Source organism: Triticum urartu, chromosome 2 (genome assembly GCF_003073215.2).
Source record: "Triticum urartu cultivar G1812 chromosome 2, Tu2.1, whole genome shotgun sequence".
Taxonomy (NCBI): domain Eukaryota; kingdom Viridiplantae; phylum Streptophyta; class Magnoliopsida; order Poales; family Poaceae; genus Triticum; species Triticum urartu.
In genome coordinates, this window is record NC_053023.1 from 637,839,334 (window position 1) to 637,911,422 (window position 72,089).

Consider the following 72,089-nt stretch of genomic DNA (forward strand, 5'->3'; position numbering starts at 1 on the left):
CCCCACGAAACCCTAAATTTCCCTCGCGCCGGCCGGACGTGTCCGACCCGGCCGGACTTTGTCCGCCCCGCCGCCGCAGCCAACCGCCACATGGCCCGCGCCACTCGCCTCCGCCGCCGGCCCGCCAGGCCCATCCCTGGCCCCCGCGCCGCCTCGTCCGGGCCGCCGCCTCCTCGCCCGAGCGCCGCCGCCTCTCTCCTCCGTCCCCGCGCCCGGTGGCCGGAGCCGCCCCGCCACTCGACGCCGGCGACCGCCGCACCTCGCTGCCGCCCCGCCCGGCGCCGAGCCCGCGCCGCCGAGCCGCCGCCCGGCCGCCACCGACCTCGCCATCGCCGCCGCTACCCGACCGCGCCTCGGATCCGGCCGGCCCCGCCGTCCGGCCTCCTCCTCTCCAAGCTCCGGCGATCCCCGACGAACTCCGGCGAAGAATCCGGCGACCTCGAAGTCCGTGCCCATGAACAGTGATTCCAGATCTGGATCTGGAGATATTTTCGGTTGACTTTTCGTCCCTAACCCTAATTTTTTGTGCATACTTTGACCTGTCGTATCTCCGCATCCGTAGCTCCGATTTGGGCATATTGTATATCAAAATGTTAGCCTCGACGAGTACATCATTTCATTCCATTGCATCATTTTCATTTGAGGTCATCTTGATGCCCGAAATGCTGTTAGAAGAGGGCTTCGTGAGTTAATTGTCAGATCTGCTAGTTCATCTTAGACTTTTGTCATTTTTGCCATGATTATTGTGTGCATGATATGCCTGTCAGTCCTGCTTATGTTTTGTTATGGATTTTGTCTTCTTTCCAGAGGTGAAACCCATGCATTTTTAGGATGTGTGTGGTGACTTGTGCAAGCTGGCAAAGTGAGGCACCCGGTAAATCAGTTTTCAGGGACTTAGTAGTTTTCACTAAGTCTGGGATTATTTAGTTCATGATGCCATATGTTCAGCTTGTTTCCTAGTGATCCGTGCCTCTTTTGAGGATGATCAGTAAAGGAGTTTTGTTAAGCATGTTATGCTCTATCCACCAATATCTTTGTTTGCAATTATGGAGCACACTAGCTTGAGTCAATCGAGCTCTACTTTTAATTCGTTGTGAATCTGGGCAGATCGTCAACTTGTTTGCGATTTTGCCGATGTTATTGTAGTTGATCCGTGCATGCTATGCCATTGTTCTCGCCATTTCTAGCTTGAATTTTATGCCTTCTTAATGGATGTATGATTGCCTTGCCATGACTTGCACCGTGGTGAGTGCATCGAGCTCGTTTACGTGCCTTCGTGAGTTATATTTCAGCATGTCTCAGTTTTCACTAAGTCTGAAAACTGATTGTGTTTTAGCTATGTTCGTGTGCCCGTTAGTATATATTGTGAACCCTTTTGGCCCCAGGTAACTTTTGATCTTTTGTTAAGCTTGTTGAGTAGCTCCATGCCATGTTCTTACTTTTCTTAATCAGGTCATGTTTCATGTTATTTTTCTGCTCCGAAGAGGGCTTCGTGATCTGAAATTTCAGACAAGTGTTGATTTCACTAAGTCTGAAATCAGCTTTGCATTTGCGTTTTTGCCATGATTGTTTGAACCTCCTAATGGATGAATTGGCCGTAGCTCAGTGCTAGACTTTTGTTAAGCATCTTGTGTGCATCCCTGCCATGTATTTTCTTGTCATGTTTGGTGGCTGTAGCATGTTCATTTCATTGCATTTAGATGCCTACTTGCTGTAAATCGCAGACCGGTGTCAGTTTTGAATCGCTTGCCATTTCCAAACCGTAACTCCGATTCCGGCGTTCTTTACATCGTTTTCAAGCGATTTCATCTCACCTTTCCAGTGGCACCCTTGGAATTCCAAGTTGAGGCCAGGTTCATGCATTTCCTGTCATATCTTGCATTTTGCATCCTGCATCGCATCCCGCATAGCATATCATCATTGCATAATATTGCTTGATCCTTGCACGTGGTTGATTGTGTCCTTGTTGCTTATTTGTCTTGTTTGGGTAGAGCCGGGAGATGAGTTCGCTAACGAGGAGCCCGTTGAGTTTGCTCTTGAGGATCCAGTCAACTCTGACAACTGTGCAGGCAAGATGATCATACCCTCGAAATCACTACTATCTTTGCTATGCTAGTTTGCTCGCTCTTTTGCTATTCCAATGCTACGATGCCTACCTTTTGCTTGTCAGCCTCCCAAATTGCCATGTCAAGCCTCTAACCCACCATTGTCCTAGCAAACCGTTGATTGGCTATGTTACCGTTTTGCTCAGCCCCTCTTATAGCGTTGCTAGTTGCAGGTGAAGACTGGAGGCCGTTCCTTGTTGGAACATTTTTTATTTACTTGTTGGGATATCATTATATTGCCATGTTATCTTAATGCACCTATATACTTGGGTAAAGGGTGGAAGGCTCGGCCTCTCGCCTAGTGTTTTGTTCCACTCTTGCCGCCCTAGTTTCCGTCATATCGGTGTTATGTTCCCGGATTTTTGTGTTCCTTACGCGGTTGGGTTATAATGGGAACCCCTTGACTGTCCGCCTTGAATGAAACTCCTCCAGTAGTGCCCAACCTTGGTTTTACCATATGCCACCTAGCCTTTCCCTTGGGTTTCACGGACTCAAGGGTCGTCTTATTTTACCCCCCCCCCCCCGGGGCCACCGCTCCTCTGAGTGTTGGTCCAACCTAGAGCACCGTGCGGGGCCGTCCCTCGGCAACTTGGGTTAGGTTGGCTCCCGTACGCTTAGCTTATCCGGTGTGCCCTGAGAACGAGATATGTGCAGCTCCTATCGGGATTTGTCGGCACAGCGGGTGGTGTTGCTGGACTTGTTTTACCATTGTCGGAGTTGTCTTGAATTACTGAGATACCGAGTCTGATCGGAACGTCTTGGGAGGAGGTCTATTCCTTCGTTGACCGTGAGAGCTTGTCATGGGCTAAGTTGGGACTCCCCTGCAGGGATTGAACTTTCGAAAGCCGTGCCCGCGGTTATGGGCAGATGGGAATTTGTTAATGTCCGGTTGTAGATAACTTGAACCTTAATTAATTAAAATGAACCAACTGAATGTGTTACCGTGATGGCCTCTTCTCGGCGGAGTCCGGGAAGTGGACACGGTGTTGGAGTAATGTTTGCGCAGGTTGCTCTCTAGTTTCTCGCTCGTGCTTTGCCTCCTCTTCTCGCTCTCTTTTGCGAATAAGATAGCCACCATATATGCTAGCCGCTTGCTGCAGCTCCACATATATATTTGCCTTACCCTTCCTATAAGCTTAAATAGTCTTGATCGCGAGGGTGCGAGATTGCTGAGTCCCTGTGGCTCACAGATACTATAACTCCAGATGCAGGTCTAGGTGATTCCGCTCCAGGTGACGAGTACGAGCTCAAGTGGGAGTTCGACGAAGACTCTCAGCGTTACTACGTGTCTTTTCCTGATGATCCGTAGTGGTGCCTAGTTGGGGGTGATTGGGACCGTTGTCGCCGTAGTCGGGCCATGAGTGTTTTGGATGATGAATGTTATTTATGTACTTTGATGTGACGTGGTGAGTGTAAGCCAACTATGTTCTTCCCTTTATTATTCATATTACATGGGATGTTGTGAAGATTGCCTAACTTGCGACATATGCCTTTAATGCGATTATGTCTCTAAGTCGTGCCTCGACACGTGGGAGCTATAGTCGCATCGAGGGTGTTATAGATGTATATCGCACACGCCTTCATCTGGCTGCACGTTTCTTTTGTTCCTCCTTATCGCAAACAGTTAATTGAACTGAACCATATGCCCTGCATCACACACGTAACTAAAATTTGAATTGTGTTTGATGCATCCTTCATCGCAAACGTGTTGCACCTTGTTTGACGGGTTTTTTCACCATCGTTTGCGATTATTGCATCGCATACAGTTTCGTCGAAGGGTCTCTGAACATAGTGTCGCGTTAGCAGCATCCTGAAGTAGTGATTTGAACTTCTAATTTTCCGCATGTGCCTTACGGATCTCTTTTGCAGGAAATCTACTCGAAGAAGAATTCTAGTTTGAAAAGGACGACGAGATATCGCAAATATGTTGCCCGCTGCTTTGCTATTGTTTGTACGTGTTGTCATGTATCACTATACTTGCATTCATACCTGGTTCATTATGTGACAGCAGTATGCATGCTAGCTTGCTTATCAATTGTTTGCTCCAAATTATCTGATCTGTATTAATTGTTCCATTAGTGTAGAATATAGCCAATGCCAATGAAAAAGTTTAGCTATGCATTGTTCCTGTAAGTACTTGCTGTCCTTTATCAGTGTACTTATATTGACAGCTAGTTGTTCATGTACCATCACTCTGCAGCTTATTTACCTTTGCCCTCCATTTTCTACACATCATATCTATATTTACTCTTACCATAAGGTTGGATAACACCGATGGTACTGAAGAAGTTTAGCTCTGCATTGCTCTTGGCTGTACCTTTTTCCTATATCGCTATACTTACAATTTTAGCTACTTGGTTATGTAGAATCACTCTTCATATTCTATTAAATATTCTCCATTTTTTTATATTATCACATCTATAATTACTCTTAACAAAATGTAGAATAAAGGCTATGCTTATGAAGAAGATTCTGTGGTGAACTTCTTGAATTGCCCCCCCCCCCATCAGCATGGACATGGGCTTTATAGAGCCGGTCTTCACCACTAATGTAAGTTTGTCCTTCTCAAGCCTTCAAACTTTGTTTTGTATATTTGGTTAGGCATGACTGCAACAGCTGTTTATTTTTGGTGTTTGCATCAAATTGCATGTTTAAGGTTTATTATGTAGTTCATAAACAAAAGTTTGTCTTCTCAATTTAAGTTTTCAGTTATACAACCAAGTACCTTCTTTATACCATGTAAATTAAACTATATAGACCAAGTGATCTTCTTTTGCACCGTATGTATGCTTCTGTTCTTGATCTGTAATATAGTGGTGTGATGAACCTACCCAGTACAACACAATGTCATATTCTGCAATGTCTTAACTATGATTAATGTCATATCATTCTACTATTATTTAAACCATCTCTTTATTTGCCAATCTGAAATGGGATAAATTGACAGCACACTAACCATTGATACTTATGAGTTCTTGATCTATAATTCAGTGGTGTCGTAAAGCTGCCAACTCCTTCACAATGTCATTTCCTGCCATGTCTTAACCTGAACAATACCATATTGTGTTAATGCTATTTTAAACCGTGTCACTTTATTCATCAATAAGAAATGTGATGAATTGTCAGCATTGATACTTATATGTGCAAAACCTGTCATATGTCTGCTTGTTTCTCTTTCAGAGTGGTGAGGATATAAGCGTCAAACAAGCGCAGTCTCATCAGCTAGCTCAGCTGGTTGTGCTTCAGCTCCATAGGAGTGCTAACCTTTCTTGAACTCTATTGAAGTATTGGTAGTTTTGTATATTATTTTGTCAGCGTGTTTATTTGCATTGGTGGCGATGTTTGATGCCCAGTGTATGTAATCTGATGTCTGCTAGTGCTTTGTCTATACTCCTATATAGTGTACGAGTAACTCACAATATGGACCATTGGATAGTTTCAATCGAATGGGTCAGATTTATTTGCTTGGATTCTGGTGTAATACATACCATTGGATATGAAAATCCTACGGCTGTTATTCCAGGGATTCGCCATGGTGCAGCCTGGCTCCTGCATGCGCACGTGGCATCCTTCAGACTTGTACTGAGCATGTGACATACGGGGTCCACCCGACATTGTTCTAGTAAACTCCAGAGGATTCTTTAAATAAAAAATTGACAGCTACTCTACTGATTCTTTTCACAACCTAAAAGGAAGGCCAGCTCGGTACAAACCTCCAAAAGAAAAGTCAACCTCAAATGCTTCAAGTCTCCACGAATTGGCCGGATAATAGTAAAAAATAGAGACCAATTTGTGTTGATGTGTTCGCCCAGAAGAAAAAAAGTGACCTGCTGGTCCAGCCGCCAATTTAATTTTCCGTTTCTTATTTTTTTGGATTATTATGTACTTCTCTGAAGTAAATACTATTATTTCTTCTATTGCAGTACTTATCGATCTATATTTAAAGCAATATTTGCATAGAGTTAAATATGTATTATTTCCACCAAAAAATATTTACATTTCATACATTCCCAACTACATAAATCATATGGACATAATATGAATAGATTATCTTGTGTATTATAAAAATGAATCATTGAAAAGATATATGTTGACGATACAATTATTTCATAAAGGAACACACGTGTCTTAGATAAAATGTTAACCACATATTTGAGAAAGTCCCAAAATAATTATCATCGCTTTTGTGTTTTGATTCAAGATGAGTGAGTTGTGATTATTTTAATATTTAGGAAAATTTCTCTAAATATTGTTAATACTTAGTTATGCTGCACCCTATACCTTCGCATCATCCATTGTATGGGGACATGAGAATCAACTTTACATGTTTTAAATCTTTATGAAAGGATGGTCATGAATGGTTTATTTCAGGTTTTTATTGACATTGTGCACTAAATGGGGTAAAAGGCATGTGGAAAAAAATGTCTAGATAAAAGACAAGCAAAAATAAATTTGACAACTCCCTTAAATGTTGAATTAAGGAGCCACCTGCATTCATGTGCCTACACAGAATTTATTTCATTAAGTTTTGTCCACAGTCCGATTCAGGTTCAGCGGCCACAACTTCAGATTCCTCCTCATTTTGGTGTTGTTCTTCTTCTTTCTAGAACCATTGCCTGACGTCGGCCCAACAGCGGACCACCCCGCCCTCTGCCCTGCTCGACTCCACCTCTTTTGGCCCCTCGGCCTCCCTCTAAACCTTGCCAGATTCCATCATCGGCGAGCTGCATGCACCCCCATTGCACCCAAACCCATCAACCTATGACACCTCTCCACCGACAATGGTGTTGTCGCATAGGCCCCACCTCCAGGTCACTTCAAGATCGGCCTCACCATCACACCTGCCTCAGCATCAGACTCTAGGTTAAATCGGCTGGTCTCATTTCAATTTTCTTGCAACTGATGAATACCAAAATCTTTGAATTAATTTTTTATCAGCTTCACCTAAAAAATTAGTAATTAATTTGTCTATGATATCGTCCATCCTATGATATGCTTTATTTATAACACTCAAGGAAACTATTTTTTGCAATGCTCATTGAAAAATGGAAAATGTTCCGCGAGCCGTGCATGCTGAGTTATTCATTATTGTCGTGCATGACTAAGTATTAACGTGCAAAGCACGTGCAACTAACTAGTTTATTATCATAGTGACGAACTTTGATGCCCAATGGATGTAATATGCCGTAATTTCTTTATTGTATAGTCTAGATTTTTTTCCTATTCATGATGTTGCAGTTATTTTACTATATCTCACAAATAGGAAAAATACATCCTACCACCCGGTGGTAGTTACCCCACATATCTCATATACTATCATGTGGTAGTATATATATACTATTTTATTATTTTAAATATGTTCATATATTATATCTAAGATATTTGAAACCAATTTACATGAAAAAAATTGCATATGAGCACATAGGTTTTGTTATATTTGTGAAATACGTGCATATTTCTACATAAAAAAGAACATATTCAAAATATACTACATACTACCTGAAAATTAGTATACATACCACCTAAACATTCTTATATATCATAACCGGACCTCAAGTGGGCCCAAAAGCACAGCGTCCAGTTGATGGGCCGAATCTGATATGGGTCATAATTTATCCCAAAGTCTCTTAAAGGGCCGGATCTGATATGAGTGGTAATATGGCCCAAAACATGGTAGGCTATTAACTGGCTGGATCTCATATGGGCCCTTATTAGGCCCAGAACTCGGCAGGCTGTTAATGGACTAGATCAAATATGGGCCGGGATTTGGCCCAAAACATGGCAGCCTCTTAATGGGACGACCCACTAGTGTCTTCAAAAGCTTGTGGGGCTTTAGCTGGGCCGACCCATTATGGTCTGCAAAATCTTGTGGGCCTACAGCTGCGCCGGCCCATTATGGTCTGCAAAATCTTGTGGGCCTTTAGTTGGGCCGACCCATTTAATCTTTATGGCCCACTTTTGGGCCAGTCCATGTATCAACATATCATAGGCGCATATCGCCCATTGGATGAGTGACATATGTGCTAACGCGGAGCTGACACGTGGTTCCATCGGCCAATGAGAATTTTACACATGGAAAATCGCCATTGGTCGTGGTTGTTAGTGGGTTATCGGATCCAAAACCGGACCCGATAGCTTAACGGCGACCCGTTATTGTGGATGCCATGTGTCGGTTACCTTTGACGAAAGCACTTCCATGACATGACATTTATTGTCATTGAAGTGGACACTTCCGTGATCATAATTTTTCTATTGTCATGGAACACTTCTACGACAGCACAGGTATGAGTATCTTGATTGTGTCATAAAATCGTCATGGATATACATGCCTCACAGAAAACGTGACCTACTATGACAAACACGTATCATCAAGGAAGTGTATTTTTTGTAGTGTATCAAGCTAGTATTATTTTTATTTGTGTCTAGAGTTTTGTTGTGATACCTTCCCGTGACTCTCTGATCTTGATCGTGCGCATTTGCGTGTATGGTTAGTGCATGATTAAGTCAGGGCATCATAGGAAGCATGGTTAGATGGCACAACTGGTTCGTCGAGTAATGACAAGGACATGGCATCATGGAAAACATCTTACCCAGGGGAGATACACAAGTTTCTTTGGAGGCTAGCAAAGAACTCGCTACTCATTGAGGATGTAAGAGTTCATAGAAATATCTCCGTGACAAGTTGTTGTGCTTTGTGCGGAGTTGCAGATTTGTGGACACACTCGCTTCTTGAATGCACAATGGCAAGGTGCATGTGGGCTCTTGTGGACGGCGATCTAGCGGAGCACCTGTGCAACACAATGGAACTGAGTGCAAAACAATGGTTATTTTTTATGACCGACACTATCTCACATGAATCTTTTGTGATCCTAGCAGTGACTTTGCGGGTGTCGATGTGAAAACAGGCAGACCTTGGGGTAGGGGGCCCCGAGTTATGGATCTCGGACAGCTGGTAACAGGAACAAGGAGATGGTGTTTACCGAGGTTCGGGCCCTCTTGATGGAGGTAAAAGCCCATGTACTGCTCTTGTTTATATTAATGGAGATGTATCGAGTATATAGTTGATCTACCTCAAGATCGACATATGTGTTCTAAGTCTAGCGATAGGTGAATGTGATTGTGTTGAAGTCCCCTCTATGAGCCAAACCCTTTGGCTTATATACACGTCAGGCATGGCATCTAGGGTTACAAGGTCGATATCTAGGCATGGAGACGGATGGAGAAGTCTTGAAGTACATGCCAAGTCTTCAATAGGTGTAGTCATTCACACCTCCATCGTGCGGCTTCTGGAGACCATCTTGAGATGAATGAGGGTGCATCGGCCCAACCGGAGGAGTACGGGCCGACTAGGTTAGTACCCTCTAATCCAGGATACTGTCAGTATCCCCTGAACTGGTCTTCCACGCCGAGGACGACACTCTTGGACTTTGGTTCTAGAGTCTTTGGCTCAGCAGGAAATTTCCTGTGCATGATCCCTCTAGCGTAGCTTCAAGTAGTCTTCGGAAAGGTTGACAATCCCGCCGGACGGGCCTGGCTCCGCCGCACGTGCCCTCTATCTTCTCACCTTGGTAACCATGTTTTTACGGGGAAGCAAGTCACTTTATGATGAAACATCGAAGCGTCAGACTCCCCCTTTATTATTTACGAGGCGGGTGTGTGGATTTACCATACACCCCCAACCCCTGCTTTCGAGCAAACGGGCAAGTGCTTGATGACCCACAAGTATATGGAATCTATCGTCATCCTTTCGATAAGTAAGAGTGTCGAACCCAACGAGGAGCAGAAGGAAATGACAAGTGGTTTTCAGCAAGGTATTCTCTGCAAGCACTGAAATTAGCGGTAACAGATAGTTCTGTGATAAGATAATTCGTAACAGGTAACTGATACGTCCATTTTGCATCATGCTTTTATATCAATATTTATTGAATTATGGGCTGTTATTACACAGTATGTCACAATACTTATGCCTATTCTCTCTTATTTTACAAGGTTTACATAAAGAGGGAGAATGCCGGCAGCTGGGATTCTGGGATGGAAAAGGAGCAAATATTAGAGACCTATTCTACACAGCTCCAAAAGTCCTAAACGGAAGTCATTTTTAGAATATATAATAAATAATGAGCACGGGAAGTTCCAGGGGGGGGGGGGGCACACCCTGCCCACGAGGGTGGGGGCGCGCCCTACCCCCCTGGCGCGCCCTCCTACCTCGTGGGCCCCCTGGTGGCCCTCCGATGCGCATCTTCTGCTATATGGAGTCTTTCGATGAGGAAAAAAAATCATAAGCCATCTTTCTGGACGAGACTCCGCCGCCACGAGGCGGAACCTTGGCGGGACCAATCTAGTGCTCTGGCGGAGCTGTTCTGCCAGGGAAACTTCCCTCCAGGAGAGGGAAATCATCACCAACGATCCTCTCATCGTGAGGGGGTCAATCTCCATCAACATCTTCACCAGCACCATCTCTTCTCAAACCCTAGTTCATCTCTTGTATCCAATTCTTGTCTCTAAGTCCGAGATTGGTACCTGTGGGTTGCTAGTAGTGTTAATTACTCCTTGTAGTTGATGCTAGTTGGTTTATTTGGTGGAAGATCATATGTTCAGATCCTATATGCACATTAATACCCCTCTAATTATGAACATGAATATGCTTTGTGAGTAGTTACGTTTGTTCCTGAGGACATGAGAGAAGTGTTGCTATTAGTAGTCATGTGAATTTGGTATTCGGTCATTATTTTGAAGAGATGTATGTTGTCTCTCCTCTAGTGGTGTTATGTGAATGTCGACTACATGACACTTCACCATTATTTGGGCCTAGAGGAAGGCATTGGGAAGTAATAAGTAGATGATGGGTTGCTAGAGTGACAGAAGCTTAAACCCTAGTTTATGCGTTGCTTCGTAAGGGGCTGATTTGGATCCATGTGTTTCATGCTATGGTTAGGTTTACCTTAATACTTTTGTTTTAGTTGCGGATGCTTGCAATAGAGGTTAATCATAAGTGGGATACTTGTCCAAGTAAGGGCAGTACCCAAGCACCGGTCCACCCACATACCAAATTATCAAAGTACCAAACGCGAATCATATGAACGTGATGAACCCTAGCTTGATGATATTCCCATGTGTCCTTAGGAGCGCTTTACATCATATAATAGTTTGTCCAGGCTTGTCCTTTGCTACAAAAAGGATTGGGCCACCTTGCTGCACTTTATTTACTTTTGTTACTTGTTGCTCGTTACCAATTATCTTATCACAAAACTATTTGTTACCTATAATTTCAGTGCTTGCAGAGAATACCTTGCTGAAAACCGCTTATCATTTCCTTCTGCTCCTCATTGGGTTCGACACTCTTACTTATCGAAAGGACTACGATAGATCCCCTATACTTGTGGGTCATCAAGACTATTTTCTGGCGTCGTTACCGGGGAGTGAAGCGCCTTTGGTAGGTGGAATTTGGTTAGGAAAAATTTATATAGTGTGCTGAAATTTGCTATCACTTGTTACTATGGAAAGTAATCCTCTGAGGGGCTTGTTCGGGGTATCTTCACCCCGACCAGTAGAGCAAAGACTTGCTCCTCAACCTACTGAACCTACTGAAAATGAAGATGTCTGCTCTGAAATTCCTTCGGGTATGTTAGAAAAATTGGAACTACAAATGATTGAAATTGGAATTTCATCAGAAGTTTTATCCTATGCATCTTGTTCATCGTGATCGCAATTATATATATAATTTCTGGCCTCGTGAAGGAGAAAGCATCGCTCAAGCTTGGGGGAGGCTTAAATCAATGTTACATTCATGCCCCAATCATGAGCTCTCAAGAGAAATGATTATTCAAAAAATTTATGCTCGGCTTTCTGATAACAATCGCACCATGCTCGATACTTCTTGTGTTGGCTCTTTTATGATGAAGACTATTGAATTCAAATGGGATTTATTGGAAAGAATTAAACGCAACTCTGAAGATTGGGACCTCGACGAAGGTAAGGAGTTAGGTATGACACCTAAGTATGATTGTGTTAAATCTTTTATGGATACTGATGTTTTCCGTAAATTTAGCACTAAACATGGACTTGACTCTGAGATAGTAGCTTCTTTCTGTGAATCTTTTGCTGCTCATATCGATCTCCCTATGGAGAAGTGGTTTAAATATCATCCTCCCATAGAAGTAAAAGTAGCTGCACCTATGAAAGTTGAAGAAAAGACTATCACTTATAATGATCCTATTGTTCCTAGTTCTTATGTTGAGAAACCACTTTTCCCTATTAGGATGAAGGATCATGCTAAAGCTTCAACTGTGGTTCGTAAAAGCAATATTAGAACTTATACACCTCCCGAGAAAATTAAAGTTGAACCTAATATTGCTATTGTTAAAGATATCTTGGCTGATAATATTGATGGGCATGTTATTCATTTCTGTAATGAAACCGCTAGAATTGCCAAACCTTGTGCTAAAGATAAACATAGACCTGTCGTAGGCATGCCTGTTATTTCTGTTAAAATAGGAGATCATTGTTATCACGGCTTATGTGATATGGGTGCTTGTGCTAGTGCAATACCTTTTGACTTATACAAAGAAATTATGCATGACATTGCACCCGCTGAGTTAGAAGATATTGATGTCACAATTAAACTTGCCAATAGAGATACTATTTCACCAATGGGAATTGTTAGAGATGTGGAAGTCTTGTGTGGGAAAACTAAATATCCTGGTGATTTTCTTGTTCTTGGCTCCCCACAAGATAGCTTTTGTCCCATTATTTTTGGTAGACCCTTCTTGAACATTGTTAATGCTAGGATAGACTGCAACAAGGATGTTATTACTATTGGTTTAGGTGATATGTCTCACGAGTTCAACTTTTCTAAATTTCTAGACAACACCGTGAAGAGGAATTGCCTAGTAAAGGTGAAATTATTGGTCTTGCTTCTATTGCCGTGCCTCCAAGTGATCCTTTAGAACAATATTTGCTAGACCATGAAAATGATATGTTTGTGAATGAAAGAAGGGAAATAGATGAAGTATACTTTAAACAGGAACCCATCCTGAAACACAATTTGCCTTTTGAAATCCTAGGGGATCCTCCTCCTCCACCCAAGGGTGATCCTGTGTTTGAGCTTAAACCATTACCTGATACTCTTAAATATGCTTATCTTGATGAGAAAAAGGTATATCCTATTATTATTATTAGTGCTAACCTTTCAGAGCATGAAGAAGAGAGATTATTGAAAACTCTGAAGAAGCACTATGCTGCTATTGGATATACTCTCGATGATCTTAAGGGCATTAGTCCCACACTATGTCAACACAAAATAAATTTGGAGAAAGATGCCACACCAGTTCGTGATCACCAACAACGGCTGAATCCTAAGATGAAAGAAGTGGTAAGAAAGGAAATACTAAAGCTTCTGGAGGCAGGTATTATTTATCACATTGCTGATAGTCAGTGGGTAAGTCCTGTCCATTGTGTCCCTAAAAAGGGAGGTATTACTGTCGTTCATATTGATAAAGATGAATTGATTCCTCAAAGAATTATTACAGGTTATAGGATAGTAATTGATTTCCGCAAATTAAATAAGGCTACTAAAAAATATCATTACCCCTTACCTTTTTATTGATCAAATGCTTGAAAGATTATCCAAACATACACATTTTTTGCTTTCTAGATGGTTATTCTGGTTTCTCTCTAATACCTGTGTCAGCTGATGATCAATCTAAGACCACTTTTACTTGCCCGTTCGGTACTTTTGCTTATAGATGTATGCCTTTTGGTTTATGTAATGCACCTGCTACCTTCCAAAGATGCATGATGGCTATATTCTCTGACTTTTGTGAAAAGATTTGTGAGGTTTTCATGGACGACTTCTCTGTTTATGGATCCTCTTTTGATGATTGCTTAAGCAACCTTGATCGAGTTTTGTAGAGATGTGAAGAAACTAACCTTGTCTTGAATTGGGAGAAGTGCCACTTTATGGTTAATGAAGGTATTGTCTTGGGGCATAAAGTTTTTGAAAGAGGCATTGAAGTTGATAAAGCTAAAGTCGATGCTATTGAAAAGATGCCATGTCCCAAGGACATCAAAGGTATAAGAAGTTTCCTTGGTCATGCCGGTTTTTATAGGAGGTTCATTAAGGACTTCTCAAAAATTTCTCGGCCTCTGACGAATTTATTACAAAAAGTTATACCATTTGTTTTTGATGATGATTGCGTAGAAGCATTTGAAATACTTAAGAAAGCATTAATCTCTGCACCTATTGTTCAGCCACCTGATTGGAATTTACCCTTTGAAATTATGTGTGATGCTAGTGATTATGTTGTAGGTGTTTTTCTAGGGCAAAGAGTTGATAAGAAATTAAATGTTATTCAATATGCTAGTAAAACTCTAGACAATGCTCAGAGAAATTATGCCACTACTGAAAAAGAATTCTGAGCAGTTGTATTTGCTTGTGATAAGTTCAGACCTTGTATTGTTGATTCTAAAGTAACTATTCACACTGATCATGCTGCTATTAAATATCTCATGGAAAAGAAAGATGCTAATCCTAGACTTATTAGATGGGTTCTCTTGCTACAAGAATTTGGTTTGCATATTATTGATAGAAAGGGAGCTGCGAACCCCGTTGCAGACAACTTGTCTAGGTTAGAAAATGGTCTTGATGATAGCTTTCCTGATGAACAAGTAAATGTCATAAATGCTTCTCACACTGCTCCATGGTATTATGATTATGCTAATTACATTGTTGCTAAATTTATACCACCTAGTTTCACATACCAGCAAAAGAAAAAGTTCTTCTATGATTTGAGACATTACTTTTGGGATGACCCACATCTTTATAAAGAAGGAGTAGATGGTGTTATTAGACGTTTTGTACCTGAGCATGAACAGGAACAGATCCTACGCAAGTGTCACTCCAAGGCTTATGGAGGACACCATGCTGGAGATAGAACTACACACAAGGTATTGCAATCCAGTTTTATTGGCCTACTCTCTTCAAGGATGCCCGTAAGTTTGTTTTGTCTTGTGATGAATGACAAAGAATTGTTAATATTAGTAGATGTCAAGAAATGCCTATGAATTATTCACTTGTTATTGAACCATTTGATGTTTGGGGCTTTGATTATATGGGACCTTTTCCTGCCTCTAATGGATATACACATATTTTAGTTGTTGTTGATTACGTTACTAAGTGGGTAGAAGCTATTCCAACTAGTAGTGTTGATCATAACACTTCTATTAAAATGCTTACAGAAGTTATTTTTCTGAGGTTTGGAGTCCCTAGATATTTAATGACTGATGGTGGTTCACATTTTATTCATGGTGCTTTCCGTAAAATGCTTGCTAAGTATGATGTTAATCATATTAGAATTGCATCTCCGTTATCACCCACAGTCTAGTGGTCAAGTAGAATTGAGTAATATAGAACTCAAATTAATTTTGCAAAAGACTTCAATAGGTCTAGAAAGAATTGGTCCAAGAAACTTGATGATGCATTATGGGCCTATAGAACTGCATATAAAAATCCTATGGGTATGTCTCCGTATAAAATGGTTATATGGAAAATGCATCTCCTATCACCCGCAGTCTAGTGGTCAAGTAGAATTGAGTAATAGAGAACTCAAATTAATTTTGCAAAAGACTGTTAATAGATCTAGAAAGAATTGGTCCAAGAAATTTGATGATGCATTATGGGCCTATAGAACTGCATATAAAAATCCTATGGGTATGTCTCCGTATAATAAAATGGTTTATGGAAAATCATGTCACTTACCTCTCGACCTAGAACATAAGGCTTATTGGGCTATTAAAGAACTCAATTATGATTTCAAACTTGCAGGTGAGAAGAGGTTATTTGACATTAGCTCACTCGATGAATGGAGAACCCAAGCCTATGAGAATGCCAATTTTTAAAGAAAAAGTTAAAAGATGGCATGACAAAAGGATACAAAAGCGTGAGTTTAATGTAGGTGATTATGTATTATTATACAACTCTCGTTTAAGATTTTTTCAGGAAATCTTCTCTCTAAATGGGAAGGTCCTTACGTTATCGAGGAGGTCTATCGTTCCGGTGCCATAAAAATCAACAACTTCAAAGGCACAAATCCGAAGGTGGTGAACGGTCAAAGAATTAAACATTATATCTCAGGTGACCCTATAAATGTTGAAACCAATGTTATTGAAACCGTAACCCTGGAGGAATACATAAGGGACACTTTCCGGAACGTTTCAGACTCCGAAAAGGAATAGGTATGTGGTACCGTAAGTAAACCGACCCCAAAAGAGTTCTAATGGCAATTTTCTTCCGTTTGGGAATATTTAGAAAAATATAAAAATAAGAAGCAGTCTGGGAAGGACACGAGGGCTCCACGAGGGTGGAGGGCGCGCCCTACCCCTCTGGGCGCCCCCCTACCTTTTCGGCACCTCGTGTGCTCTCCTGACTTTGTTTTCTTACACGACACGTATTTTGGTCGGTAAAAATTTATTATATAACCTCCCGAAGGTTTTGACCACCGTATCACGCAAAAATCTCCTGTCTTTGTTTCGAGCTATTTTCTGACAGATCTAGGTCGTCATGTCGTCTTCAAGTGCCCCCAAGGACCAGTTCTTCAAGAAGGTCATCAACCCCTACCTCGCGGAAGTGCTGCAACACCGTCAAACCATTGAGAGGCGTGAGGGGTTGTTGCACATCCGTGATGTTGAGGGACCAAGGAAGACCAGAAGCACAAAGGCAAGGCTCGAGGCATTGGAGCAAGAAGTTTTCAAGTGCCATGAGATGGTGGAGCATGGACTCGATTCCAATCACATTATGATCACGGAGTTCACCAATAACCACAAGCTGGAAGTTAAGGACAGTGGGGAGGCCATCTTCAAGCTTCATTAGAAAATCGAGCACCTCCAAGCCCAGATCTATGACCTGCAAAATCAAAACTGTGAGTATGAATATAGATTCAAGAGGATGAGTTTGGCTGCAGATTTGAGGTTTCAGGAGACTCGATCATCCTTCTATGATGGTGAGCCTATGCCTTGGAAGAAGGACGACAAGCCTACGCCATCAACAAAACCATCAACTTCTTCACCAACAAAGGAGACATAATCACATGGGTATGGGCACTCCCCTTGGCAACTGCCAAGCTTGGGGGAGTGCCCCGGTATGGTATCACCATCACTTCTATCTTTACCGTTTTTCTTAGTTCGATCCTTTTGATAATATCTTGATCTAGTAGAATAAAAGCTTTTTAGTATGATCTAGTTGTGAGTTTTGCTTTATGATCCTTCTATGTAATCGAGTCTGTGAGCTATATATAATAAAGATTAGTGTTGAGTCAAGGGCTTGATTGTTTTGCCATGATCTTGAGTAAATAGAAGAGAAAGAGAAAGAAATAAAAGAGATCATATGGATCTTACGGAGAGTAATGAGCTCACATAGAAAAAGTATGATGAATAAAAGCTGTTGAGAGTTGACAAACATAGTTTTGGTCATTGTTGAAATTAATAGGAAGTAATAAAGAAAGAGAGGTCTTCACATATAAATATACTATCTTGGACATCTTTTATGATTGTGAGCACTCATTAAATTATGACATGCTAAAGAGTTGACGTTGGACAAAGAAGACAACGTAATGGGTTATGTTTTCTTACATCTGAGATAAATTATATTGTCATGGATCATCCAACATGATTGAGCTTGCCTTTCCCCCTCATTCTAGCCAAATTCTTTGCACCAAGTAGAGATACTACTTGTGCTTCCAAACACCCTTAAACCAGTTATGCCATGAGAGTCCACCATACCTACCTATGGATTGAGTAAGATCCTCCAAGTAAGTTGTCATCGATGCAAGCAATAAAAAAATTTCTCTCTAAATATGTATGACTTATTAGTGTGGGAGAAAATAAGCTTTATACGATCGTGTGATATGGAAGAAATAAAAGCGACGGACTACATAATAAAGGTCCATATCACAAGTGGCAATATAAAGTGACGTTCTTTCGCATTAAGATTTTGTGCATCCAACCATAAAAGCGCATGACAACCTCTGCTTCCCTCTGCGAAGGGCCTATCTTTTACTTTTATCTCCTGCCTTACATAAGAGTCATGGTGATCTTCACCCTTCCTTTTTAAATTTTATCTTTTGGCAAGCACAACATGTTGGAAAGATCCTGGTATATATGGCTAATTGGGTGTGAGTTTTCATGAACTATTATTGTTGACTTTACCCTTGAGGCAAAACGTTGGGAGGCAAAACTATAAGCCCCTATCTTTCTCTGTGTCCGATTAAAACTCCATACCCATAAGTATTGCGTGAGTGTTAGCAATTATGAAAGACTATATGATAGTTGAGTATGTGGACTTGCTGAAAAGCTCTTATATTGACTCTTTCTTATGTTATGATAAAATGCAATTGCTCCAATGACTGAGATTATAGTTTGTTAGTTTTCAATGAAGTTTATGATTCATACTTGAAATTGTGATTTAATTGTTACTCTAGCATAAGAGATCATATCACAAGAATTATATAAGTTCTTGTTCTAAGAATGATCATGATGCCCTCATGTCCGTATTTTATTTTTATCGACACCTCTATCTCTAAACATGTGGACATATTTTTTGATTTCGGCTTTCACTTGAGGACAAGCGAGGTCTAAGCTTGGGGGAGTTGATACGTCCATTTCGCATCATGCTTTTATATCGATATTTATTGCACTATGGGCAGTTATTACACATTATGTCACAATACTTATGCCTATTCTCTCTTATTTTAGAAGGTTTACATAAAGAGGGAGAATGCCGATAGCTGGGATTCTGGGCTGGAAAAGAAGCAAATATTAGAGACCTATTCTGCACAGCTCCAAAAGGCCTAAAACTTCACGGAAGTCATTTTCAGAATATATAATAAATAATGAGCGCAAGAAGTTCCAGAGAGGGCGACACCCTGCCCACGAGGGTGCGGGCGTGCCCTACCCCCTAGGCGCGCCCCCCTACCTCATGGGCCCCCTAGTGGCCCTACGATGCCCGTCTTCTACTATGTGGAGTCTTTCGATGAGGAAAAAAACCATAAGCCATCTTTCCGGACGAGACTCCGCCGCGACGAGGCAGAACCAATCTAGGGCTCTCGCAGAGCTGTTCTGCTGAGGAAACTTCCCTCCGGGAGGGGGAAATCATCGCCATCGTCATCACCAACGATCCTCTCATCGGGAGGGGGTCAATCCCCATCAACATCTTCACTAGCACCATCTCTTCTCAAACCCTAGTTCATATCTTGTGTCCAATTCTTGTCTCTAAGTCTGGGATTGGTACCTGTGGGTTGCTAGTAGTGTTAATTACTCCTTGTAGTTGATGCTAGTTGGTTTATTTGGTGGAAGATCATATGTTCAGATCCTATATGCACATTAATACCCCTCTGATTATGAACATGAGTATGCTTTGTGAGTAGTTACGTTTGTTCCTGAGGACATGGGAGAAGTCTTGCTATTAGTAGTCATGTGAATTTGGTATTCGTTCGATATTTTGAGGAGATGTATGTTGTCTCTCCTCTAGTGGTGTTATGTGAACGTCGACTACATGACACTTCACCTTTATTTGGGCCTAGAGGAAGGCATTGTGAAGTAATAAGTAGATGATGGGTTGCTAGAGTGACAGAAGCTTAAACCCTAGTTTATGCGTTAGTTCGTAAGGGGCTGATTTGGATCCATGTGTTTCATGCTATGGTTAGGTTTGCCTTAATACTTCTGTTTTAGTTGCGGATGCTTGCAATAGAGGTTAATCATAAGTGGGATACTTGTCCAAGTAAGGGCAGTACCCAAGCACCGGTCCACCCACATACCAAATTATCAAAGTACCGAACGCGAATCATAAGAACGTGATGAACCCTAGCTTGACGATATTCCCATGTCTCCTCGGGAGCGCTTTACATCATATAAGAGTTTGTCCAGGCTTGTCCTTTGCTACAAAAATGATTGGGCCACCTTGCTGCACTTTATTTTCTTTTGTTACTTGTTGTTCATTACCAATTATCTTATCACAAAACTATTTGTTACCTATAATTTCAGTGCTTGCAGAGAATACCTTGCAGAAAGCCGCTTATCATTTCCTTCTGCTCCTCGTTGGGTTCGACACTCTTACTTATCGAAAGGACTACGATAGATCCCCTATACTTGTGGGTCATCAGTAACAAGTAAATAAAGTAACTAAGGTGCAGCAAGGTGGCCCAATCCTTTTTGTAGCAAAGGACAAGCCTAGACGAACTCTTATATAAAGCAAAGCGCTCCCGAGGACACATGGGAATTGTTGTCAAGTTAGTTTTCATCATGCTCATATGATTCGCGTTCGTTACTTAGATAATTTGATATGTGGGTGGACCGGTGTTTGGGTGCTGCCCTTCCTTGGACAAGCCTCCCACATATAATTTTCCCCTCTCGCAAGCATCCACAACTACGAAAGACGTATTAAGGTAAACCTAACCATAGCATGAAACATATGGATCCAAATCATCCTCTTACGAAGCAACATTTAAACTAGGGTTTAAGCTTCTGTCACTCTAGCAACCCATCATCTGCTTATTACTTCCCAATGCCTTCTCCTAGGCCCAAATAATGGTGAAGTGTCATGTCATCGATGTTCACATAACACCACTATAGGAGAGACACCATACATATCATCAAAATATCAAACGAATACCAAATTCACATGATTACTTATATGTTATAACAAGACTTCTCCCATGTCCTCAGGAACAAATGTAACTACTCACAAAGCATATTCATAATCATAATTAGAGGAGTATTAATTATCATTAAGGATCTGAAAATATAATCTTCCATCGGATAAACCAACTAGCATCAAGTACAAGGAGTAATCAACACTACTAGGAACCCACAGGTACCAATCTGAGGTTTTGGGACCAAGATCGAATACAAGAGATGGACTAGGGTTTGAGAGGATATGGTGCTGGTGAAGATGTTGATGGAGATTGACCCCCTCTCAATGAGAGGATCGATGGTGATGATGATGGTGACGATTTCCACCTCCCGGAGGGATGTTTCCCCGGCAGAAGAGCTCTGCCAGAGCCCTAGATTGGTTCTGCCCAGGTTCCGCCTCGAGATGGCGGCTCTTCGTCCCGAAAGCTTCCTTCTAATTTTTTTTCCAGGTCAAAACACCCCATATAGCTAAAGATGGGCACCGGAGGCCTGTCAGGGGGCCCACAAGGTCGGGGGCACGCCTAGGGGGTAGGGCGCGCCCTCCACCCTTGTGGCCGGCTGGTGGCCCCCTCTCGTTCTTTCTTCGCCCAATATTTTTTATATATTCCAAAAACATGCTCTGTGAAGTTTCTGGACTTTTAGAGTTGGGAAGAATAGGTCTCTAATATTTGCTCCTTTTCCAGTCCAGAATTCCAGCTGTCGGCATTCTCCTTCTTCATGTAAACCTTATAAAATAAGAGAGAAAAGGCATAAGTATTGTGATATAATGTGTAATAACAGCACATAATGCAATAAATATCAATATAAAAGCATGTTGCAACATGGATGTATCAACTCCCCCAAGGTTAGACCTCACTTGTCCTCAAGCGAAAGCCGATATCGATAAATATGTCCACATGTTTAGAGATAGAGGTGCCGATAAAATAAAATACAAACATGAGGGCATCATGATTAGCTTTAGGATAGCAACATATAATGTCACATAATTTCTTATGCTAAAGTAACAATTCGTTCACAAGGTAGAGTATGAATCAGAAACATCATTGAAAACTAACAAACTATGATCTCAATCACTGAAGCAATTACAATTTATCATAACATGGGAAAGAGTCAATTAAAGAGGTTTTCAGCAAGTCCACATACTCAACTATCATTTAGTCTTTCACAATTGTTAACACTCACGTGATACTTATGGGTTCAAAGCTTCAATCGGACACAGAGAAAGATAGGGGCTTATAGTTTTGCCTCCCAACTTTTTACCCAAGGGTATTGTCAACTATAATACTTTACGTAAACCTATATCCGAGTGGATATATATATATATATATATCCAGATCTCTCCAACATATAGTGCTTGCCAAAGGAAAAAGTATAAAAAGATAAGGTGATGATCACCATGACTCCAGTGTAAGGGTAGAAGATAAAAGTAAAAGATAGGCCCTTCGTAGAGGGAAGCAGAGGTTGTCATGCGCCTTTATGGTTGGATGCATAAAATCTTAATGCAAAAGAACGTCACTTTATATTGCCGCTTGTGATAAGGACCTTTATTATGCAGTCTATCACTTTTATTTCTTGCATATCACAAGTTCATATAAAGGTTATTTTCTTCACTCTAATAGATCATACATATTTAGAGAGCAATTTTTATTGCTAGCACCGATGACAACTTACTTGAAGGATCTTACTTAATCCATAGGTAGGTATGGACTCTCATGGCAAAACTGGGTTTCGGGATGTTTGGAAGCACAAGTAGTATCTCTACTTGGTGCAAAGAATTTATCTAGCATGAGAGGGAAAGGCAAGTTCAACTTGTTGGATGATCCATGACAATATAACTTCTATTCGGATATAAGGAAACATAACCTAGTATGTTGTCTTCCTTGTGCAACATCAACCTTTTAGCATGTCATATTTTAATGAGTGCTCACAATTACAAAAGATGTCCAAGATAGTATATTTATATGTGAAACCTCTCTTTCTTTACTACTTCCTATTAATTGCAACAATGACCGAAACTATGTTTATCAACTCTCAATAACTTTTACTCATCATACTCTTTATATATGAAGTCATTACTCTCCATAAGATCAATATATGAACTTTTTATTTCTTTTTATTCTTTCTTTTTATTTAATTTCCTGAAGATCATAGCAATAAGGTAAAGCCCTTAACTCAAAACTACCCTTTATTATATATATCTCACAGACTCGATTACATAGAGGGAACATAAAGCAAAACTAAAGGCTAGATCATACTAAAACTTCCTTCTACTTGATCAAGATATAACTAAAAGGATCGATCTAAGAAAAATGATAAAGATAAAGATGTGATGGTGATACGATACCGGGGCAACTCCCCCAAGCTTGGAGGTTGCCAAGGGGAATGCCCATACCCATGTATTTAAATCTCTTTCTTCGTGGAAGGTGATGAAGGAGTTGTTGATGAAGTAGGTTTGTCGTCCATCATCCATGGCATAGGCTCATCACCATAGAAGGATGATCGAGCCTCCGGGATCCTCGAATCTGCAGCCAAACTCATCCTCTTGAATCTATATTCATACTAATAGTGTTGGTTTTGCAAGTCATAGATCTGGGCTTGGAGATGCTCAATTTTCTCATGAAGCCTGAAGATGGCCTCCTCCATGCTCTTGGGATCCAGCTTGTGCTTGTTGGTGAACTCCGTGATCATCATGTGATTTGCGTTTATTCCATATTCCACCTGTTGGGGAACGTAGCATGCAATTTCAAAAAAATTCCTATAATCAGCAAGATCTATCTAGGAGATGCATAACAACGAGAGGGGGAGAGTGTGTCCATGTACCCTCGTAGACCAAAAGCGGAAGCGTTAGGTTAATGCGATTGATGTAGTCGAACGTCTTCGCGATCCAACCGATCAAGTACCGAACGTACAAAACCTCCGAGTTCAGCACACGTTCAGCTTGATGACATCCTTCGAACTCTTGATCCAGCAAAGTGTCAAGGGAGAGTTTCGTCAGCACAACGGCGTGGTGACGGTGATGGTGATGTGATCCGCGCAAGGCTTCGCCTCAGCACTACGACGATATGACCGGAGGAGTAAACTGTGGAGGGGGGCACCACACATGTCTAAGAGAACAATTTATGTGCTTTGGGATGCCCCTGCCCCCGTATATAAAGGGAGAGAGGGAGGAGGTCGGCCACAAGGGGGCGCGCCATGGGGGGAAACCGACTAGGACTCCTAGTCTTAGTCGCCCCCTTCCTTTCTTTCAGAGGGGGAAAGGGAAGGAGAGGGAGAGGGGGAAAGAAAGGGGGGCCACGCCCCCTCCCCTTGTCCAATTCGAACTGCCCATGGGGGGCACGACACCCCTTGCGGGCTCCCCTCGCTCTCCCCTATTGTCGGATTTCGGGATCCGGCAGACCCTTGAGGTTCGAACACTGGGGTGCGCGCGGAGATCTCTCCCCTACTGATCTACGTCTGATCCTCTCGTGCGAACTAAGATGAAAATGATGAACAACAAAAGAGACACGAGGTTTATACTGGTTCCGGCCACCGTTGTGGTGTAATACCCTACTCTAGTGTGTGGTGTGGTGGATTGCCTCAGGGGCTGATGATGAATAGTACAAGGGAAGAACAGCCTCGCGAGAGGTGTTCTTGAGCTGGTGCGATGAACTGCTAGGGTGAGTTCCGTCGCCTCTCTCTCTCTCTCTCTGCTAGGGTCCTACCAGATCTCTCTCCTACTGTATGGTGGCTAGCTCTATTTATAGAGGCCCTGGGCCTCTCCCCAAATAATTAGCGGGAAGGGCGCCAACATTTGGCCATTTTGAAGGGGAACATATAGTACAAGTTATCCTGACCAAAGGTGGTCTTCGGCTGCCAAAAGCACTTGTGATGACGCCGTCTTGGGCTCCACGGTGACCTCCGTCCTACCGCTCTGCTGGTCTTGGTCTTGTTGCACCGGAATGGCAACCTTTGCCCGATGCCTTGGCATGTACTTACCCCCTTTGCACCAAAGGGGAAACAAGGACACTGCGTAGGCCGGCGCCCACCTAGTGCCTGCCTGGTCTCGATCGTCATGGCTTGCGTCACGGGTTCCTCGCGAGGTACGCCTGCCTTGATCTCTCCGCCTCCTCGCGAGCCTGCCTAATGAGGCTGCCTCTGAGGAAGCTTCCTGTTGTCCGCCCCGCGAGGCTTGGCCCCTCGTGAGGGTCTTGAGCTTGCATTGATGAAGATGGGCCGTGCTGGGCCCCCACTTGAGCCATGCCGCAGGCCGCAGGCAGGCAAGTCTGGGGACCCCCGTTCCCATAACGCCGACAGTAGCCCCCGGGCCCAAGGCGCGCCCGGGCATGGCCTGGCGGGGAAGCGAAGGGGTAAGCGCGAAGCGCCGCGGGCCACAACAGCCTGCGGCCTTGGGTGCCGCGTGGCGGTTGACTAGACATGGGCGTATGCGCTTCCCACGATGCCTCGATGACCGCACGACTTGACAAGTCCCTGCACGCAGAGAAACTGGTCATGATTACCTGCGATCATGGTGCTCGGCGGTTGGCCTCCTCCGGCTATAAGTACGGGGCTGGGCGAGCCCCTTCAGTCCATCCCTTCTTGCTGCTCCTTTTCTTCTTCTTGGCTAATCGCCGTCCCCATGGCCCCAAAGAGATTCTCGGCCGCGGAGAAAGGAAAGGCTCCCCGGGCAGGGCCTGACCCTCCCCCGACGAAGCGCGGCCGAGGCCGCCCTCGCAAGTACACCACGGTCCCCGTGGTAGCCTCCCGCGGTCATGGAAGCGGTTCCCTGCGTGGTGGTGAGCGCCCGGTTGCCGACGGGGGGCACGCCGTGGGTGTGCGCCCCCCTAGACCACTCTTCCGCTCTGCGGAGGTGCTGCCGGAGTTTGTCGTGTGGCCGGCGGACCCATCCAGCACCCGGCTCCAGCTCCCACGTTTCTTTGTAGATGAACTGCCGGCCAGCGCTCGGTGCGGCTTCTGGCTCCAGGAAGACGGCTGCTGTAGCAGGGCCTCCTGGGCTTCGCTAGAGGTCTCCGTCTCTGGGAACGGGGCCCTGACGCGCGGCTGGCAAACGTTTGCCTGCGCACGCAGCCTGGGCCGGTGGTGTACCCTGTACTTCAAGTTCGATGGCGACGCCACCCTCTACGTGAGGGTGTTTGGGGAAGATGGTTGCCGTGCCGGGTGCTGCCCTGAAGACGACGACCGCGGCCGCCTGCCCAGCCCCGACACTGACCAGGATGAAGATGGCGACTGGTGTACAGCAGGCGGTGCTCGGGGTTCGCCATGTTTTGGCGACTCTCCCTCAGGCAGCAGCTCCTCCAGCGGTGGCCGTGACCAGCCCCCGCGCCGTCGCGCCCACCTGGGTGAAGGCAGCGGGTCCACCCGCTGCCGCGCCCTGGTGAAGCAAGAGGAGGCGTCCGCCTGATCCCCAGGAGCAGCTCGAGCTTTTGCTGTAGGTTGGTGTTGGACAGGTCGTGTCCATTTTGTTTCCTTCCTTTCCTGCGTAAGAAGAAGGTAGTACAGGGCACCGTGGGGGCGTGTTAGAACTATTGTTGTCAAGTGTCGCGTTGCTTTTGCCATTTCTGCGCTATGTTCCGTGCTGCGTGTCCATGTGCGGGAGTCATTTGAGCTTGGTGGAGCTTGACGCGGCCCTCGCCTCCGGAGGCTGAGGCCTCGCCGTGCACTTCATGCCCTGCAAGGATTAGTTAGGGGGTAGCTTACGGTCTTGGTTGTGGGGGCGATCAGCCTAGGTCCTGCGCTCGTGTCACAATGCCCGTGGGGCACGGACTGGGAGGGGTGCTCCTGCAGAGGACTCGGATAGGCAAGCTCCAAGCGATCGGGGCAGAAAAACACTCGCGAGGGCGCCCGCGACTCCCTCGCGAGACTTGTGCGAGAGAAAACAAGGCAAGCGAGCGAGAAAGACAAAGAGTCACAAGCCCGGAACGTCAGCAACTCCAATAAAACTTCAAACGGGAATAAACAAGGCAAATGCAGAAAGCAAATGGGAAAGCCGTGTCCGGCACCTATTCTAGTCTTCGACGTCTTCTCACCAGTGCGGAGCTAAGTGCTGCCACTGGGCGTGGGCGGGAGCCCCCGAGGCTCGAGGGCGGCACTCCGGAGACTCCGGGGCATGTACAACCCCACTCATTATTACGTGAGAGTGTCACGGGCGGCAAGCTTCACAGGCATTTGCCTTCTTCACAGGCACTGGGCCTTTCCCAAAACGCGATAGCTTCACAGGCATTGGCCTTCTTCACAGGCACCGGGCCTTTCCCAAAACGCAGCAGCTTCACAGGCATTCGCCTTCTTCACAGGCACCGGGCCTTTCCCAAAATGCGATAGCTTCACAGGCATTCGCCTTCTTCACAAGCACCGGGCCTTTCCCAAAACGCGATAGCTTCACAGGCATTCGCCTTCTTCACAGGCACCGGGCCTTTTCCAAAACGCGATAGCTTCACATGCATTGGCCTACTTCACAGGCACCGGGCCTTTCCTTGGCGCTAGGCCTCGCTCGGGGGTAGAACCTCCGGAGATGTTGAATGTTCCATGCGTTCTGGATGGGTACTCCCTCCGGAGTCTCCAAGCGCGCGGAGTCAGGCCTGGAAACATGAACAACCTTGAACGGGCCCTCCCACATGGGAGAGCGCTTGTGCAGCCCCTCCCTGGAGAGAACCCGTCTGAGCACGAGATCCCCTACCTCAAGGGTCCTGGGGCGGATGTTGCGGCAGTGGTATCGTCGTAGCACATGTTGATACCTTGCCGCTCGCAGTGCGGCTTCCCGACGACGTTCCTCCCCCAGCACGAGATCCGTACCCCGCATGGCGTCCTACTGAGCCTCGTCGAATGCCAGGACCCGCACGGAGAGACACCTGACCTCGTGAGGGAGAACAGCCTCTACTCCGTAGACGAGGAAGAACGGGGTCTCGCCAGTTGGCTTGGTCGCTGTCGTGCGGATTGACCACAGCACGGACTGCAGCTCATTGTACCAGCCCCTGCCACAGGCTTCCAGCTTCTTCTTGAAGGTCCTGGCCTTGAGGCCCCTCAGGACCTCCGCGTTGGCCCGCTCGGCCTGGCCGTTGCTCCGGGGGTGTGCTACCGAAGCGTAGCATATCTGCGTTCCAAGGTTAGCACAGTAAGTTTTGAAGAGATTACTGGTGAATTGCTAACCGTTGTCGGTGATGATGCGGTTGGGCACCCCAAATCGGCTCACGAGGCCCTTGATGAATTTGACTGATGAGCTTTCCGGGATTGTGTGGACAGCTTCCACCTCAGCCCACTTGGTGAATTTTTCCACGGCGACGTAGAGGTAGCTATAGCCCCCTGGCGCCCGAGGAAACGGGCCCAGAATGTTGAGCCCCCGAACTACGAACGACCATGAGAGGGGTATAGTCTGTAGACCCCCCGCAGGGTGATGGATCTGCTTAGTGTGAAACTGGCAGGCCTCGCAAGCCTTCACAAGCTCAACGACATCGTTGAGTGCTGTGGGACAATAGAATCCACTACGGAACGCCTTTCCGATGAGGGTTTGGGACGACGAGTGGTGCCCGCAGTCTCCGCCGTGTATGTCCGCCAGTAGCTCCTTCCCTTGCTCTCGGGAGATGCAACGTAAGGACACGTCATTCGGTCGCTTCCTTTAGAGCTCTCCATCCCTGATGCAATAAGCCGTGGCCTGCCGTGACACACGCTCCGCTTCCTCCTCATTCTCCGGCAGAGTCCCTTGCATCAGGTAGTTCTTGAGCTCTGGGACCCAACACCCTTCCTGAGGCTCTAACGCCAAGAGCAGGCGTGCCCCCAAGGCTGGGCTGCAGACCAGGGCTCCTGAGTACCCTCTCCAAGGGGTATGCCGAGACGACCTTGATGGGGTGGCCTTGGAAGTTGTGCTGCAGCTTGCATGAGGCCACCAATAGCACGAGGAGATTTTGAGGCATGGGGTACCGTGACCTCGCGTCCCGTAGCACTATGCTGACGAAATACATGGGGTGCTCGACGAGGTTGAGGGTGCTGGCACTGCTTGCGTCCTCCAGAGGTCGAGGCGTCTCTTGAGACGATGGAGCTCCCAGTGCTTGGTCGCCTGAAGGGGCCTCTCCTGCTCCGGGTGCGTTCTCCTGCTACGGCTGTTCCTTTCCAGCTGCGGTTGCGGCCTTCGCGAGGCCCTCCTGGCTCTGCTTTGCTTTAGCTCGGACAGTTGATGCGGACTTGGCACAGCGCTCCTCCCTGACCGCTACCAGGGCTGCGCTAGCGGAGTAGGGGGTGGCCGCAAGGTAGAGCACCAGGGGCTCCCAAGGACGCGGAGCTACCATCACTGGTGGACTGGTAAGGTACCTCTTGAGGTCTTGGAATGCCTTGTCGGCCTCTTCAGTCCATTCGAAGGGACCTTTTTCTTCATCAGCTTGAAGAAGGGCAGCGCTTGTTCCTCCCAGCTTGGAGATGAAATGCCCCAGTGCAGTTACATGCCCGGTGAGCTTCTGCATTTCTCTGAGGGTCCTTGGCGGGCTCATGTCTTCGACTGCCTTGACCTTCTCCGGGTTGGCCTCGATGCCCCTGTGGGATACAAGGAAACCCAGGAGCTTGCCTGAGGGGACTCCAAACACACACTTCTCCGGGTTGAGCCGTAGGTCCACTTCGTTTAGGCTCGCGAAGGATTCTTCCAGCTCCTATATCAGGGTCCTTGCCTCATGATACTTCACCACAATGTCTTCAACGTAAGCTTCTGCATTCCTCCCGAGCTACCGGCCTAAGGCGATGTGCATCAGCCGCTGAAATGTCGCGCCTGCGTTGCGCAACCCAAACGGCATGCACATATAGCAGTACACTCCATACGGGGTCGGGAAGGCCATCTTCTCCACGTCTTCTACCGCCATCTTGATCTGGTGATAGCCCGAGAAGGCATCTAGGAAGCACAATAGGTCACACTCTGCGGTGGAGTCGACTATGGGGTCAATGCGGGGGAGCCGAAATGGATCCTGTGGGCAGGCCTTGTTGAGGTTGGTGAAGTCGACGGACATGCGCTCCTTTCCTCCCTTTTTGAGCACAATGACCAGATTAGCCGGCCAATCAGGGTAGCGGACCTCGCGGATAACTCCTGCCGCCTCTAGCTTCCGGGTCTCTTGAACGATGAAAGCTTGTTTCTCAGTAGACTCCCGCCTTGCCTTCTGCTTCACCGGGCGCACATTGGGGCACATGTTGAGGTGATGCTCAATCACTTCCCTTGGCACCCCTGCTAACTGATCAGGTTCCCAGGCAAACACCTTCTTGTTCGCACGCAGGAAACCGATCAGGGCTTTCTCATGCTCGGGCTCGAGGTTGGCCCCTATGGTGAAGGTGGCGCCAGCGGACCCGTCCTCGTCGACTGGTACCTGCTTGGTTTCTGCCTTGTCTTGGGTGAACAACTGCTTCTTTTTAGCCGGCGCAGTCCCCTTGGGCTCAAGGGCGTCGGTGCCAGTGGGCTGCGCCACCGCGGCTGCCCTGAAAACAAGCTGGAGCACCTGCAGCGCATCCCTTGTGTCTCCTGGCACGGTGAGGACGCCGCTGCTCCCAGTCATCTTCATGAGGTTGTACGCCGGGTGAGTTGCTGCTATGAACCGAGCCAGGGCCGGATAGCCGAGGATGGCGTTGTAGGGGAGGCCAATGGGGGCAATGCTGAAGTCGATCAGCTCCGTGCGAAAGTTGTCGCAGGTGCCGAAGGTCACTGGGAGGCGGATCTTCCCCAAGGAGGTGGTGGAACCGGCTCCGATGCCCGAGAAAGGCCTGCTGGGTCGGAGCCGCTCCAGCGGCATGTCGAGGAGGCTGAAGGCCTCCACCGAGAGCACGTTGAGGCTGGCACCACCGTCGATGAGGGTCCTGGTGACGGCCACTTGGCAGATGGTGGGGGTGCACAGCATCGGGAGCGCGCCCGAACCAATGGGGTTGAAGGGGTGGTCCTCCGAGTAGAAGGTTAGATCGGCCTCGGGCGCCACCCAGCCCGGGGGGCTTCTCGGCGCTTGGAGGCGGTGTCGGGGGTTTGGTGCGACATATGCCAACGGATGGCTTATCATGGTGGGGGCGAGTAGAACGTCGCCGGTGCCTGGAAACAGGATGAGGCGAAGACATGCACGCCGGCGAATCTTACCGAGCTTCAGGGCTCTCCGAGGAGATAATACCCCTACTGCTGCTCTGCGGGGTCTCCGCATGATCACTATGGCAAAGTGTTTACACGGTTGCTCCTTGAGCTGTTTCTTGGAGGTAGGAGAGGGCAAGGCTAGCTCTCTCCCTTCTATATGATCTGGCCTAGAGCTAATGGGTTCCAACCCTTTGCATGGGTTCCCTGGGGGGATTATATATGCCTACCCCCCAGGGGTACAATGGTAATCCGGCTAGACGCGGGCCCAGCCGTCAGTGCCTCTGGCCTCCATCTTCTCTGCCGACCGCTGGGGCCCGCTGACTGGCGGGCCCCGCCGACTGGCCTAGTACGGAGCCGACAGGCCGCGTCCGCCGCGGGCGGGTCTTGCCGGCTGCTGATTACTCTAGCCGTGCTTCTGATGACGCGGGCTTGATCATGAGGTCGTGGCAACAGCCCCACCGCCCGGCGGGCGATCACTGTCGCCACTCCCCATCACATCTTGATAAATGGCGCGTGGGCCCCAGGGGAGGGCTCGGCCGACTCCCGGGGGCCGACTCCCGACGAGTCCGACTGGTTGTTCTCCTGCCGTCTCCCGAGGTATCACTGACTGGTGGGGCCTGCTGCCTCTAGGCCGTACAGACAAGCCGTCGTGGGTGCAGGATTCGGCCCTACGGTGCTGATGTCAGGGCCGGCATGGCAATAGTGCCATGCCGCACAGAGATCTTCCGGGGTACGACGTGCTGTGGCCATGCCTGCCCTTGGTAAGGGGCGGGGGTGGGCTTCACTGTAGCCACGCCCCTGCCCCGTCCCCTTTGATGAGGTCATGGGGTTTGTTGGAGTCGCAGGCCGACTCCCCAAAGCCGGCTTCTCTGGAAGTCGCCAGTCGGGAGTCGGCTTTATCCTGAAGTCATCCCTGGGACTCGGCCGTGAGCGGGCAGTCGGCCGTCTTGCTGTCGACTCCTCAGAAGGTGGCTCTTCATCCTGGGGTCTTGAGGGGCGCAGCCTGCCCCGATGTCTTGAAAGGTTCTGGGATCGAGTTGGCCTACCCATGGCCCATTAATCCGACAGTAGTCTCCGAAGCTGGTGAGGCGCCGCGGACGATCGGTCAAGAAGCCTCAGCAGTTTCTCTTCCCGGGTGCTCAACACATGGTCTTTGATGGACTTCTGCCGGGCCGACTAGAAGGAGTCGAACTCGCTTGATTCGGACTCACTCAATTCCGACTCGCGCAGTATTTCGAACATCGCGGTGGGATTCAAGTGGCGTGCTAGCTAAGCCTCCAGGCCGCCGCCCGTTCTAGGGCTGTCATGCGGTGGCACGTGGCTGGGCCGTCCTGCCAGCCTACGCGCGCGACTGGACAGGCCCATAGGCGCGGCCCGCCACTACCGCGCCTCGGCGCCTGAGCGGATCCGCTGTGGCCCCGGTGGACGGTTGGGATTCCCGTGGAGTTACTGCATGCAGTAACTTTATCGTGGATCATGGGGGTCGTGGGGCCATGGGTGCAGTAAATCCCCACAACCGCCCCCTCGGCTTCGCAGCCCACAGGGCTATAAGTAGGGGTAAGAGGGGGGCACGCGCGCCCCTCCTTCCCACCACTCCTCGTTCTCTTCCTTCTCACTGCTCCTCGCTCTCCTCCTTCTCACTACTCCTCGCCCTCCTCCTTCTTCTTCTTCGCTCCGCCGCGCACCCAAGCTCCGGCGAACGCCGCGGTGACAGCTCGCGATGAGTTCTTCCTCCACCGCCGCGCGTCCCCCGGTGCGCCCCGGCACTTGGGACGGCTCCGAAGTCCATGACGACCACATTGAGTTCCTTCGCCGGACTCGTCGGCTCCTTGGCGAGGATCACGTGCGGGTGCGCCTTGCGCAGAAGGGGGAGATTTCCCCCGCGCCGCAGGAGGGCGAGCGGGTCATCTTCCGCTCGCACTGCTTGCACGGGTTGGGGCTGCCGGCGAGCAGTTTCTTCCAATTTTCCTGGAGTTCTACGGCCTCCAGCCGCACCACCTCACCCACAACACAATGGTGGTGCTGTCTGCCTTCGTGGCTTTGTGCGAAGACTTCCTCGGAGTCCTCCCCACCCTCGAGCTCTAGGGAGAGTTCTTATTCTCCAAGCTCGGCACCCAGGCCGCGGGCGTGCCGGCTCAGTGCGGCGCTTTCATCGCCGTGCGAAGGTCGGGGAGCTGACAATCCCTTCCCCTCCATCTCACTGATCAAGTCGGTGAAGATGTGGCAGAGATCCTACTTTTATGTTAGGAGCGTCTCCGCGAGGGGCGACTGGGTCAACCTGCCGGCTTTCGAAGCCAGCCCGCCGGCTGGGAGACTGCCCAACTGACGCCTGCGGGAGCCGGCGCCATCACGCGACTCCGAGTGCTGACGCAGTCGGAGGGCCTGACTGGTCCAGACCTGCTGGCCGCCTTCGTGGCGCGTCGAGTTCTCCCGCTCCAAGGCCGCCCCCACATGATATGCCAGATGAGCGGGCACCGCGACCCGAGTCAGATGTGCACCAAGGACATGCCTCACGAGGAGGTGGCCTTCATGGTGAACTACCTCTCGGACAGCAAGCTCCTGGAGGACTGGCGGTTCGGCAAGGAGCCGTACTCCCGCGCCAACTCCCCGCCCGTGGTGAGTTACCTCTCCTTTCTTTCTTTGGATTGTCCTCTTTCTTGCCGAGTTTGTTTTGACTAGTCGGCTTTGGTCAGAATCCCCTCCTCCACCCACCAGCCGGCACTTCGGGGCCGGCCCGCGAGTTCCTCGCCGACCGGGCGGAGAGCGACGTCGACGACCCCGATCTGGGGGCGGCGGCTCTGGAGGACGACACCGAGGGAGGAGGAGGAACCGCAGGCGACTTCAGGCCTTCCGCTACTTTCGCCGACTGGCCTGACGACGACGCCGAGGGGGAAGTCGCCCCCCGCCATCGGCCAGGAGCCAGTCAGCCTGGCGCGGGCTCTTCTGTCCCGCCGGGTGCTCCAGGCAGCGGGAAGAAGCGCAGGGCCGTGCCGACCTTGTTCGGCAGTCGGCTGAAGAAACCCAAGGGTTCGGCTGCGGCGACCGGGCGGGACGACGCGGCCGCGAAGGACATCCGCTTCCATAAGGAAGTGAAGAAACCGCCATTGGTCTCCGCATGAGTATTCTGTCTTAATGCTTTGTTCTTTCTTTGTGACTTTTTCTGAGTCTCTGCTTGCCCCTCTTGCTTCAGGACTCCCCTCTCTCTTGAGAGGGTCACCGCCGCCTCCGTCATGGGGTCAGCGGAGACGTCCTCCACCACTCGGCGGATTGACCTCGCTGCTGACCTCCGGGAGGCGACAGAGCGGAATGCGTAGGAGAAGCACAACGAAGAAGAGTCCGTTCGCCTGGAGAAGGCGGAGGCCGACAGGGCGGAGGCCTCTGGCAAGAAAAAACTGGCGGAGGCCGAAGCTGCCGCCGCGACGAAACGGCAGGCTGAGGAAGCCGCACGCCGCCAATCGGCGGTGTTCGTCACCCCGTTGAACTCTGCGCCGCCGCCTCTGGAGCTCACGGGGCAGAGTGGAGAAGCCGGCGGGGAGAACCCCGTCGTGGAGAGGGGGGGCGGCGACCCCTCTACGCCGGATGTGAACGTTCCGCCGCCGTCTGAAGGTGCGCAGGGCGAGCAGCCGGTGGACCCTCTGGTGCCGCCGACCGAAGATGAGGCCGTGGAGAGGCTACTCCTCCAAGTCGGCTCTCCAACGCACTACCGTCTAGAGAAGGCGACTTCGGCACCCCGCCCCCTGGAAGCCGGCACCGCCAGCTCGGCGATCCCTGACACCGAAGCGACGAGCGCCGCACCCATTGGGTGGGTGTGAGGAGGCGGCACAGGGCCGCTGAACCAGGAACTCCTGGACGTCCAGGCGAAGCTTCGTGCTGAGGGCGACGCTCTCCATAGTTGCACCAAGGCGTTCCTAGCGTCGCGGGCAGCCGTCCAGGTACGTTTTTTCCTTTGGTCTTTGTTTTCTTGTTCCTCTCTGTGGGGGCGTGCCAGTGCACCCACGGGGTGTAGTCCCCGAGTTTCGGGCTGGCTACTGAGCAGCAGGCCCGGAACTCCAATTGATGAACTCTGAGTATTGACTTTTTGTCTGAAATGCTTGACACAGGATTACCACAACCTCCATGTCACTGCCTTCAACCGTAACGTTGAAGAGCTGGGCAAGCGGACCCCCGATTTGTCGGAGAGCCAGAGTAAGTATTTTTCCTTCTTTGCGGGGGCGCGCTGGCGCACCCGCGGGCTGTAGTCCCCGAGATTCGGGCCGACTGCTGAGCAGTCGGGCTGGATCTCCCCGGCGACCTTCTTTACTGATGACTTGACGCCTTCTTTCTTCCTTATTTTCAGGGGCCAACGCTGCTCTTCAACAGCAGCTGAGAGACGCCAACTCCGCTTTGCGTGCCAAAGAGGAGGAGTGCAGCAAGCTCGCCACGGAGCGCGACCTGCTGGCCACTCAATTGGCAGAGAAGAAGGAGCTGCTTGTGAAGACGCCGAGGGAGGCGGAGGAGACGGAAACCGCCCTCCTGGCCGAGTTCGCAAGCAAGCGCTCCTCCTGGTCTGACAAGGAGGCAATGCTAGCCTCCGGCTTCCATGAGATTGAAGACATCATTGATGGTGAGTTTCTTTTTACTTTCTTTCTTCGAGCTGTCGATTTAAGTTGTGCTGACCCCTGGTTTTGTCTTGCTTCTTTGTTTCTTCTTGTCTTTGCAAACTTCTTTCCTAGGCACTCGCAGGCTGCCATCCAAGCCATCGAGGCTGACCGTGAAGGTCGAAGGGCGGAGGGCGCAGAGACTGCCGCCGACGCCCCCCGAACTCTTGACGAGCACATCCTGAGCATCGAGTCTCGCCTTTGGCCGGCTCACCGGATGCTGCGTCGGCTTCAGCGTGTTGGTGCCCAGGCGATTGCCGCCCTGTGGCCGGACATGCAGGCTCCGCGCACCCCCGGCCTGACGGCCGGCTGGCTAGAGGTCGCGGCTGGTCGTCTTGAGGCCTGGAAGGGCTCTTCGGCCCGAGCTGAAGCGCGCCGGGCCTTGGAGTTTGTCAAGGCATGGTATCCGGGGCTGGATCTAGACCGGTTGGCCACGCTTCGGTCGGAGGCCCGGCCGGAGCTGGCAGCTGCGGAAGACGCCCATGTTAAGCATGCTGCGGCGATCGCCGAGTACACCGACACCAGCATCTTCGTCCCCGAGCGGTCTGAAGACGGCGAGGAGGTACCGCCGGAGTGGTTTGGCTTGAACCCAGACTACGACGAGGACTCGACGGAGGTGATTGGCTCCAGCGTCGAGGAAGAGGGCGAGGCGGAGGACGGAGGCGAGGCGGAGGCACCAGAAGACGGAGCAGACGACCAGCCTCAGCTCGACCGTGCCTCCAGCAACGAGCCACGTGCGACCGAGTCGACTGCCACCGGAGGCGATCAAGCCGAGACTACCCAGCCGGCCGCCCCGACGCCTGACGCTGGCGCCTCCTCCGACCCTCCGGATCCGTCTGCTGCTTCCTAAGCTGCCGCTGTATTTTTGTTTTGTCTGCTTCAGTAGTCTTTGAAGAACTTGTTAATTCGCACAATTCCACCCGCGGGGTGTATTTTGAACTTCTGCTCGAAGATTCGGCCAAGGGCCTATGTTATGTAAATATATTTATCTGAGTTCTATCTTTTCTTGCTCGTTGCTCTTCTGGCTTTTTTCCTCCTTGCGTTCCACTTCAATGACTGTGCTGATTACCCAGCTGGTGGCGGCGATGAACAGGAGCATAGGTTCCTTGGGAGTCGGAGCCGCCAGGACGGGTGGAGTAGTCAGCATCTTCTTCAACTGGTGAAAAGCTTCATCTGCCTTATGGTTCCACTCGAAGAAAGTGGTCTTCTTCATGAGTTGGTATAAGGGGAGAGCTTTCTCGCCCAGCCGACTAATGAATTGGCTGATGGACGCCAAGCAGCCGGTGAACTTCTGCACATCCAGCAGTCGGCTGGGTACCTTCATTCTCTCAATGGCCTTGATCTTTACTGGGTTGCATTCTATGTTGCATTCAGAGACCAGGAAGCCTAGGAGCTGGCCGGCTGGTACTCCAAAGACACACTTCTCGGGGTTGAGCTTGATCTGGAACCGGCGCAGGTTCTCAAAAGTCTCCTTGAGGTCTTCCAGCAGTGTTCCATGCTTTTCCGTCTTCACCACCACGTCGTCCACGTAGACGTGGGCGTTCCTGTCGAGCTGCTTGAGGAGGCACTTCTGCATGCAACGCTGAAAGGTGGCGCTGGCATTCCTTAAGCCGAATGTCATGGTGAGGTAGCAGAAGGCTCCAAACGGCGTGATGAAGGCGGTCTTCAGTCTGTCAGCCGGGATCAGCTTGATCTGGTGATATCCTGAGTATGCATCCAAAAAACTCAACAGCTCGCATCCGGCTGTGGAGTCTATCACCTGATCGATTCTTGGTAGAGCAAACGGGTCCTTGGGGCAGGCCTTGTTGAGGCTCGTGTAGTCAATACACATTCGCCACTGCTTGTTCTTCTTTAGTACTAGGACCGGATTTGCTAGCCATTCTGGAAAGAACACTTCCATAATGAAGCCGGCTGCTAGGAGTCGGGCTATCTCTTCTCCAACAACTCTTCTCTTCTCTTCTGATAGGCGGCGCAGGGGCTGCCTGACCGGCTTTGCATCGGATCGGACATGTAACTTGTGCTCGGCAAATTCCGTCGGTACACCTCGCATGTCTTTGGGGGACCATGCGAAGATGTCCCGATTCTCACGGAGGAAATCGACGAGCTCGCCTTCCTATTTGCTGTTGAGGTTTGCCCCTACGACGGCATACCTCTCTAGGTGCTCCGGATCAAAGGGTATCTTCTTTGTCTCTTTGGCCGGCTTGAGCGAACCCTCAGCCTCCGACTCTTTTGGGTTGGGCGATACCTCAGGCTGCTTGCCGGCCATCGCCACAACTCGATCAAGGAGCCGCTTCTCGGCCGCGATTACCAGGGACTCGGCCAGCCGACTGCTCTCAGCCGCGCAAGCAGACGGGTTCCGGTAGTCGCCAGCCACAGTCAGAATTCCCCTGGAACCGGGCATCTTCATCTTGAGGTACGCATAGTTGGGGACCGCCATGAACTTGGCCAAGGCGGGTCGGCCAAGTAGCGCATGGTATGGGCTCTCAAGGTCCACCACCTCAAACCAAACAGGCTCTCTACGGAAGTGATCTTTGTCTCCAAAGAGGACGTCCATTAGGATCTTGCCGATTGGCGAGCAGGAAAGCCTAGGAACAATGCCGTGGAACACAGTTCGGCTGTTCTGAAGCTGTCTTTGCTTGATTCCTAACTTCTCCATTGTGTCCTTGTACAGGATATTGATGCTGCTGCCTCCGTCTATCAGAACTCGCGAGAAACGTGCGGCTCGGCTGTCTGTAGCAAAGGTGGCGTCCAGGACCAAGGCATAGGAGCCCGGACTTGGCATCACTTCTGGGTGGCCAGCCCTGCTCTAGCTCATGGGCTTCTCGGACCAGTGCATGAACTCTGGCGTCTCCAATGCTACTGCATTCACATCTTGTCGCTGCAGCTGCCTGCTGAGTCGATCATCAGCCACACTGGTGAACACCATGTAGGCTCCGTGCTCTTCAGGGTATTCGTCTTGTACCGCGCCGACTGGCCTGACAGCCGGCTACGGGGGCGGCGGTGGAGGCGGCTGCCCAGCAGGCGGGGGAGGCAGGAGGCCCTCTCCCTTGGCGATCCTGGTGAGCCAGTGGCACTTCCGGGTGGTGTTATTCAATGGCTTCGTGCCGCTATGGAACTTGCAAGGTCCATCCAAGGTCTGCTCATAGGAGAAGGCCGGCAACCAGTTTGGCTTGCCGCCTTTGTGTCGCTTGGGCGGGGGCTGCTCATCTGGCTGCTGGGCTTCAACGGTCGCGACCTGTCGGCTGCTGGAAGCCGGCTGCGGGGCCTTGCGCTTGTGGTCGCCTTGCTGTTGTCGCCGGCTGGCGTCTGCCGCCGGAGTTCTTGGAGCTTGAGGAGCCACTTTGCCAGTTGTGCTGATTTGAATCTCCGCCTTCATGGAGGAGTCGGCCATGGCGTACTTGTCCGCTATGATCAGCAGCTCGTCGAGGTTTTCTGGCTCGTCACAAAGGAGCTTGTGCTTGAGGAGGATGCCTTCTCTGCACCCGGCTGTGAAGTACTCGATGGCCTGCACCTTGTGCACGCCCTCACAGGAGTTCCAAAGCTCGGCCTAACGTGTGAGGTAATCACGAGTCGACTCGTCGGGGCCTTGCACGCACAAGGAGAGCTGACGAGGCTTGGGAGGACGCTTGTACGTGCTGGTGAAGTTGCGAACGAATGCTTCGGTGAAGTCGACCCAGTTGTTGATGCTGCGGGGCTATAGGCTGTTCAGCCATGTCCGGGCCGTGCCCTGGAGCATGAGCGGAACGTGCTTTACGGCGACACGCTTGTTGCCATTTGCTATGCTGACAACCGTGGAGTAGTCGACTAGCCAGTCTTCCGGCTTCATGGAGCCAGTATACTTGGGCGTGTCTCTTGGGAGCGTGAACCCTCTGGGAAAGGGCGCGTCCCGAATGCGGGGCTCGAAACAAGGCGGACCCAGCTCGTCTTCTTCTTCCTGCGCTAAGGATCGCTGAAGTCGGTCGATCCGGCGGCGGGCGTCATTCTCTCCAACTCCCTCTCGGCGGCCAAGGCGGTCGCCGAGAGTCGGATGGTCAACAGGCGGCGGGGAGACTCGCCTCTCCTTGCGGGGAGGGGGAGGCGGACAGTCGTCCCGTCGTTCCACTGCTCTCGGGCGGCCGTCTCGGTCGCGCTCTATGGTAATGCGAGTCCGACTGTGGCTGACAGCCGGCTCCTTGTCTCTTCTTCCTCGGGCGCCGCCAGTCGGCGTCCGAGACGTCGCACCTTGATCTCGGTGAAGGTCGTCGTTTGGCCGCTGCGGCGCCTCCGTGCGGCAGCCGGCCTCGTTCTGCGCGGCGACCGCGTCGAGGAGCCGCTGGACTCGCTCCATCATGAGGCGGCGTTCTTCGCCCTCGAAATTGTCCAGCTCATCCGCCGCTACCTGGGCGGCTTGGATGTTCTCCGCTGGTGTAGCGTACACAGGGCGGCTTGCCCCAAACAGGTTGGCGAAGGCTACGCCGCGCTGCTGGACCGCGCCAAGGCGGCTGGGCCCCGCTGGGGCCGGCGTGCCGCCGACGGCGCGATCCATCTCCCGCTGGTAGGCTTCTGACAAGCGCCTCATGCTGGCCAGCTTCTTCGCGCCTTAAATGAGCTAAAGGCGGCGCGCCTCCAACGTCTCTGCCTCAGTGTCTTCCGAAATGGGCGCAGTTAGGTCTTGCAGCGCCGCGCCGAGTGAGTCGTGCGCTCCTCCGCCAGGGAGCTCGTCATGACTGATGACTAGCACCTCAGTGACGGTGTTTCCGATGCTCTCCGCGCGAGGGAGAGGTTCGTCGTAGACCACCACATTGGTGGGGAACGCGTCGAGCGACGCTGTGTCGGAGTCGACCAGCATCGGGTCGGTGGAGCCTACGGACTCCAAGTCTACGGCAGGCTCGCCGGTAACGTGGAGTTGATCGAGGAGGCCCGCGAGGAGGTTCTCGGGGCCGCTCGTGCCTGCGTTGGACGCAGGTTCGTCGAAGAGGCGGACCTCACCGACAAGTTCGGCCAAGGAGCTGGCCGCGCAGGTGATCTCAACGCCGCTTAGCGCGTCGGTGCAAACTCCGTCTGGCATGCCTGGCTGGCTGCGCTCGCCAGGGAGAAAAAGGGTTCCCGTCCAGAACAGGTCTCCGGACGGCGGTGCACCAGGCCCCACGGTGGGCGCCAAATGTCGGGGGATTGGTGCGACATATGCCAAAGGATGGCTTATCATGGTGGGGGCGAGTAGAACGTCGCTGGTGCCTGGAAACGGGATGAGGCGAAGACATGCACGCCGGCGAATCTTACCCAGCTTCAGGGCTCTCCGAGGAGATAATACCCCTACTGCTGCTCTGCGGGGTCTCCGCATGATCACTATGGCAAAGTGTTTACACGGTTGCTCCTTGAGCTGTTTCTTGGAGGTAGGAGAGGGCAAGGCTAGCTCTCTCCCTTCTATATGATCTGGCCTAGAGCTAATGGGTTCCAACTCTTTGCATGGGTACCCTGGGGGTTTATATAGGCCTACCCCCAGGGGTACAATGGTAATCCGGTTGGACGCGGGCCCAGCCGTCAGTGCCTCTGGCCTCCATCTTCTCTGCCGACCGCTGGGGCCCGCCGACTGGCGGGCGCCACCGACTGGCCTAGTACGGAGCCGACAGGCCGCGTCCGTGGCGGGCGGGTCTTGCCGGCTGCTGATTACTCTAGCCGTGCTTCTGATGACGCGGGCTTGATCATGAGGTCGTGGCAACAGCCCCGCCGCCCGGCGGGCGATCACTGTCGCCACTCCCCATCACATCTTGATAAATGGCGCGTGGACCCCAGGGGAGGGCTCGGCCGACTCCCCCGGGCCGAATCCCGACGGGTCCGACTGGTTGTTCTCCTGCCGTCTCCCGAGGTCTCACTGACTAGTGGGGCCTGCTGCCTCTAGGCCGTACAGACAAGCCGTCGTGGGTGCAGGATTCGGCCCTGCGGTGCTGATGTCAGGGCCGGCATGGCAACAGTGCCATGCCGCACGGAGATCTTCCGGGGTACGACGTGCTATGGCCATGCCTGCCCTTGGTAAGGGGCGGGGGTGGGCTTCGCTATAGCCACGCCCCTGCCCCGTCCCCTTTGATGAGGTCATGGGGTTTGTTGGAGTCGCAGGCCAACTCCCCAAAGCCGGCTTCTCTGGAAGTCGCTAGTCAGGAGTCGGCTTTATCCCGAAGTCGTCCCTGGGCCTCGGTCATGAGCGGGCAGTCGGCCGTCTTGCCGTCGACTCCTCAGAAGGCAGCTCTTCGTCCTGGGGTCTTGAGGGGCGCAGCCTGCCCCGATGTCTTGAAAGGTTCTGGGGCTTGGGTTGTCCTACCCGTGGCCGATTACTCTGACAGGCGGTGCTGATCCGGCGGGTGAACGGCTTGACGTGATGGCTCGAGGGTGGTGCCTGGGAGCCACCCAGGAGAGCTGCGATGACGGGCAGCGCTGATGCGGTGAAACGGGCGAGGAAGAGGTCACGCAGCTCCTCCCAGGAGGTGACAGAGGCCGTCGGCGGGTGGAGGAGCCACGCGCGCAGGATGCCGGTGAGGGCCATGGGTAACCAGTTGACCATCACCCGGTCGTTGCCCCCGGCTCTGAGGACGGCCTCCTCGTACGCCAGGAGAAAAACCATCGGGTCTGTCGTGTCGTCGTAGCGCGGCGGCATCTCGGGCCTGAACTTGCGCGTCCACTGCACCTGTCGCAAGGCGAGGGCCAAGGCCCGGAGCCCCCTGGCCCTGGTGTCGACATCCGTTGCTGGAGCGGGTGGCGCGTTGTCCGCCATGAGGGCGGGATGCGATGTTGGGGGAGAGCGGGTCGTCAGGAGGGAGGACTCCGGCGCACCTCTACCTGGTGCGCCAAATGTTGGATTTCGGGTTTCGGCAGACCCTTGAGGTTCGAACACTGGGGTGCGCGCGGAGATCTCTCCCCAACCGATCTATGTCCGATCCTCTCGTGCGAACTAAGATGAAAATGATGAACAACACAGGAGACACGAGGTTTATACTGGTTCGGGCCACCGTTGTGGTGTAATACCCTACTCCAGTGTGTGGTGTGGTGGATTGCCTCAGGGGCTGATGATGAATAGTACAAGGGAAGAACAGCCTCGCGTGAGGTGTTCTTGAGCTGGTGCGATGAACTGCTAGGGTGAGTTCCGTCGCCTCTCTCTCTCTCTCTCTGCTAGGGTCCTACCAGATCTCTCTCGTACTCTGTGGTGGCTAGCTCTATTTATAGAGGCCCTGGGCCTCTCCCCAAATAATGAGCGGGAAGGGCGCCAACATTTGGCCATTTTGAAGGGGAACATATAGTACAAGTTATCCTGACCAAAGGTGGTCTTCGGCTACCAAAAGCACTTGTGATGACGCCATCGTGGGCTCCACGGTGACCTCCGTCCTGCCGCTCTGCTGGTCTTGGTCTTGTTGCACCGGAATGGCAACCTTTGCCCGATGCCTTGGCCTCTACTTGCCCCCTTTGCACCAAAGGGGAAACAAGGACACTGCGCAGGCCGACGCCCGCCTGGCGCACGCCTCGTCTCGATCGTCATGGCTTGCGTCACGGGTTCCTCGCGAGGTACCCCTGCCTTGATCTCTCCACCTCCTCGCGAGCCTGCCTGATGAGGCTGCCTTTGAGGAAGCTTCCTGTCATCCGCCCTGCGAGGCTTGCCCCTTGCGAGGGTCTTGAGCTTGCGTTGATGAAGATGGGCCGCGCTGGGCCCCCACTTGAGCCACTCCGCAGGCAGGCAAGTCTCGGGACCCCCGTTCCCAGAACGCCGACACCTATGGCCCATGTAGGCCCATTACTTTCCCGGGGGGTTCCGGTAACCTGCCGGTACTCCGAAAAATACCAGAAACATTTCGGAACCATTCCGGTGTCCGAATACCATCATCCAATATATGAATCTTTACCTCTCGACCATTTCAAGACTCCTCGTCATGTATGTGATCTCATCCGGGACTCCGAACAAACTTCGGTCACTAAAACACATAACTCATAATACAAATAGTTATCAAACATTAAGCGTGCGGACCCTATGGGTTCGAGAACTATGTAGACATGACCAAGAAACATCTCTGATCAATAACCAACAGCGGAACCTAGATGCTCATATTGGTTCCTACATATTCTACGAAGATCTTTATTGGTCAAACCGCAAGGACAACATAAGTTATTCCCTTTGTCATCGGTATGTTACTTGCCCGAGATTCGATCGTCAGTATCTTCATACCTAGTTCAATCTCGTTACCGGCAAGTCCCATTACTCGTTTCGTAATGCATCATCCCGCAACTAACTCATTAGTCACATTGCTTGCAAGGCTTATCATGATGTGTATTACCGAGAGGGCCCAGAGATACCTCTCCGAAACTCGGAGTGACAAATCCTAATCTTGATCTATGCCAACCCAACAAACACCTTCGGAGACACCTATAGAGCATCTTTATAATCACCCAGTTACGTTGTGACATTTGATAGCACACAAGGTGTTCCTCCGGTATTCGGGAGTTGCATAATCTCATAGTCAAAGAATATGTATAAGTCATGAAGAAAGAAATAGCAATAAAACTTAACGATCATTATGCTAAGCTAACGGATGGGTCATGTCCGTCACATCATTCTCCTAATGATGTGATCCCATTCATCAAATGACAACACATGTCTATGGTCAGGAAATTAACCATCTTTGATTAACGGGCTAGTCAAGTAGAGGCATACTAGGGACACTTTGTTTTGTCTATGTATTCACACGTGTATCAAGTTTCCGGTTAATACAATTCTAGCATGAATAATATACATTTATCATGATATAAGGAAATATAAATAACAACTTCATTATTGCCTCTAGGGCATATTTCATTCTGTCTCCCACTTACACTAGAGTCAATAATCTAGATTACATTGTAATGATTCTAACACCCATGGAGTCATGGTGCTGATCATGTTTTGCTCGTGGAAGAGGCTTAGTCAACGGGTCTGCAACATTCAGATCCGTATGTATTTTGCAAATCTCCATGTCTCCCTCCTTGACTTGATCGTGGATGCAGTTGAAGTGTAACTTGATGTGTTTGGTTCTCTTGTGAAATCTGGATTCCTTCTCTAAGGCAATTGCTCCAGTATTGTCACAAAAGATTTTCATTGGACCCCATGCACTAGGTATTACACCTAGATCGGATATGAACTCCTTCATCTAGACTCCTTCATTCGCTGCTTCCGAAGCAGCTATGTGCTCCGCTACACACGTCGCCATGACGCTCTGCTTGGAACTGCACCAATTGAGAGCTCCACCGTATAATATAAATATGTATCATGTTTGCGACTTAGAGTCATCCGGATCAGTGTCAAAGCTAGCATCGACGTAACCATTTACGACAAGCTCTATTTAAACTCAATTCCATATTTTTTATAGTTTTCTTTTATAAACTATACTAGTACTAAAACAAGAAACAAAAAGATTCAATTGCAAGATCTAAAGATATACCTTCAAGCACTCACATCCCGGCAACGACGCCGGAAAAGAGCTTGATGTCTACTACACAACCTTCTTGTAGACATTGTTGGGCCTCCAAGTGCAGAGGTTTGTAGGACAGTAGCAAATTTCCCTCAAGTGGATGACCTAAGGTTTATCAATCCATAGGAGGCGTAGGATGAAGATCGTCTCTCTCAAGAAACCCTACAACCAAATAACAAAGAGTCTCTTGTGTCCCCAACACACCCAATACAATGGTAAATTGTATAGGTGCAGTAGTTCGGCGAAGAGATGTTGATACAAGTGGTATATGAATAGTAGATAAAGGTTTTTGTAATCTGAAAATATAAAAATAGCAAGGTAACTAATGATAAAAGTGAGCACAAACGGTATTGCAATGCGTTGGAACAAGGCCTAGGGTTCATACTTTCACTAGTGCAAGTTCCCTCAACAATAATAACATAATTGGATCACATAACTATCCCTCAACATGCAACAAAGAGTCACCCCAAAGTCACTAATAGTGGAGAACAAACAAAGAGATTATGGTAGGGTACGAAACCACCTCAAAGTTATTCTTTCCAATCAATCCGTTGGGCTATTCCTATAAGTGTCACAAACAGCCCTAGAGTTCGTACTAGAATAACACCTTAAGACACAAATCAACCAAAACCCTAATGTCACCTAGATACTCCAATGTCACCTCAAGTATCCATGGGTATGATTATACGATATGCATCACACAATATCAGATTCATCTATTCAAACCAACACAAAGTACTTCAAAGAGTGCCCCAAAGTTTCTACCAGAGAGTCAAGATGAAAACGTGTGCCAACCCCTATGCATAGGTTCATGGGCGGGAGCCCGCAAGTTTATTACCAAAACATACATCAAGTGAATCAATAGAATAACCCATTGTCACCACAGTTATCCCACGCAAGACATACATCAAGTGTTCTCAAATCCTTCAAGACTCAATCTGATAAGATAACTTCAAAGGGAAAACTCAATCCATTACAAGAGAGTAGAGGGGGAGAAACATCATAAGATCCAACTATAATAGCAAAGCTTGCGATACATCAAGATTGTACCATCTCAAGAACACGAGAGAGAGATAGATCAAACACATAGCTACTGGTACATACCCTCAGCCCCGAGGGAGAGCTACTCCCTCCTCATCATGGAGAGCACTGGGATGATGAAGATGGCCACCGGAGAGGGATTCTCCGCTCCGGCAGGGTGCCGGAACGGGTCTAGATTGGTTTTTGGTGGCTACAGAGGCTTCTGGCGGCGGAACTCCCGATCTATTGTGCTCCCCGATGTTTTTAGGGTATATGGGTATATATGGGAGGAAGCAGTACGTTGGTGGACCTCCGGGCTGTCCACGAGGCAGGGGCGGGCCCAGGGGGTGGGCGCGCCCCCACCCTCGTGGGCAGCCCGGGAGTCTCGTGGTCCAACTCCGATACTCCATGGGCTTCGTCTGGTCCAAAAATAAGTTCCGTGAAGTTTCAGGTCAATTGGACTCCGTTTGATTTTCTTTTTTTGCGATACTCTAAGACAAGGAAAAAACAAAAACTGGCACTGGGCTCTAGGTTAATAGGTTAGTCCCAAAAATCATATAAACTAGCATATAAATGCATATAAAACATCCAAGGTTGATAATATAATAGCATGGAACAATCAAAAATTATAGATGCATTGGAGACGTATCAGCATCCCCAAGCTTAATTGATGCTCGTCCTCGAGTAGGTAAATGATAAAAACAGAATTTTTGATGTGGAATGCTACATAACATATTTATCCATGTAGTTCTCTTTATTGTGGCAAGAATATTCAGATCCATAAGATTCAAGACAAAAGTTTAATCTATACCTACTAATAAAGCAAGGTGCGTTTCTCCAAATTTTCATCCGTTCACCCATATTATATTTTTTGAGAATTTTGAAAATCCGAGGTGGTACTAATTTTCTTATATGCTATCAAAACAAAAAATATTTGCGTAGTGGGCCAGGTAGTTGCTGCGCGCTACTGTTATGGGCCATCAGGCGCGCAATTGGGCCTACTACAGCAAAACAAAGAAAAAGTTAATAGGCAAAGTGGAGAATCAAACTCAAGCCCTCATGTAGTAGAAGTCGCTGCAGTGGCGAGCTAGGCTAAGCATCAATTCATGTTTTCATTGGAAAGCTTCAGGAAAATATATGATGGGTGAAGGACGCACAGGTTCCATAATTTAATAATCCCACCTCGACTTCTTACATCAAATTCTACCAATTCTTATATGTTCGCGAGTAGCCTGGCAACACGAGAAATCGGGAATTAACCAGGACGAAGGAGGTGCCTCGTTGTGAATGACATAAAATGCAGGAATTGTGCGCTGCCTTTAATCACGAGCATGCATGGATATTAATTGGAATAATTTCTGGGATTAAAATAGGCTATAGGAGGCTGCATGACAATAAACATGGATTAAAGGTGAGTCAATTCTGGGCTGAATAATGAATAAGGGTGCGAAACAAGAGTATAACTTGTGGGCATGCATGGATATTAATTGGAACAATTTGTGGGATTAAATATACAAGGGCATACACCCCTCTCTATGCATTTGATATTTAAACGGGATTGTGCCTTTGCGTACCCCCCGTTGCATGCATGACATCTAAACTGGCCTATGCTAATTTTATGGGATGAGAAACAATAATCTGAAAGGTGCATCAATCATGTATTTATTGTATTTTTTATTGGGTGTCTTCCTTAGGTCTCAAAAGGAACTAATTTTTAGCAAAGCTATTTTCAGATAATGCATTGCTTTTGGTGTGCTAAATTTCTTCCAGGGCCGTAAATCTTAAGTGCATGGACTGAATTGTTTGTGGACCAACACCTATAATATTAACCCCTCCTTGTGCGCCTATGTCCAAACTCCTCCCTCACATGGTCTCCTTTAGCCGCGACGGCGATGCCCATAACATTAGCAACCCGAATTGCTGCTTGGCATGCCATCGGGTGAGTTCTCAACATGGTGTTGGAGGAACGTCATACTATCTTTCTCTAGCAACTGCTATCATGTTCCATGAGTCCCATCTCCAAGAACCACGTTGATGAAGCATTTTTGTCATTAGCGACTGTTCTCCTACAATCTAGTTTGTTACTTGGGCAATCCTAATTCATGACAGCTAGCATTTACTTACTCCATAGCGCAACATGTGTGGTGGTTTAACATAGTTCCAGTTTTTTTAAACATAGTTATAACCCTCCTGTTGCAACGCACGGGCATATGTGTTAGTATTGACATAAAAATAATAATACTTCAAGCATACTAACAAAGCAATCATGTCTTCTCAAAATAACATGGCCAAAGAAAGCTATCCCTACAAAATCATATAGTCTGGCTATGCTCCATCTTCACCACACAACATATTTAAATCATGCACAACCCTGATGACAAGCCAAGCAATTGTTTCATACTTTTGATGTTCTCAAACTTTTTCAATCTTCACGCAATATATGAGCGTGAGCCATGGATATAGCACTATAGGTGGAATAGAATGGTGGTTGTGGAGAAGAAAAAAAGGAGAACATAGTCTCACATCAACTAGGCGTATCAACGGGCTATGGAGATGCCCATCAATAGATATCAATGTGAGTGAGTAGGGATTGCCATGCAACGGATGCACTAGAGCTATAAGTGTAGGAAAGCTTAAAAAGAAACTAAGTGGGTGTGCATCCAACTTGCTTGCTCACGAAGACCTAGGGCATTTTGAGGAAGCCCATCATTGGAATATACAAGCCAAGTTCTATAATGAAAGATTCCCACTAGTATATGAAAGTGACAACATAGGAGACTCTCTATCATGAAGATCATGGTGCTACTTGGAAGCACAAGTGTGGTAAAAGGATAGTAGCATTGCCCCTTCTCTCTTTTTCTCTCATTTTTTTATTTTATTTTATTTTTTTATTTGGGCCTTTTCTCTTCTTCTTTTTATGGCCTCTTTCTCTTTTTTTTATTTTTCGTCTGGAGTCTCATCCCGACTTATGGGGGGATCATAGTCTCCATCATCCTTTCCTCACTGGGACAATGCTCTAATAATTATGATCATCTCACTTTTATTTACTTACAACTCAATAATTACAACTCGATACTTGGAACAAATTATGACTCTATATGAATGCCTCCGGCAGTGTACCGGGATGTGCAATGACTCAAGAGTGACATGTATGTAAGAATTATGACCGGTGGCTTTGCCACAAATACATGATCATGAAAAGAAATATGATAATGATGGAGCGTGACATAATAAACAGAACGGTGGAGAATTGCATGGAAATATATCTCGGAATGGCTATGGAAATGCCATGATAGGTAGGTATGGTGGCTGTTTTGAGGAAGGTATATGGTGGGTGTATGGTACCGATGAAATTTGCGCGGTGCCAGAGAGGCTAGTAATGGTGGAAGGGTGCGAGTGCGTATAATCCATGGACTCAACATTAGTCATAAAGAACTCACATACTTATTGCAAAAACCTATTAATTATCGAAACAAAGTACTACACGCATGCTCCTAGGGGGGTAGATTGGTAGGAAAAGACCATCGCTCGTCCCCGACCGCCACTCATAAGGAGGACAATCAATAAATACACATGCTCTGACTTCTTAACATAACAGTTCACCATACGTGCATGCTACGGGAATCACAAACTTCAACACAGGCATTTCTCAAATTCACAACTACTCAACTAGCATGACTCTAATATCACCATCTCCATATCTCAAAACAATTATCAAGTATCGAACTTCTCATAGTATTCAATGCACTTTATATGAACGTTTTTATTATATCCCTCTTGGATGCCCATCATATTAGGACTAGTTTCATAACCAAAGCAAATTACCATGCTGTTATAAAGAATGTCAAAAAAATATAAGTGAAGCATGATATTTCATTAATTTCTATAAAATAAAACCACCTCCATGCTCTAAAAGGATATAAGCGAAGCACTAGAGCAAATGACAAATTACTCCAAAAGATATAAGTGAAGATCAAGGAGTAGTCGGATAATTATGCAACTATGTGAAGACTCTCTAACATTTAAGAATTTCAGATCTTGGTATTTATTAAAACAGCAAGAAAAACTAAATAAAATAAAATGACACTCCAAGCAAAACACATATCATGTGGCGAATAAAAATATAGCTCCAAGTAAAGTTACCGATGAACGAAGACGAAAGAGGGGATGCCATCTGGGGAATCCCCAAGCTTAGGCTCTTGGTTGTCCTTGAATATTACCTTGGAGTGCCTTGGGCATCCCCAATCTTAGGCGCTTGCCACTCCTTATTCCATATTCCATCCAATCTTTACCCAAAACTTGAAAAACTTCACAACACAAAACTTAACAGAAAACTCGTAAGCTCCGTTAGTATAAGAAAATAAATCACCACTTAGGTACTGTTGTGAACTCATTCTAAATTCATATTGGTGTAATATCTACTGTATTCCAACGTATCTATGGTTCATACCCTCCGATACTACTCATAGATTCATCAAAATAAGCAAACAACACATCGAAAACAGAATCTGTCAAAAACAGAACGGTCTGTAGTAATCTGGATCAAACATATACTTATGGAACTCATAAAATTCTCAAATAAATTTCTGGACGTGAGTAATTTATCTATTAATCATATTCAAAAATAATTGACTAAATATCATTCTCCAATAAAAATGGCAGCTAATCTCGTGGGCTCTAGAGTTTCTGTTTTTTACAGGAAGATCAACAAGACTTTCCCCAAGTATTCCCAACGGTTCTACTTGGCACAAACACTAACTAAAAGATAAAAACTCAGAAATAACAGAGGCTAGATAAATTATTTATTACTAAATAGGAACAAAAAGCAAGGAGCTAAAATAAAATTGGTTGCCTCCCAACAAGCGCTATCGTTTAACGCCCCTAGCTAGGCATGATGATTTCAACAATGCTCGCATAAAAGATAAGAATTGTAACGTAAAGAGAGCATCATTAAAATTATGACTAGAACATTTAAGTCTAACCCACTTCCAATGCATAGGGATTTTGTGAGCAAACAACTTATGGGAACAATAATCAACTAGTATAGGAGGGCAAAACAAGCATAACTTCGAAACTTTAAGCACATAGAGAGGAAACTTGATATTATTGCAATTCCTACAAGCATATATTCCTCCCTCATAATAATTTTCAGTAGCATCATGAATGAATTCAATAATATAACCATCACATAAAACATACTTTTCATGATCTACAAGCATAGAAAATTTACTACTCACCACATAGGCAAAATTCTTCTCATTCATAATAGTGGGAGCAAACTCAACAAAATAACTATCATGTGAGGCATAATCCAATTGAAAATTAAAATCATGATGACAAGTTTCATGGTTATCGTTATTCCTAAAAGCATACAAGTCATCACAATAATCATCATAGATAGCAACTTTGTTCTCATCATAATCAATTGAAACCTCTTCCAAGATAGTGGAATCATCACTAAATAAAGCCATGACCTCTCCAAATCCACTTTCATAATTATCATAATAAGATTCAACATCCTCCAAAATAGTGGGATCATTACTTCCTAAAGTTGGCACTCTTCCAAACCCACTTTCATCAATATAATCATCATAAGCAGGAGGCATGCTATCATCATTATAAATTTGCATATCAAAACTTGGGAGACTAAAAGTATCATCTTCATTAAATGTAGCATCCCCAAGCTTGGGACAAACTTTAATTGTAGCAAATATATTCTCAAAAACATCATCTTCATCAAACATAGCATGCCCAAGCTTGGGCCTTTTCATATCATAAGCATAATCACCCTCATCATTAATAGTATAGATAGCACCAATAGTATAGCAATTATCATATTATTCCAAGCAAGTGCCAAAAATATTTCCAAGATCATAAGAAGTATCATTATCTTCCCATCCATAATCATCACAACAAGCAATAGGCACAACGAGATCATCATCAAGTGCATCATCTTCCACAATTATATTTTCATGAGGCACAACAGTAATAGGAGCAGCATTATTTGGGAGAGATATCTTTTTACCTCTCTTCCTTTTTCTTTTCTTTTTCTTCACCACATCATGTGTGGGTTCAATCCTCTTTTTGGAGCTCCTTATTAATGAGATTGGTTGAATAGAAGGCTCCTCCTCGTTACCTGATTCATCATAAGAAATAATAGGAGGATATTGGGAAGTCTCTTCCCTTTCATTAGTATTCTCTTCATATTCTATTTGTTTTCTTTTCTTTATGTAATTGGCGATATAAGGATTTTCAATACAATTCACCGCACAATACATATAAATTTCCTCTAGATCAAAATGAAGAACTCTATCAAGGGCAAATTCAGGAATAACCTTAGTTATACATTTTATTTCTTCATAACCCAAGAGCAAACTAAGTTCATTATGATGTGCAAGGGAAATCAAGTCATCACAATTTTTGGACACGATACGATCATGAAACAATTTGCATTGGGTACTGAAATGATCATGTTCATTGCAAAGTTCACAAGTACGGCTAAGAAACTTTAAATTTTCAGCACAAACTTCTAGCCTTTCTTGCAACCATTTAGTTTCTAAATGCTTATGCCTCGTGCAATATCTATCTTCCCTATTTGGTGTGTACTTGCAAACCCAATGCACTCCACAAAATTGACATGTTTATAGGAGACATTTTCATCATAACTAGTGCAATCATCATTAGTACTATGGATACTCAAGAAGTTCATACTAACAACATTGCAATCATGCTCATCATTCAAAGATTTAGTGCCAAACATTTTATTGCATTCTTCTTCTAACACTTTGGCACAATTTTATTTTCCATCATACTCACGAAAGATATTAAAAAGATGAAGCGTATGAGGCAAACTCAATTCCATATTTTTTATAGTTTTCTTTTATAAACTAAACTAGTGCTAAAACAAGAAACAAAAATATTCGATTGCAAGATCTAAAGATATACCTTCAAGCACTCACATCCACGGCAACGGCGCCAGAAAAGAGCTTGATGTCTACTACACAACCTTCTTCTTGTAGACGTTGTTGGGCCTCCAAGTGCAGAGGTTTGTAGGACAGTAGCAAATTTCCCTCAAGTGGATGACCTAAGGTTTATCAATCCGTAGGAGGCATAGGATGAAGATGGTCTCTCTCAAGCTACCCTGCAACCAAATAACAAAGAGTCTCTTGTGTCCCCAACACACCCAATACAATTGTAAATTGTATAGGTGCACTAGTTCAGCGAAGAGATGGTGATACAAGTGGTATATGGATAGTAGATAAAGGTTTTTGTAATCTGAAAATATAAAAACAGCAAGGTAACTAATGGTAAAAGTGAGCACAAACGGTATTGCATTGCGTTGAAACAAGGTCTAGGGTTCATGATTTCACTAGTGCAAGTTCCCTCAACAATAATAACATAATTGGATCACATAACTATCCCTCAACATGCAGCAAAGAGTCACCCCAAAGTCACTAATAGTGGAGAACAAACCAAGAGATTATGGTAGGGTACGAAACCACCTCAAAGTTATTCTTTCCAATCAATCCGTTGGGCTATTCCTATAAGTGTCACAAACAGCCCTAGAGTTCGTACTAGAATAACACCCTAAGACACAAATCAACCAAAACCCTAATGTCACCTAGATACTCCAATGTCACCTCAAGTATCCATGGGTATGATTATATGATATGCACCAGACAATCTCAGATTCATCTATTCAAACCAACACAAAGTACTTCAAAGAGTGCCCCAAAGTTTCTACCGGAGAGTCAAGAAGAAAACGTGTGCCAACCCCTATGCATAGGTTCATGGGCGGAACCCGCAAGTTGATCACCAAAACATACATCAAGTGAATCAATAGAATAACACATTGTCTCCACGGTTATCCCACGCAAGACATACACAAGTGTTCTCAAATCCTTAAAGACTCAATCCGATAAGATAACTTCAAAGGGAAAACTAAATCCATTACAAGAGAGTAGAGGGGGAGAAACATCATAAGATCCAACTATAATAGCAAAGCTCGCGATACATCAAGATCGTACCACCTCAAGAACACGAGAGAGAGATCAAACACATAGCTACTGATACATACCCTCAGCCCCGAGGGAGAACTACTCCCTCCTCGTCATGGAGAGCACCGGGATGATGAAGATGGCCACCAGAGAGGGACTCCCCCCTCCGGCAGGGTGCCGGAACGGGTCTAGATTGGTTTTCGGTGGCTACAGAGGCTTCTGGCGGCGGAACTGCCGATCTATTGTGGTCCCCGATGTTTTTAGGGTATATGGGTATATATGAGAGGAAGAAGTACGTCGGTGGACCTCCAGGCTGTCCACGAGGAAGGGGGACGCGCCTAGGGGGTGGGCGAGCCCCCCACCCTCGTCGGCAGCCCAGGATTCTCCTGGTCCAACTGCGATACTCTGTGGGCTTCTTCTGGTCCAAAAATAAGTTCCGTGAAGTTTCAGGTCAATTGGACTCCATTTGATTTTCCTTTTCTATGATACTCTAAAGCAAGGAAAAATAGAAACTGGCACTGGGCTCTAGGTTAATAGGTTAGTCCCAATAAATCATATAAAATAGCATATAAATGCAAATAAAACATCCAAGTCTGATAATATAATAGCATGGAAGAATCAAAAATTATAGATACGTTGGATACGTATCAGGCATTGAGTCTAACTGAACTTCACACCTTGTAACACAGGCAAGAACCCTTTCTTTGATTGATCCATTTTGAACTTCTTCAAAACTTTATCAAGGTATGTGCTTTGTGAAATTCCAATTAAGCGTCTTGATCTATCTCTATAGATCTTGATGCCCAATATATAAGCAGCTACACCGAGGCCTTTCATTGAAATTTTTTTATTAAAATACCCCTTTATGCTTTCTAGAAATTCTATATCATTTCCAATCAACAATATGTCATCCACATATAATATATCATTTCCCCTATATGCTCCCACTCATTTTCTTGTAAATACAGGCTTCTCCAAAAGTCTGTATAAAACCATATGCTTTGATCACACTATCAAAGCGTATATTCCAACTCCGAGAGGCTTGCACTAGTCCATAAATGGATCGCTGGTGTCGGCGTTCTGAGAACGGGGGTTGAGGGAGTCCTGGATTAGGGGCTGTCTGGATGGACAGACTATACCTTCAGCCGGACTCCTGGACTATGAAGATACAAGATTGAAGACTCCGTCCCGTGTCCGGAAGGGACTTTCCTTGGCGTGGAAGGCAAGCTTGGCGATACGGATATGAAGATCTCCTACCATTGTAACCGACTCTATGTAACCCTAACCCTATCCGGTGTCTATATAAACCGAAGGGTTTTAGTGCGTAGGACAACGTACACATCAACAATCATACCATAGGCTAGCTTCTAGGGTTTAGCATCCTCGATCTCGTGGTAGATCTACTCTTGTACTACCCATATCATCAATATTAATCAAGCAGGACGTGGCGTTTTACCTCCATCGAGAGGGCCGAACCTGGGTAAAACTTCGTGTCCCTAGTCTCCTGTTACCATCCGGCCTAGACGCACAGTTCGGGACCCCCTACCCGAGATTGCCGGTTTTGACAACAACATTGGTTCTTTCATTGAGAGTTCCTCTGTGTCGTCACCGTCAGGCTCGATGGCTCCGACGATCATCGATAGCGATGCAGTCAAGGGTGAGACCTTCCTCCCCGGACAGATCTTCGTCTTCGGCGGCTTCGCACTGCAGGCCAATTTGCTTGGCCATCTGGAGCAGATCAAAAGCTACGCCCCTGGCCGTCAGGTCAGATTTGGAAGTTTAAACTACATGGCTGACATCTGCGGGGACTTGATCTTCGACGGATTCGAGCCACTGCCGAGCGCGCTGCACTGTCACGACGCGCATGATCTAGCTCTGTCGCCGAATAGTGCCCTGGAGGCCGCACCCGCATCGGCTCCGGCCCTTAATTCGGAGCCAACTATGCCGATCGAGGATGGGCGGTTGGACGCCACCTCGGGGGCTGCAACCCCAACGGCGATTGAGCCAAGCACCAGCCCCGTACTCTGCGAGACTCGTGACTCCAAGGAGCCGGACTCCTCTCCGGACTCCGAACCCTCTGCGCCCCTGCCAATCGAATCCGATTGGGCGCCGATCATGGAGTTCACTACCGCGGACATCTTTCAGCACTCGCCTTTCGGCGATATCCTGAAGTCACTGAAGTCTCTCTCTTTATTAGGAGAGCCCTGGCCAGACTACGGTCAGCAAGGTTGGGGTACGGACGATGAAGAAATTCAAAGCCCACCCACCACCCACTTTGTAGCCACTGTCGACAACTTAACCGACATGCTCGACTTCGACTCCGAAGACATCGATGGTATGGACGCCGATGAAGGTGATGATAAAGAACTAGCACCTACTAGGCCCTGGAAAGCCACCTCATCATATGACATATACATGGTGGACACCCCAAAAGAGGGAGATGGCGATGCAACAGCGGAGGATGACCCCTCCAAGAAATAGCCTAAGTGCCGGCGTCAGCGGCGCCGCTCAAAATCCCGCCAAAACAAACAAGGTGATTCCAGCACGGGAGATAATAATACTCCGGAAAGTGCCGAAGAAAACCCCCTCCAGCAAGATTTAGCACAGGAGGATGGAGAAACCAGCCCTCATGAGAGAGCGGCAGACAGAGAGGTCGAGGACGATAATTATATGCCTCCCTCCGAAGATGAGGCAAGCCTCGACGACGACGAATTCGTCGTGCCAGAGGATCCCGTCGAGCAAAAGTGTTTTCAACGCAGGCTTATGGCCATGCCAAGAAGCCTCAAGAAAAAACAGCAACAACTTAGAGCTGATCAAGATTTGCTAGTCGACAGATGGACTGAAGTCCTTGCGGCCGAAGAGCATAAACTCGAACGCCCCTCCAAGAGCTAACCAAAGCGCAGGTTGCTACCCCGATTAGAGGAGGAAGCACTTGATGCGGCCGACCGGCCACCTCGTGGTCGCGACAGAGAGGCCTCTCGGCCCTCCAATCAAGCCGCACCTCGTACCAAGGCATGGGAATATGTGCCGGACTTACGAGACATGTTGGAGGACAAGGCAAGGCAAACAAGATCGATCTACGGATCGCGTGGGTGCCCCACGGCTCGAGACGGTAACAGTCACACCGGCCACAAATTCGGCGGGGCCGAACACAGTAGACAAGGCTCATTGGAGCTATGTCACGATATAGCCCAGTATAGAGGCGCCGCACACCCACTCTGCTTTACAGATGAAATAATGGATCATCAAACCCCCGAGGGTTTCAAACTCGTAAACATCGAATCATATGATGGCACAACAGATCCTGCGGTATGGATCGAGGATTATCTCCTTCATATCCACATGGCCCGCGGCGATGATTTCCATGCCATCAAATACCTCCCAGTCAAGCGTAAAGGACAAGCTCGGCATTGGCTTAATAGCTTGCCAACAGGATCAATCAGCTGTTGGGAGGACCTGGAAGCCGCATTCCTCGACAATTTCCAGGGCACTTATGTGCGACCCCCAGACGCCGATGACCTAAGTCACATAATTCAGCAGCCAGAGGAATCGGCCAGGCAATTCTGGACACGGTTCCTAACAAAGAAAAATCAAATAGTCGATTGTCCGGATGCTGAGGCCCTAGCAGCCTTCAAGCACAATATCAGTGACGAGTGGCTGGCCCGGCACCTTGGACAGGAAAAGCTGAAATCTATGGCAGCACTCATGACACTTATGACCCGCTTTTGCGCGGGAGAAGACAGTTGGCTTGCTCGTAGCAACAATATGACCAAGAACCCTGGTAATTCGGACACCAAGGACAATAGTGGCAGGTCGCGTCGCAACAAGCAGAAGCGCCGCATGAACGGCGACAATGCTGAGGATATGGCAGTTAATGCCGGATTCAGAGGCTCTAAATCTTGTCAGCGGAAAAAGCCATTCAAAAGGAATCCTAGGGGCCCGTCCAGTTTGGACCGAATACTTGACCGCTCGTGCCAGATACATGGCACCCCCGAAAAGCCAGCCAATCACACCAACAGGGTTTTTTGGGTGTTCAAGCGGGCAGGCAAGTTAAACGCCGAAAATGAAGACAAGGGGCTGCATAGCGATGACGACGAGGAGCCCCGGCCGCCGAACAACAGTGGATAGAAGGGTTTTCCCCCACAAGTGCGGACGGTGAACATGATATACGCAACCCACGTCCCCAAAAGGGAGCGAAAGCGCGCGTTAAGGGACGTATACGCGGTAGAGCCAGTCGCCCCAAAGTTCAACCCATGGTCCTCCTGCCCGATCACCTTTGATCGAAGGGACCATCCCACTAGCATCCGTCATGGTGGATTCGCCGCATTGGTCCTAGACCCAATTATTGACGGATTTCATCTCACTAGAGTCCTCATGGACGACGGCAGCAGCCTGAACCTGCTTTACCAGGATACAGTGCGGAAAATGGGCATAGATGCCTCCAGGATTAAGCCCACCAAACGACCTTTAAAGGCGTAATACCAGGTGTAGAGGCCAACTGTACAGGCTCAGTCACACTTGAAGTGGTCTTCGGATCTCCCGATAATTTCCGAAGCGAGGAGTTAATCTTCAACATAGTCCCGTTTCACTGTGGCTATCACGCACTGCTCGGGCGAACCGCATTCGCTAAGTTCAATGCGGTACCGCATTATGCATTCCTTAAGCTCAAGATGCCAGACCCTCGAGGAGTAATTACGGTCAATGGAAATACCGAATGCTCCCTCCGAACGGAGGAGCACACGGCGGCCCTTGCAGCGGAAGTTCAAAGAAGCCTCTCCAGGCAGTTCTCTAGTCCGGCCACAAAACGACCGGACACCGTCAAGCGCGCCCGGAGTAACCTACAACAAGACCACCTGGCACGATTCGAGCAGGCGTAGCAATGCGGCCCCAACCCCAACCCTCGCAAAAAGGCGACGCCAGTACTTCGCGTACATAACTACGCTCTAGAGATACCATGGGCATAGGGGGAGGGGCACCATCACGGCATGCCCAAAACACGGCTTAAACCGTACCAGGGGCTGCTGATTTTTTAATTTTCTCTTACTTTCAAGACTCCATCCTTCGGAAGGCCTATTGGGCAGTTCAATTGCCGCACAAATGATGCAAGAACCAGGGAAGCAGACAAGCCACGCCGCAGTATGGAACTCCTAGGTGGTCTCTATCACGAGTAGTATACCTGTTCCGCATAATATCCTGCAGCTTGCCCCTGGAACGGACATGTTAACTAGTCCAACCTTCCCCTTATCGCATTATTTGTATCATTCTGCTTTAGTCGCTGCCCTTTTTAATAAACAATGCATAGCTTTCGTCTATTTTTGCATTACCTTTTTTCTTTATATATGTTCCTTAACGACATGTTGCACCCGTACACGTTGGTACGGCCAAAACACGCCATGGGCTTTAGTACCCCTCAATATGGTGTGAGAAGTCCGAACACTTTAACAAGTGCGGCACCCCGAACTTATAGCATTATATGCATCGGCTCCGAATCATGTCTTGGGTCAATAGTTGGGTTTGCCCAGCTCCTATGTTTTGGTGCCTTACGTTCCGCTATATCGGCTAAGGTAGCACTAGGTGAACCACTGCAATTGTGCCCCAGTTGAGCTGGGTCGAGCACCTCAGTGGAGAAAGCTAAAATTGACTGTCATGATGAAGCGAGAGGTGGTCACTGTTTGAGAGGTTTTTTCGAGTCCCTAAAGACTTATGCCGCTTAGGGCGAGGAGCCGGCTCTGTCCGGTCAAGGCGTGGATAGCGCCCCGAACTCGATCTTCCGAATACCAGGGGCTTCGCCGAAATTTAAAATTATAGAATTCTATGGCTAAGTGAGAGTGTTCACGCATTATAGTCCGATTGCCTTGTTCGTTGGGCTGAGCGCCTCCCTCGAAGGACCCAAACATGGGAAAAAGAGCGCTCAGATTTATCCCCGAACACCCCAGCACTAGCGGCACGGGGGCAGAAGCCGACGACTCGCCATCTCTCAGAATTGATAAACAGCCGCACGGAAGGTAATATTTTAAATTCTAACAGCATTTCTTAGCGCATGTAAACAAGTTTTCAGCGCACAGGACAAAACGGGCAAGTTTCACTCAAAAATTACATCCCTAGAACATTCATCCGCCACAAGGCGGGCACCCTTCAAAACATCCTTATAGTAATTCTCGGGCTTGCGATGCTCTTTCCCCGGCGGTGGCCCGTCCTTCACAAGCTTCTCAGCATCGAGCTTGCCCCAGTGCACCTTAGCACGGGCAAGGGCCCTACGGGCACCCTCAATGCAGATGGAGCGCTTGATGACTTCAAGCCTTGGACAGGCCTCCACCAGCCGCCGCACCAGCCCGAAGTAGCTCCCAGGCAGAGCCCCTCCAGGCCACAGCCGAACAATGAGGCCCTTCATGGCTTGTTCGGCCGCCTTGCGGAGCTCGACCGGTTGCTTCAGCTGGTCGCTCAGGGGCACGGGGTGTCCGGCCTCAGCGTACTGAGACCAGAACACCTTCTCCGTCGAGCTGCCCTCCTCGGCTCGATAGAATGCGGCGGCATCGGACACACTCCGGGGAAGATCTGCGAACGCTCCTGGAGAGCTCCGGATTCGGGTAAGTAACAAGTAACTCACGTTTATGTGTTTGCTTTGCATAAAGAATGCCTTACCCGCCGCTATCTTCTTCACCTCATCCAACTCCTTAAGGGTCTTCTGGGATTCGGCCTTGGCAGATTTAGCATTTTCAATAGCCACCGCGAGCTCGGATGCTTGCGTCTTCGAGTCAAGCTCCAAACTCTCATGTTTTTCCATGAGAGCCTGGAGCTCTTGCCGCACCTTGCCAACCTTGGCCTCATACTTCTCCCGCTCGGTGTGCTCCGAGGCCGCACTCTTCTCGGCCTCGACCAGCGCTTGCTTAAGGGTCGCCACTTCAGACGTGGCCCCTAAAATAGCCACGATAATCCTGTCATTCTTTGCAATTGCACCTTTTTATATATATTTAAAAACAAGGTATTTCTTACCTTCATTGTCCGCGAGCTGCTTCTTGGCACGCTCGAGCTCTTCCTCGGACCGCTCGAGGTTCTGCTTCAGCGTGTCCACTTCCGCAGTCAGTGCGGCGGACGCAAGCAGGCAAGCCTGCATATGCATATTGACTCATTTTTGTTAGACTCCTGCGAATTCTATTTGATCCTCTATCCAGCTTTTCTTCCCGAACGCCAAACAGAGCATCAGGGGCTACTGTCTATGCGGTACTATTATTTACACTTTCTTTACTTACCTCAAAGCCTGTCAAAAGGCTAGTACAAGCTTCAGTCAGTACGTCTTTGGTGGACTGAACCTTCTGGAGCACCGCACTCATAATAGCACGGTGCTCCTCGTCAATGGAGTCGCCTTGGAGCGCCTCCAACATATTGTCCGGCACCTCCGGTTGGACGGGGGCCACTGGCACGGTGGACTTTCTCCTCTTGGAAGGAGGTCCCCCGCCGGACTCTAGAACCTTTGAAGGTTCCGGAGCGGTGTCCGGCCTAGAGCCGGACAAGGAACCCTGAGGGGTTTCATCACCTTTACTCCTGGAGTCTAGAAGGTCGCCTTGCGGCGCCTCCAGAACCACCTCCTCCCAGCTCGGAACCTGTTGAGACAACACTTCGGTGTCGTCCGTCGGGCGGGGGGAGGAAGCCGTCGGAAGCGAGTTCACATCCGACGAGTCCAGTGAGCCACTCGACGACGCGTCGGGCCGGTCTTTGGGTGGGTTGCATAAACATATTCAACGTAAGGGAAAGCTGTGCAATAAACGAATACTATGAATTACTCTGGTATCCGGATACTTACGATTTTGCCAGGGGCTTGGCCCTAGGCGCCCACTCCTCTCTGCCGCTGTCGGCGTCGGTGGAGCAGTCCAGAGGAAGGGTTTTCCCCTTCTTGGACCCTTAGGCCTCCCCAGTTGGGGCGGCCTTCCTTTTCTTCCCTTCCCCCGCTGGAGGGGGAGGGGTCTCTTCTTCCTCCTCCTCGTCTTCACGGGAGGACTACGTCTTGGATTCCTCGGATGATGAATCCGACACCTCTGGGCGTTGGGCACTCTTTCGAGTCCCTGTGGCCTTCTTCTTGACCTTCTTCTCTGGCACCACATAGGGTGCTGGAACCAGCAGCTTCGCCAAGCGAGCATCCGCTGGGCCTTTGGGCAAAGGAGCCAGACAGTTGATCTATCCGGATGTCACCTGACAATCCTGTCAAAGGTAAGGGAGTTTAGATCCCGCATGGAGACAAACTATGAAAAACTGATACCCTGTAAAAGGAAAAACAGTTTACCGCGAGAGCGTGACGCTGCGCACTGAATCTGCGATCCTCACTAGCGGATGCGGGAGCCTCGGCGCCCTTGAAAAGCACCTTCCAGGCATCTTCGTACGTCGTGTCAAAGAGCCTGCTCAAAGTCTGGTGCCGCACCGGGTCGAACTCCCACAGGTTGAAAGCCCATTGTTGGCACGGGAGGATCAAGCGGATGAGCATAACCTGGACTACGTTGACAAGTTTGAGCTTCTTTCCAGGACGTGAGTCGCGTTGGGGGTCCGGACCGGAACTCGGGGGGCGCGACCCATTCGGCGTCGCGTGGCTCGGTGATTTAAAACCACCCCGATTGCGACCCCTTCAGGGTCTCCACAAAGGAGCCCTCGAGCCATAGGACGTTGGCCATCTTGCCCACCATGGCGCCTCCGCACTCTGCCTGGCTGCCGCGCACCACCTTCGGCTTGACGTTGAAAGTCTTGAGCCATAGGCCGAAATGGGGGCGGATCCCGAGGAAGGCCTCGCACACGACGATAAATGCCGAGATGTTGAGGACAAAGTTCGGGGCCAGATCGTGGAAATCCAGGCCGTAGTAGAACATGAGCCCCCGGACAAATGGGTGGAGAGGGAAGCCCAGTCCGCGGAGGAAAGAGGGGAGAAACACCACCCTCTCATGGGGCCTAGGGGTGGGGATGAGCTGCCCCTTTTCAGGAAGCCGGTACGCGATGTCGTTTGACAGGTATTCGGCCTTCCAGCTTTTTGATGTGTCCCTCCGTGACAGAGGAGACCATCCACTTGCCTCCCGCTCCGGACATGGCTGGAGAAGGTTGAGGTGGGGAGTGCGGACTTGGGCGCTGGAGCTCGAGTGCGCAAGAATGGATAGGCAAAGGAGGAAGAAGGCGTAGGTGAAAAGATGGATCCTTATCCCCTTATATGGGTGGATGCGACTATGCGTCCCCACCAGCCTGGTAAAACTCGCTTATCTCGCAAGCGCCGTAATCAATGGCGCGGTTGGGTTACCCACGCCCGTATTGATGAGAATCCCAGAATAAGGGGACACGATCTCTGCCTTAGCAAGACGTGCTAAGGAAACTGCCTCGCATAACGCGCTGAGATGGGACAGTAAAACAGTTCGAATAAAAGCTTGGCCGTGGTGTGATGTCACACTACGGAATACGTCAGCAGATTAGATTTGTGCAAATATTATTCTCTCTATGGCAATATGTGGAAACTTATTTTGCAAAGCCGGACACTATCTTTGTGTTCAAAATCTTCTATGAAGTACTTAGAGGAGGAACCCGCCTTGCAATGCCGAAGACAATACGCGCGCCGGACTCGTCGTCATTGAAGCCTGGTTCACGGGCTACTGAGGGAGTCCTGGATTAGGGGGTGTCCGGATGGCCAGACTATACCTTCAGACGGACTCCTGGACTATGAAGATACAAAATTGAAGACTCCGTCTCGTGTCCGGAAGGGACTTTCCTTGGCGTGGAAGGCAAGCTTAGCGATACGGATATGTAGATCTCCTACCATTGTAACCGACTCTATGTAACCCTAACCCTATCCCGTGTCTATATAAACCGGAGGGTTTTAGTCCGTAGGACAACGTACACATCAACAATCATACCATAGGCTAGCTTCTAGGGTTTAGCCTCCTCGATCTTGTGGTAGATCTACTCTTGTACTACCCATATCATCAATATTAATCAAGCAGGACGTAGGGTTTTACCTCCATCGAGAGAGGCCCGAACCTGGGTAAAACTTCGTGTCCCTTGTCCCCTGTTACCATCCGGCCTAGACGCACAGTTCGGGACCCCTACCTGAGATCCGCCGGTTTTGACACTGACAGGGGTCCCCAGACTTGCCTGCCTGCGGCCTGCGGCGTGGCTCTGGTGGGGGCCCAGTGCGGGCCATCTTCATCAGCCCAAGCTCAAGACCCTCGCGAGGGGCCAAGCCTCGCGGGGCGGACGACAGGAAGCTTCCTCAAGAGCGGCCTCATCAGGCAGGCTCGTGAGGAGGCGGAGAGATCAATGCAAGGGTACCTCTCGAGGATCCCATGACGCAAGCCATGACGATCAAGGCCAGGCGGGCATCAGGCGGGCGCCGGCCTGTGCAGGGTCCTTGTTTCCCCTTTGGTGCAAAGGGGGCAAGCACAGGCCAAGGTATCAGGCAAAGGTTACCATTCCGGTGCAACGAGACCAAGACCAGTCGGACGGCTGGACGGAGGTCACCGTGGAGCCAAGGCGGCATCACCACCAGTGCTTTTGGCAGCCGAAGACCACCTTTGGTCAGGATAGCTTGTACTAGATGTTCCCCTTGCCAATTGTTGGCGCCCTTCCCGCTCAATTATTCAAGGAGAGGCCCAGGGCCTCTATAAATAGAGCAAGCCTCCACAAAGAGAGGGAGGGAGAAACCCAGGAGAGAGAGAAACCTAGTAGAGAGAGAAACCTAGTAGAGAGAGAAACCTAGTAGAGAGAAACCCAGTGGGGAGAAACCCAGTAGAGACTAAGTAGAACACACCGCACCAGCTCAAGAACACCCCTCGCGAGGCTGTTCTTCCCTTGTACTGTCCATCATCAGCCCCAGAGGCAATCCATCACACCACACACTGGAGTAGGGTATTACACCACAACAGTGGCCCGAACCAGTATAAACCTCGTGACTCTTGTGTTGTTCATCATTTTCATCTTAGTTCGCATGAGAGAATCGGACGTAGATCGGTAGGGGAGAGATCTCCGCACGCACCCCAGTGTTCGAACCTCAAGGGTCTGCCAAAACCCGAAATCCGACAGCTGGAGCTTGCACACTTTGTTAGCACCTTTAGGATCGACAAAACCTTTTGGTTGCATCATATACAACTCTTCTTTAAGAAATCCATTAAGGAATGCGGTTTTGACATCCATTTGCCAAATTTCATAATCATAAAATGCGGCAATTGCGAACATGATTCGGACAGACTTAAGCATCGCTATGGGTGAGAAGGTCTCATCGTAGTCAACTCCTTGAACTTGTCGAAAACCTTTCGCAACAAGTCGAGTTTTGTAAACAGTAACATTACCATGAGTGTCAGTCTTCTTATTGAAGATCCATTTATTTTCTATGGCTTGCCCATCATCAGGAAACTCAACCAAAGTCCATACTTTGTTCTCATACATGGATCCCATCTCAGATTTCATGGCCTCAAGCCATTTCACGGAATTTGGGCTCATCGTCGCTCTCTCATATTTTGTAGGTTCGTCATGGTCTACTAACATGACTTCCAGAACAGGATTACCGTACCACTCTGGTGCGGAATGTACTCAGGTTGACCTACGAGGTTTGGTAGTAACTTGATATGAAGTTTCATGGTCATCATCATTAGCTTCGTCACTAATTTGTGCAGGCATCAATAGAACTGATTTCTGTGATGAACTACTTTCCAATTCGAGAGAAGGTACAACTAACTCATCAAGTTCTACTTTCCTCCCACTCGCTTCTTTTGAGAGAAACTTCTTATCTAGAAAGGATCCATTCTTAGCAACAAATATCTTGCCCTTAGATTTGTGATAGAAGGTGTATCCAACAGTTTCTTTTGGGTATCCTATGAAGACACATTTCTCCAATTTTGGTTCGAGCTTATCAGGCTGAAGCTTTTTCACATAAGCATCATATCCCCAAACTTTAAGAAATGATAGCTTAAGTTTCTTGCAAAACCAAAGTTCATATGTGAAAGTGCAACTATCCCTGGGTGGTTTTGGTAATTCCTAACAACATATAGCTCATTGAACTAATGCTCTTTCGAGATGATCGTTTCAGAAAGTTCAATGATTGGCATGGCATGGACTAGGAATGTGAACCCCTCAAAATGCTAAGCACACATATTGTCTCAAGCTCAATACTCTACATTTTCATTTTAGTGATCCAAGATCACATTGAGTCGATAGGAAAAGTCAATACTATTAAAAGGAGATGAGGTGTTGCTTAATGGCTTGCTTGCTCAAAATGCTTAGTGATATGCTCTAAAAGTCCTCAACCACTTTCTCATATCCACATATGTCCCAAATCAAAAGTCAAACTTGGACCCACCAATTTGATCTATCCGGCGCCACCGAGTTCATTGGACAAAGCTACTGCCAGAAACCCTAGTCAGTTCGGTCTCACCAATAGGGATCTCGGTCTCACCGAGATGGGATTGCAAACTCTCTATTTCCCTTCGTAACGTTTCGGTCTAACCGAGATGAGCGATCGGTCCCACCGAGTTCGCAATGCAAACTCTCTATTTCCCTTTCATAACATTTCGGTCTCACCGAAATGAGCGATTCGGTCCCACCGAGTTTGCCTGACCAACTCTTTGTTTGCCTATTACAGAAATCGGTCTCACCGAGTTTATGTGATCGGTCTCACCGAGATTACGTTATGCCCTGACCCTAACAAAATCGGTCCAACCGAGTTGACATGTCGGTCCCGCCGAAAATCCTAACGTTCACATTTTGAACTAAATCGGTCTGATCGAGTTTCATGATTCGGTCCCACCGAGTTTGGCAAATTGTGTTTAATGGTTAGATTTTGTGTGGAGGCTATATATACCCCTCTACCCACTTTCCATTCGTGGAGAGAGCCATCAGAACGTGCCTACACTTCCGGCATACATTTTCTGAGAGAGAACCAACTACTCATGTGTTGAGACCAAGATATTCCATTCCAACCACAAGAATCTTGATCTCTAGCCTTCCCCAAGTTGTTTTCCACTCAAATCAGCTTTCCAGCAAATCCAAATCTGTGAGAGAGAGTTGAGTGTTGGGGAGACTACCATTTGAAGCACAAGAGCAAGGAGTTCATCATCAACACACCATCTATTACCTTTTGGAGAGTGGTGTCTCCTAGATTGGTTAGGTGTCACTTGGGAGCCTCTGACAAGATTGTGGAGTTGAACCAAGGAGTTTGTAAGGGCAAGGAGATCGCCTACTTCATGAAGATCTACCCAAGTGAGGCATGTCCTTCGTGGGCGATGGCCATGGTGGGATAGACAAGGTTGCTTCTTCGTGGATCCTTCATGGGTGGAGCCCTCCGTGGACTCGCGCAACTGTTACCCTTCATGGGTTGAAGTCTCCATCAATGTGGATGTACGATAGCACCACCTATTGGAACCATGCCAAAATTCTCCGTGTCTACATTGCGTTTTCTCCCGCCAATCTCCTCCCTTTACCTTCATATGCAAATGATTTACATTCCGCTGCTATACTCTTTGACTTGCATGTGTAGGTTGATTGCTTGACTTGTGCTAAGTTGCTAAAATCTACCTAGACTTAAAATTGGGAAAAGGATAGACTTTTATTTGGTCAAGTAGTCTAATCACCCCCCCTCTAGACACACTTTCGATCCTACAAGTGGTATTAGAGCTTTGGTCTCCATTTGCCTTGATTTCCATAGCTTTTGGTGATCATAGCCTTGGTTTCACAACCTAGGAGAGTATGGCATCTAGCGAGGGAAATTACCACCGTAGAGGTCCTTACTTTGATGGTACTAATTTTGCTAGTTGGAAGCATAAGATTAAAATGCAAATTCTTGGACATAACCCCGTCGTTTGGGTTATTCTATGTATTGGCTTGCAAGGTGAATTCTTTGATGGTAGAGAACCGAATCGTGAAGCTACCGTGGAAGAGTTAAAGATGCTACAATACAATGCTCAAGCTTGCGATATCCTCTTCAACAGATTGTGCCCCAAAGAATTCAAAAAAATTAGTCGACTTGATAATGCAAAGGAAATTTGGGATACTTTGATTGATATGCACGAAGGTACCGACTCCGTCAAGGAATCCAAATTGGATGTGCTTCAAAGTCAACTTGACAAGCTAAAAATGAAGGATGGTGAAGGTGTCGCTGAAATGTACTCTAGGCTTGCTCCCATCACAAATGAGATTGCCAGCTTAGGAAGTGAAGAGATGACTGATAGATTCACCATCAATAAAATCTTAAGAGCCTTGGATGGAAAATATGATACCGTGTGCACATTAACCGAAATGATGCCCAATTACAAAGATCTCAAGCCAACGGAAGTGATTGGAAGAATTGTTGCTCCTGAGATGTCACTCAAGGAAAATAAGAGCTTCACAACAAGTCTAGTGGTGCTTACAAAGCCTCATGTGATGGTCCTACATCATCAAGTGAGACACAAGCCTTCAATAAAGAATTGAGCCTAATGGTGAAGAATTTTAACAAGTTCTACAAGAGTAGAAGGAAAGAAAGAAGTTCTAAGACAAGGTCCTACAATGACAAAAGATCTTTGAGTCGCGAGCGTAATTGCTACAATTGTGCAAGACCCAGACACTACTTGTCGTGGAGTTGACACGGCGGATGTCCTAGAGCAAGGACTTAGTCATAGGGCCATCGCACTAGGAAGCTTAAAGGGGTTAATCAGGACAAAGGACACACGAGAGAGTTTTTATACTAGTTCGGCCCCTTACGATGAAGGTAAAAGCCTACGTCTAGTTGGGATTGGTATTGCTGAAGTTTCAATCTCCAAGGGGCTTGACTCGCCGGCTTGGTTATCAATTTAGCTGTTCCTCCCCTAAGCTGCCACCGGGTCGTACCTTATATACATGGGTTGACGCCTGGTGGCCTACAGAGTCCCGGCCGGCTCATAATCGTGTCCGGCTCAGTGACTTCCTTTACATGCCTTTCCTTACAAGTCCTTCCTTACATACGGCGGTTTACAATATTGGGCCTTAAGTCAGCCCCAGGCCTTTGGGCCTTCTATATGTTTAATAAACTATCATCTTGAATGTATATTGGGCTTCTTATGTAACCCGCCAATAGGGCTGACCCGACCCCTCCTGGGCGGGTCATACTGATAGTAATATCCCCAACATTAGGCCCCAGGTTGACCTTGAACTTTGTTCTTTGTCAATCTTCAATACTTAGATGAAATCCATCTTCTGTCTGCAGAACTCTGTAACCTGCCGTGACGTCATCTTTTGAAAACACAAAAAACTTTCATGATGTCATCTTCCAACGGACCTTTTATCTTTAATGCTTCCCGAGAATTGAGGCATCTATATAGCTGGATAACCATTATTTGGTTCTCCCTTGATTTTCGCGCCCGTCAGTTCGCACCTTCCCTTATAAGTAGGCACGCTACCGGTTTTTCTCATTCTCCCCTCTTCTTCATCTTCTTCCTCTCGCAATCTCCGCTGCTGCTCGAGCTCCGCCGCCGCCGCAACGCTCATCGTCGTCCTCAAGCTTGGCCGCTGCATCACCCTGAACTGTCCAGATAAACGGCAACGACCCTCCACAGCGAATCCGCATCCGTAAATCTTGCTTTCTCAAAATTTTTAGATCTGCATTAGGGCTTGCGAGTTCATCGGTGTTCTTCACCGTTCTTCATGAACCTTTCTAGTAGTTCTTCCTCCGCAGCCTCTCTTGATCCAAAGAGGAGATATAACTCGCGCGGTAGTTGTTTTGCGTCCATTTTGGATAGCAGTATATCGCTTTTTCCTGTATAGATGCTTCGTTATAGCTGATGAACCCATTTGTACTAGATTTTTAAGTCTAGAATATTTTTCTTTTCAGAACGGCCATTTGATCCAAAATAATAATGAGAGCTTGGTAAAACTTGTTTATGCCAATACTTAGCTGAATCTGCTTTCTGAGAAAATCTGTAGTCATGGCGGCTTACCTCTCCAGCTTTCTTTTCCTTATATGTCATTAGCCCTTAGTTAAGCCGCTATTACTTGCTTTACATATCCAACCTTTAACTATTAACCTGACCATAAACTGAACCGGCATGTTTGTTATTTCTTTTTCAGTTACTTGCACATCATGCCGTCAAAGACACCCGCCATCTGTAATTGGGTCCCCTCAACCATAACTGAGGATCGTTTAAAAGAGTTCTTCCTCATTGGGTTTCTGCCCTCAAAAAGCATCATGTCTTATCGTGCTCCTGACCCGGAAGAAGAACGACCCAATCAAAAAGACGGCAAAGTGATTGTCTTTACTGACCACATGAACCGTGGCTTCTCACCGCCCGGTTCAAAGTTTTTCAGAGAAGTTCTTCACTTTTTCAAACTCCATCCTCAGGACATTGGGCCCAATTCCATATCCAATATTTGTAACTTCCAGGTGCTCTATGAGGTATATCTTCAGCAAGAGCCGACTGTAGAACTATTTAGGGAATACTTCTATCTGAACCGGTAGAACGAGTGCACCAACGGCCTTAGCTTAGAGCTTGGAGGCATCTCAATTCAGCGCCGGAAGGGTGCTGTCTTCCCCCTCATAGTTTTACCAAGTCACCCAAAGGACTGGAATCAGACTTGGTTTTACTGTCAGGACATCTCACCAGCCAACACGAAGCCGCTGCCGGGTTACCACCCCAATCGTCTTGACTCCAAGTTCGCACTGCCAGATAAACTTACCGTTGCTGAACGCAAGAAGCTGCTTCCATCTATCAAAAGAATCAACACTTTGTTGGGGAACGGTTTAACCAATGTTGATCTGACCCGCTGCTGGATCTCATGGCGGGTTATTCCACTAAGCCGTCGTTCAAAATTGATGTATGAATATGGTGGAGGCCTGGATGACTCTCTCCGTCATACCCCGGTTCAACTAAGAGGAAGACATTGTCTCAATGTCAAACCTTTTGGTGAATGGGAAGTATGAAGATTGCAGTATTGTTGGGTTAAATCCCTTCTGTAAACTTAACCCGGTACCAGAAATAAGGATATTCTGATCTTTTTTCCTTTGTATTTTGTCCAGCCGTATTGTTTATCACTGATCTTTCCTCTTGTCTTTGTAGGCCAATTCTGACTTTTGGAAAGTGAAGTATGATCACGAAGCTGCCAAGAAGGCAAAACTCGCCGCCATGAACGCCAAGAAGACGACCTGGAGATCGGAGAAGAAAAAGAAGACCACTGCTGAAGATTTGATGAAAGTTGATGACACATCTGACTCGGAGGTAGCTCTTGATTCCCTTGGCCAATTTTTTAACAATCTTATTGACACTGATCCTTACCAGGATGACACTGGGGCAATCAGGCCGGGGAAGTTGAGGTAACTATTATTTCCTCCGACTCAGAGCCCTTACCAAGACCGAAAGTTCGACAAGTGATCCATAAAGTAAGGTTTTCTAACCCTTTAGCTCACTTGGATCCCAACTTTCATTCAAAAAAGCAGCAACATGAAAGCCGCCGTGAAGTTGGGATTGAAAATGAACCAGCTGTCGTCCTTCAACAGACCCCTCAGAAACGCCGGAACGAGGTTTACTTATTGCTGTCTTTAACTCGTTTTAATGAATCCTGCTCCTTGTATTTCTTTTAACTCTTTTCTTTTACCCTTTTAGGAGGTATCTCGTTCCTTATGCGAATCATCACAAACACAATTCCCGGCTTTCAAGACTGCTCCTGGGTAATCAGAAATCCTCCTTTCTTCTGGGTTGCCCAATTGTATCTTTATGCTGACAATCCTGCAATATTTTTCTTTAGCGGCCAAGCTAAATCCAAGAAGGCGAAGGTAGCAAAACTGGCGGAAGACCCGCCAGTGCTGGCATCTGACCCGGCTAGGCCGTCTTCTCCATTAACTAACGCTCCAGAAGACCCGCCTATTGTCAATGAAGCAAATCCTCGGGAGCCGTCTTTTGACGAAGCCACTAAGAATCCTTCTACAGCTGGACCGTCAAGCTAAACCGACCCGCCGTCTCCACCTGCTCAAGATGTTCAAATTACTGGGAGCTGCTTTGTTGAGCCGGGGAACCCAACGGTGTTGGCTCGGTGCACAGCAAAGCAAGAGGCATTGGAGAGGCAGAAGGTTCACTTTGACGTTGCCAACTATGACCGTCTCAATGCCAGTGACATTTTATCCGGCTATCTCAGTCATGTACACTCCAGCCGTG